A 60,948-nucleotide genomic window follows, 5' to 3' on the forward strand; every position below is an offset into this window, starting at 1 on the left:
TCCTTTCTTGAATCTGGGGTGGCAATGCTTCCTGAATCTGGATGTCCAATAACTCATCAGCCTCTCTCATACTCTGTGGTGTCTGTGCTTGTTCTTCTAGACCAAAAATATTTGCTTCCATAAAATTTTACAGGAACCAAACCATTCCTGTCCTTTGGAGGACTTGTTCTGGATTTGAACTTGGGACCTCTCACACAAGTGAAAATCATACCACTAGACCAACACATATATGAAGATGCAGTCCCTTGCACTCAAGATTTTACAATCTAAGATGGCAAGTAATGAATGAAGGTAGAGGGATAAAATACAACATACAAACATGCCATCTTAGATTTAAATACACACACACACACACAAATAAAGAAAATAAGTATCAACTATGGAGAAGGGAACTGAATAATCTTACATGAGAGATGTGATCTAATGGGCTGAATACTCCACAATTGTAATCTTAGTTTTGACAATACTTCTCTGTCACCTTGGCCAAGTTACAACCCTCTCTGCCCCAGATTCCTCATCCATAAAATGAAGATGGTATTGACCTTCTTCCCAGCTGTGAGAAATAGTAAGTACTTGCTTACATGGGAAAACTGAGATGCAGAATAAGCTATTATACAATAGCTATATTGGAATAGCTCCTCATAAGCATGCTATATTTTGGAATAAAAGTCACTTTTATTCTAGAATAGAGTCATAAAATTTAAGGCCAGAAGGGACCACCAGATCATCTAGTCTGATCTCCTGTATAGCACAAGTCACCAACACCACCTGCACACTAAGCCTGTCAAGCAAAATGAGAACAAAGTATTACAGCCCATAGGAGATTTGACTCTTATGTTCCACAGGAAAAGAATAAGAGGGATTGAGGGGCACCACTGCCCAAGGCCCGTACAAAGAGTGTGTACAGGGTGAGCAAAACAGCTTATTCCAGAATAATTATTTTAGTCAATTTCCCTGTGTAGACAGGCCCTAAGACTTATAACATGCTGTGAAGAGGAAAAGCTCTGTGGGAACCCAGTTCACTTTTTAATGGAAAGGACTATTTTGATTAAGGCAGCAAATACAGTATTCCAACACTAAAAATAATTTCTACACCTACTTCAGGACAAACATCCTCCACTTCTAGCAGCCATTTTGCAGCAAAATAGACAACAATGCAAGAACAGGCACTCTAGTAAATAAACATTGCTGCTGCCAGAGAGAAATTCAAAGTGGTGTAATTTGGCAGATCAGGGGACACATTTTAAGAGTTCCTTTATACTTCATTATCCAAGCACTGAACTAGTGTTTGAGCCAGTTAGGGGTATAATCTTGTAATGCAACACCTTCCGACATCTTCTTGATAGGTGGAGGGTGCTCCAGCAGGAATCCAATCTTTCCTTTACAGAGTTCCTATTGAAAGAGGCCACCAGCTGTTTCTTTGTTCTTAAAAAAACAACAACTCAACAAATATGCTTGTGAAATAAGTCTGATTTTCTGTCATTGCTGAGACACTCACCTGCTATCCAGCATTTAAAGGTGAGATAGCCCAACATGTCAGAGCAGAACGAATACAACGCAGTCCTCCTGGGGGGGAGGGCTCTGTTTGCAATGAAGCACATGAAAGTACACCAGAGCCTGCTTTTCCAGCTTCCATCTACAACTCTGCAAGGTGGGAGTACCCACTGCTAGCAGAGACTTCATACTTTCATCATGGAGTTCACATTCGATAGAAGCCGAACCATTCTAGACCCAGAATCCTTCTTTCCAAAATGTTTGCTTTTAATACATCTAATTTGCACGTGCAGCTACTGCAGCTGTATGTTCAAGTGATTATTTTAGACAGATGTACTAGTTAGGCACATACCTGAAATCTAAAGTGCAGCAATACCTGAGTGAGCAATCACAGAAATTCTGTGCACTTTTGACAATAAGAACCAGAATGATCAAATCTGGTTAGTTATTCAGTAAGCAAATAAAATTCCACATCTCTTCCAGCTGCAACACAAACACCTGAAAAACCAGAACTGGATCAGACTACTATGGTAAGAATTGTTCAGTTTCTTCACTAATAATCACTTCTTCACTTCTAATCACCAATTATATAATAAACAAGCCAGGTGCTCCAGGGCTGCTTGCCAAATAAAGTACCTAGCAATTTCCTGATTCTGCAGTCATCTGAACAACATGCCACAGGAAACTAGTGACCTGTACGTTCCAGCAGAGAAGGGGTTAAATCCCTGGTGCCAGCTCCCAGCAGATCCAAAGATCTGCCAGGATTGCTTCAGAAAAGCAATAAGGCTGTGCAAGAAACTCATGCACAAGAACAGTGAGTAACAGTTCTGACAAGCACAGTATTACTCAGGGGCTCTGCTATATTGTAAATGTACGTCTTTCAGAAAGGTTTGCAATATCTAGCACTGAGCATAAACTGCTGAGTATAAACTGTTCTGTGTGCTCGCTAGGCTTAATCACTGGTTTGAATAATCCATCCTACTTCTTCATTATGTAAACGTTTTATCTGTAATGCGGTGATATTCAGCCCTTCGTGCCTCAGGAACCAAATCAACAACAAACATTACCCAAAAGAGCCATAGTAGTATGAATTCATTGTTTCATTTACTATCATACTATATATAAACAGTAGGACAGGGGACATACTGAGTACATATAATTCTCACAGCAAAATGACTGACCAAGTATTATTTTATCAACTACAATTGGTTAATAACATAGTAAAGGCATCCTGATTGGTTAATAACTTAGACTGGTTAATAATCAAATCACACAGTTTTGATATCGTGTGCTGCAAAAAGCCACAGGAGACACATTAAAGAGCCACTTGCGGCTCACAAGCCTCCATCTGAGTATCACTGCTGTAACGTGTCCTCTTTGCTCTATAACCAATACACTTTCAGTGATGGACACAATGTAAGAAAATGCGCTGATTGTATTATATCTATTTAATTCCTTGGTATCAGAAATTGGGGATTCAATCACTTACAGAAATGTGAAGCCCATGACAGAAGACGACAGAGCAATACCAGAATCCTGGCTTCCTAACTGATCACATAATTATAGATGGAGAGTAGAAGGTGTACTGCCTCAGATATTGGTTTAGCTAATGCTAAGATTCATGCAGAAAACAAACCCACACTTCAACATAGATGGAGTCGTAAATGTATACTTAATAACCACCTTTCTAAACTGATCATATTAGCAGCTGAAATACTTTCTTTTACTGTAGCTTTCGCCTTGGTACAAGTAACCTACAAGGGTCAGGCTTTGTGTTTGGGTGAGGAAGCGGAAATGGTAGGGGAAAAAAACAGATATAATTTACCACATTGTGAGCTTCATCGAGTATTACCACAGTTCCTTTCAGATCTAAGTTGTGTGCTCTCCGGCTCTAAAAGCAAAAACAAAGGGGACATGGGTGAGATAGCAACACGGCCTTTAGACACAGCTTAGTGAACTGGACCATGAGAGAGTTTGGAAGGGATATAATTCACTATGGAATGTGGCAAGCAAAACAGTTCTGGCAGCTTACATTGCAACATATTCTCTTGAAATGGAGATAATAAATGTGTCCTCTACAGGTAAGGACAAGGCCACACACCTGTGCTAAAAGTTAGATGACATCTAATACATAAAACACCATCCTAGCCACCATGGATGTAGAGGCTCTCTACACAAACATCCCACACACAGATGGAATACAAGCTGTCAGGAACACTATCCCTGATGATGCCACAGCACAACTGGCTGCTGAGCTCTGTGCCTTTATACTTACACACAACTATTTCAAATTTGATGACAATATATATCTCCAGATCAGCGGCACTGCTATGGGCACCCGCATGGCCCCACAATATGCCAATATCTTTATGGCCGACCTGGAACAACGCTTCCTCAGCTCTCGTCCACTCATGCCCCTTCTCTACCTACGCTACATTGATGACATCTTCATCATCTGGACCCATGGGAAGGAGACTCTGGAAAAATTCCACCACGATTTCAACAGCTTCCACCCCACCATCAACCTCAGCCTGGACCAATCTACACGGGAGGTCCACTTTCTTGATACCACAGTGCAAATAAGTGATGGTCACATTAACACCACCCTATATCGAAAACCTACCGACCGCTATGCCTACCTTCATGCCTCCAGCTTCCATCCCGGACACATCAGACGATCCATTGTCTACAGCCAAGCACTGAGGTACAACCACATCTGCTCTAACCCCTCAGACAGAGACCAACACCTACAAAATCTCCACCAAGCATTCTCAAAACTACAATACCCGCACGAGGAAATAAGGAAACAGATCAACAGAGCCAGACGTGTACCCAGAAGCCTCCTACTGCAAGACAAACCCAAGAAAGAAACCAACAGGACTCCACTGGCCATCACATACAGCCCCCAGCTAAAACCCCTCCAACGCATCATCAAGGATCTACAACCCATCCTGGACAATGATCCCACACTTTCACAGGCCTTGGGTGGCAGGCCAGTCCTTGCCCACAGACAACCTGCCAACCTGAAACATATTCTCACCAGTAACTGCACACCGCACCATAATAACTCTAGCTCAGGAACCAATCCATGCAACAAACCTCGATGCCAACTCTGCCCACATATCTACACCAGCGACACCATCACAGGACCTAACCAGATCAGCCACACCATCACTGGTTCATTCACCTGCACATCCACCAATGTAATATACGCCATCATATGCCAGCAATGCCCCTCTGCTATGTACATCGGCCAAACTGGACAGTCTCTCCGGAAAAGGATAAATGGACACAAATCAGACATTAGGAATGGCAATACACAAAAACCTGTAGGAGAGCACTTCAACCTCCCTGGCCACACTATAGCAGACCTTAAGGTGGCCATCCTGCAGCAAAAAAACTTCAGGACCAGACTTCAAAGAGAAACTGCTGAGCTTCAGTTCATCTACAAATTTGACACCATCAGCTCAGGATTGAACAAAGACTGTGAATTGCTTGCCATCTACAGAACCAGTTTCTCCTCTCTTGGTTTTCACACCTCCACTGCTAGAACAGGGCCTCATCCTCCCTGATTGAACTGACCTCGTTATCTCTAGCTTGCTTGCTAGCATATATATATACCTGCCCCTGGAAATTTCCACTACATGCATCTGAGGAAGTGGGTATTCACCCACGAAAGCTCATGCTCCAAAACGTCTGTTAGTCTATAAGGTGCCACAGGATTCTTTGCTGCTATGACATCATGGGTCCATCTTATGTATCATAGAAGTCTGTCTTGTGAAGGAGTGGAATTAGGGGCCAAAAGGTGAAACAGAGGCGCTCACATGCATAAGAAAGAAGATAACACTAATACCTTCAAGGATGCATTAACGAATTATAATTCATTCCAACTTCTCTTTTTGTCGTACTTTCTACATATATTTTTTGTCATCTTTGCAAAAAGAGAACACACTCACGGTATTATGTGCAGTACAATTATAAAGTTGTCAATTCATTTCCTAATATTCTCTTCATCTTTAGCTCACTTTGATACTCTGTCACAGGCTACAGATCAGCCTGCTCTATTTAGCACCGGTGAGGCCTCACCAGAGTACTGTGTCCACTTCTGGACATCTACCCTCAGTAAAGATGCGGACAAACTGGAGAGAGTCTAGAGGAATGCTAGGAAAATGATAAAAGCTTTAGAAAATCTGACCTGTGAGGAAAGCTTAAAAAACTGGGCACATTTAGTTTTGAGAAAAGATGACTGACGGGGGACCTGATAACACTCTCCAAATATGGTAAGGGCTCTTACAAAGAGGATGGGAATAAACTGTTCTCAGTGTCCACTGAAGATAGGACAAGAAATAATGGGCTTAATCTGCAGCAACAGAAATTTAGGTTAGCTATTAGGAAAAACTTTTTAATTATAAGAATAGTTATGCACTGGAAAAGGTTACACCAAGGGAGGTTGTGGAATTATTGTCATCATTGAAGGTTTTCAATAACAAGTTATACAAACACCTCTCAAGGATGGTCTAGGTTTACATAAGAACGGCCATACTGAGTCAAACCAAAGGTCCATCAAGCCCAGTATCCTGTCCTCTGTCAGTGGCCAATTGTTTACTGTATGACCAACACAAACAACGAAAGGGAATTTTGTGCCCTGCAGGGTGAATTCCACTTACTGGATGATATTGAGCTCCTGTTAAAACCAAAAAACCCATACTCCTTAATTGTAGGGGAGAAGGAAATTCAAAGAGCAAGATGTGCAAGCATCCATCTTTAAGGTTCTTGATTTGAATTAGGTTATGAAGTTTTGCCTCATGTACTCTGCGCAGTGTTTTAGCTAGTTTTGAAGTGTACCACCTCAGGAGTTTGCTTGCTATGCACATTCTTTTTGGCATATCCACTAAAATCTGATTTAAAAGATCAATAAAAAACATTTGAACTTAAAAACAAAAATATTACCTTTGAATCTAGTAAATAGTTGTAAGGCATAAAAATAATATCTGCTTGCTGCTTCAGGCTCCGAGATAGATAATAAGGACAAACTCTGTTAAAAAAAAAAAGTATGAACTATAAAACAATATCCAGAGAGAGACTAAAGTGCACTCAGCCTTCATTTACTGTGTTTCAGGCTCTAAAAGGTTTCTGAACAGCTTTTTAATGACTGGAACATTAGATCTCAAGGCAGATGCCTCGCTTTATCCCTGTAGGCCCTTCCTATTTATACTTCAGTGACAAGGAATGCCAGACTCAACACTTAACAGTGCAGCCCAGCAAAACACAGACCCAGACACCTAACAGGGGAAAAATGAGGTGGCTTAGTGGTTAATGCACTAATCTTTCTCCCCTGAAGACCAGGATTCAATGTTGGATTAGATAATTAAATCTTTAGTGGTAAGAGATTGTGTGGACTCATCCACCTCATAAAACCATCATTTCACCTGCATAATCAGCAGTTCCTCCTTGGGTATGCCTGACTGTGATCACTATCTGGTCTCTGCAGCAGATCAGGACTCAAATACACCAGCAGCTCTAGGAAGAGGCATTAAGGTCTCAGTGCAGAGATGGATTTCTTGAGAGTTCTTTGCACACATCACTACTCGACTCTTGTCATTGCTGCTCATCTGGAACTTTAAAGTTCATACAAATGGATTCCCCGGAACAAGGAGGCCAGTGCGGAACTTTTACCTGTGCTTGTTTCCATTTTTAACCAAGTCTTCAATATCTAAGATGGCGTTGGTCAGTTCCTTCTCTGTACTCTTCTCTGTGAAGGAGAGAATGAACAGTTACAGAAATTGAAGCAAATAATTACATAAACATAACCACATGTGGGGACTGTACTTCGCTCCACATTCATTGGATTCTATCAAAGTCTCTTATCTTGATCCCCTGGATTGAAACTAAGGCCTGAGGTTATTCTCTGTAGCTCCACCAGCATTGAATACTCCACCTGCACAAGCTTCAGACAAACACACATTAGCATTTGAAGATTTCAGTCAACTATTTTGTATTTTGTTCCATCCACTCCAAGGAGAACCGTTTCATAAATAGTGTTTGATTTTTACCCTAATGTCCATATTGCAAGAAATAATCCTGCACTGGACCTCTTGGGATGGCCTAGATGTAACCTAGCAGGTCCCTTTCCATCTTTAATTTCTATTGTTCTATGAAACCTGGCCCTGCCGCTTCCAAATTCCAGGCCAGGCTCTAAGAAAATGTGAACACCTGTTGATTTAACTCTTAATTACATTTTTCATAATAAGCCACAACATGTGTAGATGATAGTTTGTGAGCTAATACACATGTTGGTGCTATAATTTTTTCAATGGTTTAGTCCTAACCTAATTTCTGGTTTGCTCAGTTCCTGCAACCCAAAATTCAATGACCCGAATGCCTTATAATTCACTCAGGCAAGAGGAACTGCTATCCTTTCCTTAACTTGGTCCTGTGCTGAAGAACCGTTTGTGTGTGTGCATATTAGTAAAAATTCAGGATGACAGTTTACTGGTCTAAGCTTCATCTTAAAATATATAGAACCACAGGTTTGAATCCTAGCACAGTTAACTCAGCCATCACCCTTCAGAGGATACAATAAGCACAATACAGTTTATTGAATGGGGGTTCTGCAAGGATATTTAAAACTATCTGCACTTGAAAACAAGGGGTCTATCATCCCACACCAGCAGACTCCTTGGCTACTTCCTCCCTGCTCCCTCACACTGTGTATCATATAGCATGCTGGTTCTCTGCTGAGTTGCAATGCAGTAGTGCTGACAACTGTTTGGTGACTAACATGATATTAATTTGTGGTCTGACCCAAATCCCCAAACCGACTCTCTCATTTATCTCAATTGCTAGCAGACACAGCAAAGAGGCCAAGAGCTGAATGGGCATGTAGAACGAAATACCCTCTCACTCCTAGAAGGACCTCACCAGTTCAAGAGTGAGGCATATTGCTGGGATTATATGGATAATTTGCACTCCTGCCGCTCTTGATCTGTTTTGCAGACAAATTAAAAGGATTTCAGCCTTCAGGGATATCAACCCTGTACCTTTCCTAAGCATTAGCTTAAAAGTCTATTAAAAGTAAATTTACATGCATACATTCAGGTGCCAATGGGTTCTCTCATGCCTTTTCAACATCCCCATCCACCGGCCAGGTACCTCTCTGCCCAAAATCAGGGCATTGCTTCCACAGCCAAACTTACCCTCCACATTGTTATAGAAATGGCAAGTACGAGCCATCACTTTCATTCGGCACATGTGGATCTGAAAGACAAAGCACATTTCAGGCACAAAGACACAGCTGGCCCAAGGCTGTGGAAGGAGGGGCAGGGTAAATGAACATATTCAGTGACACCAGCTCAGCATAATAAGGAATGGGGAAAGGTTTCTCTAAAAAAACAATCCCTCTTCTTCTCACATTTTCTGCAGACCTTGATCACGGTGCAGCATCTACCCCAACCAAGCACAATGGAAGATCAGGTTATAATCCACAGCCTACAAAACATGTGGCTTCACTGGGCTTCTTCATAATGAGGCTGCCATTTGTTCCTAAATTCCTCCATTTCCTAGGATTTTTGTTGTACATCCATCATTACGCCTCCATACTTCCCATAGATAGGTCCCCTCCCCAGGGGCATCCACCTGCCCCTCTGAGACCCTTCTAATACTGCCTCTTTATTCAGATACCAAGAGGGCCTGCAGTAATGCAACACATCCTTTGAGCATCAAGCTAGAAGCAATGCATACCAGATCATCAACAACGAGAATCAAATAGGGGGATACCAACAATTTGTCCTGCCAAAGAAAAAGGGGAAAAAATCCTCTGAGCATCACCAGTATGTTGAATTTCTATGGCACCTTTCAAATAAAGACTTAAGTGCCTTACATACATTAGGACATGTAAGGGAAGTAGTATTGAACCCCATTTAAAAATAAGGAAAACGAAGGCAGAGAGAAAAGGGACACCAGCCATTTGAAATTTAGTCAATTTCAGGGAATGAATCAAATATCATTGCAGGGCCTACGCCTGCCTACAAATCCCTGGGCCAATTTTTGCAGTTTTACAATCAGATTTTCCTCTCAGGGTTCTTCCCTTCCCTACTGATCTGTAGGGCACCCAAACAAACAGGGGAAAGTGACAGACCACTCAGTTATTTTTCCCCATTGGTCTTTTTTCAGCTAAGGTAGGCCTTAACATTACATGTGACAACAGTAGGTAAAACATTTTCAATCAGGAGCATGATTTTTAAATTGATGGTGTCATTTTAAACTACTTGCCTTGGGTCACTTGGTAAGCAAGTGGCAGGACTGAAAGCTGAATGCAGAAAACTAATTCACATGCTCTCACCAGTCACAGTCACAACCCCTCTTGGAAAGGTAAATCCCAGAACTTAATTCTTCACTAACAGAGCAGGACAAGAATACAAACTTTCTATAGCACTCCAACTGTACGGTCAACTAATACCGCTGAGTTTTGCCAAGGATTGCAATGAACTTCAGCATTAGGAGTTACATGCCTTAAAGCCAAGATACAGTCACTTACACATAGGAACTGTGCACAACTTCACTGTTGCGTTCTTACCTGCATGTGGTTACTCTCCTGCCTCTTAACTTCGGGGTTAATACAAAGCTGCTCTCTGGAGCCCAACACACACACCTTTGGCCTATTTAAACAAAACACACAAATAGCTGGTATTAAAAAAAAAAGAGGGAGGACAAGAGAAAGAAAAAACAGACTTTTGAACACATATGTTGCTAGCTTGAGTCAAGTATTTCAAATGTGAAAGTTGGCTGGGAAGAAAGTGGGTGTTAGAAATTTGGGAATCTCAAGGCTTTTCAACAGCTACATTGCTCATCTATAATATCACTTTATTTTTTTTTGGAGCAGCAATAAATGCTCAACCTTAAACATCCATAAATGAAATTATTTTGACAGGGGCAGGGAGTAACCAATAGTAGCTTTTAGTCAACTCTCAAAAAGCACCCCCACAAAATCTAGATCCCATTATAATGCCGCATCTAAATACCATGGACCTAAAAAAGAATCCTCTCGCACCATAATCTATTTTTGAGATAGCAGGGAGATTGGATTAATGATAATTTACTGCAGAAGCTGTGGCTGAAGGCAAGCATTCAAAATAGCTTTGTTAATTGAAAAGATATATCCATACAGACATGCAAGTGGTTACTAACTGACAAATTAAAAAAAACAGAACCATGGAGCTACATGAAACAGCACCATTGGCAGGAATACAAGCAAAATATTCTATTAACCCAGACAAACTGAAAAATCCATATCTCTCTCTGATGAAAAATATGAAACATTTCTTTTCATACACAAAAAAGTTCACAGGCTTGACTGGAAAACCATGTAGAAAACCACACTTTTCCAAAGGAACTTTTGAAGTAAAGGGGATTATATCCAAGAAACTTTGGGATAGGAGCGAGAAAAGGAAGAAGAATAGGAAGCACAACCCTCAGCATGGGGAAAAGCTACACAGTGAGTCAGAGAAGTTCCGTTTCCATCCATCTGCATTACGAGAATTGCATTCCAAGGGATACATCATCAGATATGTAGTCATCCAACACAATTCAAATAATACCTGAAATGACTGGGTTTCTACCCTTTTACTCCGACTGAAAAGCATTTTCTTAATGTGTATTTACCTGTAGACTGTGCTCTTTAACTCACTGATGACCTGAGTAAGCTGAGAATGGGTTCTGGAGGCATAAATTATTTTAGGAACATCCGTGTAATAAGCTGCCAAAAGGAGAAGAAAAGAAAAAACGTTATTAGCACTAAACAGAAGGAAGAACTAAAGATATCATTAGCCTGCTTTCCCCAGCTGGTGCTATGGTAACAGCGTGGCTTATGAAGACAGCAAAGGAATTAACAATCCAACTATTCACCTACAGGAAATGAGCTAAGTGGATATTTTTACTGACCTGTAGCAAGGAGAAAGGTTATGTGAGACATTTTAGGTTTACATCAGTAAAAGGTAAGTGTGAAATAATGCTTTAGCTGTTAAATAATGCCATTGTGACATTCACAGGTACATGACAATGATAAAAGAAATACTAATCATCCCCTGTCACTCCTTCAAGGTTCCCAACCACATATAACAGTCAAAGCCTGCTTGCTGGGACATTTACCTGGGATTTCAGCATCTTTGGCAGCATCACCCCAGGATGACATAGGTCTGTCAGGAAAGAGTTCCACTCCACTCATTCGCTGTGCAATTTTCCGTGCTGAGATGGTATCTTTAAAATGCTCCCGCCAAGCCAGAGTGGCACAGAGGAGGCACAATGTCTTCCCCGTACCCGTGGGACTCTCCAAAATGCCATTCACCTTCTTAATGTTGGGGGAGAAGGGAGGAAAATTTGGAGACAATTCAGAAATTTGCCTATTATTGATCAACTTATAGTACAGTATTTTCCCAGGAAGAGAATAATCACATCACTGTACAGATTTAAGTAGCATGATATACCTTCCACTAGAAACACATACGTACATTCTTATAAGCCTGTAAAAGCTGCCACATAGAAGTACAACCTGTAAGAGCCTTTACCCCAGTCAAGTATCAGAGGGGTAGCCGTGTTAGTCTGTATCCACAAAAACGAGGAGTCCGATGGCCCCCTGAAGATTAACAAGTTTATCTGGGCATAAGCTTTCATGGGTAGAAAACCACTTCTTCAGATCCACTTAGTGGGTAAAAAACCACTACTTCAACCTAAAACATAGATTCATGAACTATTTTATCCTTTAATTAGCCCAGAAATTCTCCACACTTTGCTTAACATGTGACAAATTTTAGGTTAAAATAAAGGAAAATATAAGCTGCTGCCTTAGGCTAAAATTGGAAATGATTATAAGACTGTACATGGTGTCTGATTTGCTAAGCAAGTTAATAGTTTAAACATATACTCCACATTACAAGATTGAATCACGCAGTATAGATAGTTTACACCAGGGAAAGAACTGTGCCCATGACCTGTTTTTAAATATCTTATGTCTGTAGACCAGACATTACAGAATGCAATTTGTTTTAAAACTTTTATGCCTGGATTATGCACTGGCCAGGGCAAATTATGCCAAAACACTATTAAAGGCCATTCATAAAACAGGTTTAAAATGATATCTGCTTTTTCATCCCAACATCAGTGGGGGTCTACTGAGCAACTAACATTGCAGCTGTGGTGAGGTTGAATGCTGGAGTGTCATGGAGAGTAAAACTTCTCCTCTTCCACAAAAAAGCTCAGGTCTTGGATAGGGTGGAACAAAGAAAATGAATCTCAGAAAAACTACTTTAGGCACTCCAGGCAAAGAATAATCAGTATTTTGGAAAGCGTTTCCTTATTTGTTTGACATTCACTAAAACTATATTGTGGAAATGCCAAGTATATAATACCATAAGTACACCATCATTTTTTTTAAATTAAGGACAGATTGCATGAACATAAGGACTACTTATTTAGTTTTCTTTTCTTTTTCCAAGTTTCGGAGAGAGGGAAGAAAAAACGTACCTACATTTATGCCAAAAGATTTAACACTAACATTTCTGGAATTGTTTTTTTTTTTAATTGCATGCTAAAAAATATGTACAATTAAAATTAAAGTCTGGTGAAGTGGAAAGCAGAGTATATGGACTAGAAAGGAGAAAAACTAGGTATTTTTTCATTAGTAGTTTAAATTGTGAGAGTCTCCTTTCGCAGTTTGCAAACCAGATAACTAGGGCCCTATTAAACTGACAATTCACTTTGGTCATTTTCACAGCCATGGTGGTCTTAAAACTGTTCAATGTCATGATTTCAGATGTTTACAGGTGTTGTAACTGGGGTCCTGATCCAAAAGGGGATTTTGGGGAGTGGGGTGTTCTAAAGCTGTTGAAGAGGGGTTGCAGGATTGCCATACTCACTTCCGTGCAACCTTCAGACCCCAGCTCTGAAAGCAGCAGCTCCAGAGTTCACTGCAGCTAGAGAAGGCTCCTGGAAGTGGAGGTAGGTCTGATCTCCCCAGTGCTGGGCAGCACCCTGGGCAGGAGCCATGGGGGAGAAGGAGCAGAAGCCCCAGAGCTCAGGTGCCCTGAGCCTGGTCAAGAGCCATAGAGGCCAGCAGTCCGGAGTCCAGCTCTGAAGCTGCTGCAGCGCAGAAGTGAGGGTGTATCACCCTCACTTCTGTGCTGCCTGTGGAGGTGGGTCTGATCTCTCCCCATAACAGCCGTGCAGGGGAAGGACAGGTCCAGTCCCTCCCCAACCCAGCTGATTTTGGGGAGATCAAATTTCACAGGAGAGGGCTTATTTCACGGTCCATGACATGTTTTTCATGGCCATGAAATTGGTAGGGCCCTAAAGATAACCTTTTACATAAATTGCATTCTAGCTTCTACAAACTGTGATTTCTGATAAAGAAAAGAATTAAAATTCCACAGTAAATCACCAGGGAAAAGGTTAGTGCATAGCCATTTAAATATTGTTTTCATATTACAAAAACCACTTACCCGCCATGCTATACAAACAGCCTTTAAATGTTACAATACCCTCAAAACATATGATACGCTAGTCGACTTATTTTCATGTTCATTTTGCTTAAAACAACCAAACTGTTTTTTTTTTTTAAATAAATAAAAGGGCTTGCTCTTGGTCTCGGACCAGGCCCCCTATGACCGAGAAATCATCACAGTTATGAACCTCTTTCCCCCACACCCCTGCCAAAAAAATAAATCTACATTATAAATTTCACCCTCTTGAGGTACGGTGTTATATTATGGCCTGGTACTGCTTGTGGACAGAATCAAATTGTGTTATAAACACGATACAGAACCCTGGGCTAAAGCCCTACAAAGAGCAGGCTCTGTGACATGATTATAATTCAACCTGATAACAGGTAAAACCTGTCTCTTGACACAGTAAAATTGCATTGTAGGTAGAAGGAATTATTTTGGAAACACTGACACTCCAAATCCTAAATCGGCCTTCCCACCCACTCCCCAACACGAATGGATCCCAAAGGAGTCCACCTGACCAGGGCTGGAAATTTACTGTAACCTCTCCCAGTGCTTACCTTCTGGAGGCACTCAAGCACTTTAGTCATGTATTCCTCCTGACATCTGTATGGTTGAAAAGGAAAGTCCACCGTGATGCCATTTAATGTTATCTTGGGCATACTTTATCTTACACACTGAAAGCACAGAAACAAAAAGCATGCTTTATCATGTTTAATTTACAGCACACAACAAGCATATATGCTAAATATGTACATACTGCAACTTCTCATTAAAATTCATTGAAATTACATGTATATGGTAGAAGAGAGTACTGTCATTTCATTTTTACGCAACAACATTGCCAGCAAATCACTACTTACAACAGCTACGAAGTTCACCAGGATTTATGGCCCAATTTTGCAAAGATCTAAGCACACTCTTGTAAGTAGTCCAATGCATGCAATGCAACTACTCACAGGAGTAAAGTTATTCACATACTTCACTCTTTGTAGAATCACACCACTAATGCGGCCATGGAATATGCCAAATTTATTATTCTATTTATGTTTGTTAGGAGGCTTTTAGTGGAATAGAATGGGCAGTCCATCATTGGAAACTGCAAATAAATTGATACTGTCAATTTAGAGTTATGATTATCCAGAGCATGGGAGAGGTGCATGTAGTTTAATATTAAACACAGAGGATAAATGACTTGGTCACCTCAAATACTCTCAGTCCTGTCAAGTCTCCCTGCTTTGGGAGAGTCTCTCCTATCTATTCACTTCAAATATCTGTTTCTAGAAGAATTCTGCTATTTACATCTCAAACATTTTAAATCTCACTTTTTGTTGTTGTTGTTTGTTTAAAGTGTCCCTCATTCAAATTGCACAGACTTCCGGCAGCCTTGCACACCCAAGTCCTGGGATCTTGTCACTTTTGTCCCAAGTTTCATACTTTTTCATAACCTAAGTGTGCACATGTATTGTAAGTACTTTGCACAAGGCCTTATCCGCATGAAAAAGTTGCACTGATTTGACTAAAGCTGTTGGTTTAAATGAGTGCAAAAATCTGCACAGTCCCTCTTATGTCACTTTAAGGGTAGCCTCTTTAGCCCTGGCCTATACCTAAAAATGAGGTCAACCTAGATACTTCACTTAGGGTTGTGAAAAATTTCATGCGCTGTACAACATAATTACGTTGACTTAAGCCCCCCTCCCCTCCCCTCCCCATAGACACAGCTAGATCAAGGGAAGAATTCTTCCAGAGACCTACTTAGCTGCCTCTTGGAGAGGTGGATTAACTAGATTGATGGAAAAACACTTACTTCCTACATCGATCGATCTATGCTATGGTGCTGCAGCAGCAGATACCGCACAGTACAGGTAACCACTCACTTGTTCCTGGAATACTAGACATTTCAGCACTTCCAGAAACAGCCTGAGTGGCCTCCCTAGCACCCCAGCTGTACCCCTCTAGCATAGTCCCTCTAAGCCAGAGGTTTTCAACCTTTTTTCATTTGTAGACCCCTAAAAAACTTCAAGTGGAGGTGCAGTGCCCTGTCGACATTTTAGACATAGTCTGTGGACCCCCAGGGCCGCCCCCAGACTGAAAACCACTGGTAAGGATAGCTTTTTGCAGACCCCTCAGCCACAGTCTGCAGACTCTCAGGGGTCCCCCACCCATGGGTTGAAACCTTAACCTGACTCCTAATGAGCTCAGGTTAAATCACCATGGGCCACAGGGGAGCTGAAATAAGCAGATCCACGCCCAGGAAAGAAAGACTTCAACGCCAAGGAGTGCAGGTCCCGGGTCTAGACAGGGCCTGAGAAGCCGCACACGCTGCCTTCCCCGAGGAGCCGGCCTTCACCTCCCCACCCCCACGAGCCCGCCAGAGGCGCAGAACCGCGGCGGCCGGGTCCTAATGAGGGTCGGGGGCTGTGATGGGATCCCGAGGGCGCTGCTCCGCCGGTTACCATGGAAACGCCGCGGGCGCGCAGCGGCCGGGCTAGGACGACACGGGGAGCCAGAACCCGCGCTACCGGCAGCGGCAGCCCCAGGGAAGAGGCCAAGCCGGGAGCAATCAGGAAATGGTTCGCGCCGTCCCGCCCGCTCCAGCTTTCGCAAGACCCGCGCCTGGTGCCCACGGGCCCGCCCTCCGCCGTCATGCTGTGCGTCACTTCCGCCTGCTCGGTCCCGCCAGTCCTGCTCTCGCGAGAGCTGGCCGCGCGGGGTGGGGTGGTGTAATGGGCGGTCACTGCTAGGGGGATGCGGGGAGACAAACCCCGTGGCGGGAAGGAAGCGAGCGGCCAGGGTCTGGCCCGGGAGGTGCCTAGTAGAGCGACGCCATTTTGGGGGTGTCCTTTGCTCGCCTCAGTGGGCGGAGCCAAGTGTTTGAACGAACCCGACCCCTTCAGAGGCGGTTTGGCTCCCCTCACGCAGCTCCCGGACGAGCCCCAGCGGGGCTGAGCGGCTCTTCGGCCTCACCTCGAAGGCCCCACGGAACTTGGCCTTGGCCAGCCTCTCTCCCACGCGCGCTTCTGCTTTGGGCGCTGGCTGCGCCTGTCCCGGCTCGGGTAGCCGGGTTTCAGGGGTGCGCGTGCAGGAGTGTCAGCCCCTGCAGGAGCCTTGCGCGCCCTCTTCCAGGTATCGTGTTGTCATGTCGTCACATCGAGCCGCGTGGTGCCTGCAGCCGGAAAGCTCACGCGATCTGCCAGGCGGCCTGTGTTAGTGGGGCGTGTGGAACCCCTTTGTTTTCCGCCTACCTTCAGTTCCCTGGCACGAGTTCCTGGGCTGTGCACTTGCCCAGGAACTGCTGCAGCGGAATCTCAAAAAAGGAGGAGCCCCCAGGTTTTAGCCCACGAAAGCTTATGCTCAAATAAATTAATTTCTAAGGTGCCACAAGGACTCCTCCTCCTTTTTGCTGATACAGACTAACACGGCTACCACTCTGAAAAGTGGAATCACAGTTACTCAGACCAAGGGCTTGTCTCAGATCTATATGCTCATAATGAATTCCTGAGTCACTTCGGAAAGATAGGTTAGTCTAGGCAGGTCACTAAGATTCTAGTGACTTGTACATGTATGTAATAAAAGGAGATGTGTGCTTTAATTAGATTCCCAGATTCCTCTGTTATATTTCATGTACTCATAGAAGCTAGAGATAAGAAGATAATATGAGCTCATCCAGTACAGCTCCCTGTAAACCATCTGGCTAATACTGATGATGTTTTTGAATTTCTCCATACTACTAGATAGCTGTTCTATAGACAAGAAACAGGACATGCTCTCATGTAGAGGTGCCACAAAAACTTGCAGATGCCATCCATTTCTAGCCAATCACAGGTGCTACAGAATTTACAGGTGCTATCAATGTCTAGTCAATCACACATATGGTGTTGTCTATACAGAAGTACCCTAAATAATGTTTCATCCAATATTTGAAAATCTAGATAAAAGCAAACCTCTGACCTCTTTGCTGGCAGAGTCAGTAAAATTCTTTTTCTGGAGGTATTCAACTAGGAGAGATTACAGCTTTGCGGGGCTTTGCCTGGCAAGCTTGTCTTTGCGTTGAAGTAAGTCATCTAGCCTATAGAGTGCCTGAACTGTAGCTATTATGTTAGTGAGCTACCTGTGCACAATTCACTTTAAGGCTGGGTCTGTACAAATTATTCTCATACAGAACTTAAAAACTCCAGCTTCTCAACTCCTGCAGTCATAACAAAACTATAGTTAACAGAACATGCTTAATTTATCTGTACTTAATTTACCTTCAGTAACCCAGGCTTCCATAATTCAGTCGTCCTTAACAGAGTTTGTATGTTCCATGAAGCAGAGATATTTTGTTTGCAGAGCTGAGTATCTTTAACTGGGGAGTTCTTAAAGAATGCATCATTAGGATGAATACAGAAAATATAATGTAGATACACATTTTTAATTTTAAATATACCAACCAAACTGTTTAAACTTGCTGTGACTTTTTAAAGTCTTAATGAGATCAACAAAACATGTAAGATTTAAAATTTCTAGCTTCACCTCTTTTGAGTTTATGGAACATATAGAAAACAAAACATTCTTTTCCCACCTGTTCCTGCGTTCCCTCCCAGTGTTCCACTCAAAAGTTAAACTGATTTTGCTCAGAGTTTCTTGAAAAGGTGAGCCCTTTGGGGTGAACCCAAGAATACAACATTTGAGCCCTCCAAAAATTAGTTTGGGAAGGTGGGATAGCTCAGTGGTTTGAGCATTGGTCTGCTAAACTCTGGGTTGCGAGTTCAATCCTTTAGGGAGCTACTTAGGGATCTGGGGCAAAATCAGTACTTGGTCCTGCTAATGAAGGCAGGGGACTGGACTCAATGACCTTTGAGAGTCCTTTCTAGTTCTGTGAGATAAGCATATCTCCATATACTATATTATTATAAAACTCTGAGCTACTACAGAAAATTGTGGGAGGAAGTGTAGTGGAGAGTGATGGTTAGAATTCAATCTCTACAGTGAGTAGGGGGAGAGAACCCAATATCCCACTGTATCTCTTTGTAATGCAATGAAGAGTAAAATAAACATTCTGTTGAATTGTATTTTATTGTTTGCTACAGTTTACATTAACATAATAGCAGCTACTGCAGTCCTAGCACAAACAGAAATATGAGTCAGCTTATGCTCTTGTTCAGGGGCTGATGTGACTCAGCATAAGCTGGATGCTCTCTATCTTTCTAGATAATTATTTCTCTGCAGCATTTACCTTATTTGACCAACTCTGCAGCTTAGCATTGGCAGGTTTATTCTTCACCCCCCACCACTCCATTGTCTTCCAAGAACTGTAAAGGGATGTCTGAGAACAATAAACACAAACAAACAAACCATCACAATTCTAAGGGAGATGGATTTTTTTCTCATTATGATGCTCTTCACAGGAGAACCATAGATGTTTATTAAAGCCAAAGCATATCTCCAGGAGATTATAATAATGCAGGATATTTAAAGAATGGATTCTGTTGACTATTTCTCCAAGTCAGAGACTCAGATTTGTGCATTTCAGATGAAGGCTAACAAATAGTCTATAGATTTTGCACTGTTATATGGAGCTGTACATCTTATTGGCTTAGCTGTGCACACAAGACTCATTTTAAAATGTATGATACCTATGCCAGCTACACTATTGATGCTGGGAGGGGGAGGGGGATATGTGAGGGACAGATTCTTGCTAATCCCCTGAATCATTGCATTGTGCTTCATTTGCCAGCTACCCTGTTTTATCTGTATCATATACTGTATGATTTTGGGCAAGTTTCTTCCTCTGTCTGCCTCAGTTTCTTCATCTGTTAAAAACAGTAATAGCACTTACCTATATCACAGGGATTTTGCAAGGCTACAGTAATTAGAATTTGAATGTGTTTTAATAACCGCAGAGCCCATGTGTGCGTTGTTGAGTGGTGGTTTTTTTGTGCCAGAAAACAGTTCTGTATTTCTATATGGTGAGTTTAGTGCATTTAAAGTCAACACATGAAAGTTGAAGATGGATGCTTTATCTTATACCAGAGCTTGGGATCTATTTCCTGGGCTATCTATAAGGAATAAACCAGTGGTCCCCAACGTAGTGCCCATGGGTGCCATGGCGCCTGCCGAGGCATTAATGTGCGCCTGTCTAGTGCCCAGCAGGGTATAGAAGCTACGGCCCCATGCCTGACGAGGACAGAGAACTTAGGCTGCGGGCGCGGTGTTCTCTGTTCCCAGCAGGCACAGGGCCCGCCTAGTGCCCCGCAGAGTAGAGAAGCCACAGCCCCGCACCTGTCAGGGACAGAGAACTCCGGGGCTGAAGGCTGCGGGCACCGGTGTTCTCGGTCCCAGGCAGGTGTGAGGCCCGCCTAGTGCCCAGCAGGGGAGAGAAGCCAGGGCCCCACACCTGCTGGGGACAGAGTACTCTGGGGCTGCGGACGCCGGTGTTCTCTGTCCTCGCGGCTTCTCTCTGAATTCATATATTATGTAATAGTAAATATGTTTTTTGTATTATTTAATGTACAAACACAAAATAAGCCTTGAAAAATTGTTGGCACCTGCAACACTCTTCTGAAAACATGAATGTGCTACTGGCCACAAAAAGGTTGGAGACCACTGGAATAAACACATTTAGGACTAACATAATAAAGCCCCTAACATTTGTAAATAGGAAATAGAGCCCGGTATACTTGCCATTGTTATATTTATGGGCAACATACCCAGGGAGACAATATTTCTAAGTGGTTATCCCAGGGAGCAGAAAATCCAAAGACTAGAGTTGTATTCCCAACTCTGTTCAACATACAAATTTGGGCAAGTCATTTAACTTTTGTGACTCGGTTTCTTATCTGCAAGAATAGCACTTATTTACCTCCACATTAGGAAAAAAGTTGCTTTTTTAGAATGTGTTCACTAACATATGTTAACTCACCAGGGGCAAAATCCTACCGTGGACAAAGTAGTTGTTGTTTTAACAAGTGGTTAAACCTCCCCACACCTTTTTTCATAAGAAAAACAAGGCCTATATAAATTCAAAGTATTTTTTGTTGTTATATGCCAATAGGATAAAAGGTAATCACTCACTGTACCACCTTTAAATGGGAAACAGAACCTGGGATAGATCCTTTGAGACATGCATGAAATATATGCCCTTGCTGTTAAACTAAGCAGCCATGGTACATCTTCTAATTAGGAAACTGAGCATGAGATAAATCTTCTGCAATCTCACATATGCATAATTCAAATAACTGGTCTTTGTACCACCGGCATATAGAAACACAGCAGGAGATGTGTGTAGGAAATATACACTTAACTCTAAAAATACCATCAAAGCAAGATTCTCACTCCCACATTCTCATTCCTGGAATTTAGCTCTTTTGTGGAGGAACTTCAATAGTTTTCAAGGTTGTTGTTGTTTTTTTTTAAAAAAACTCTCAAGGGTAATGGTAGAAGGCTAGAGCATAAGTCAGACCCCTAACAGTCTTTGCATGGCACCCCTGCCAAGTATAAATGAAGCTTTTGAATGTTCCAGGTAGTTCTTTCAAATGAGAAGCTCTCAGAAGAACTATGTATTGATTGAAGTTGGTGCACATAAGATAAAAACTTTGACTCCAGGGAAAAATAAAAAAACAGGTGCAAGAGAAACACCTCAAAAAAGAAAACCTCCTAATGAGTGAGTGGATCATGCAAGATAACGTCTTTGGCGAAGTATAGTTACAAGATAAGTCATTTTCTCTTCGTTACAGAGACCGTCTGTTCAAGATTCTTGCTCCTGGAGAGTAAGAATCTTGGGATGTGATGAAAATGAGAGCACAGATCAGATCAGCCATAAGGCCAATGCCAATAGTGTGAAGGTAATTTTTTTTCTTTATAGATAGAAGAGCAGATTAAAGATGCCAGTCACTGTCCTCTTGAAGAGGCACAATGGTTCCCAGGGAAACCATTTTCAAAAGACATCTTTTGTTTGACCACATAATTATTTAATTCCTTGAGATCCAGATGGGGCCAGATTCCTTTTGTCTTTTTGACTTTCTTTCACATTCAGATTTTAATTAAATAGACCTATGAAGTAGGTGCATAAGTAAATATTATCCATTTTTGCAAAAGGGGAAACATCTCTTTTCACAAAAGGGGAAGCCAAGGCTGAGAGGATAGGGGATTTGCCCAAGGCCAAACAGTAAATCAGTGCTGGAGTCAGGACTAGCCCTTATAAATTCCTGGCTTTCAGTTATCTGCTCAGGCTATTAAGCAATGTATCATTTTATTGTTTGCCACCTCTAGATGTAATGGTCCAGGTCAGGACCACTATCTTCTTTAAACAGGCCCTTAACCAATTTTAGATGTATTTGTCCCTCTCTGAGTCAGATGCTGAATTTGTAACACGTTGTAACCCTTACAAGAGAAGGCAGGTTGGAGCATTTCATATTGGATTGGTGTTTACGCAGACTGGACTACAAGATGAGATGCCGGGTTTTGCCTGCAGCTTGTAGTCTCTTCCTTGAGGTTTGTCATTTTATAGGCAAGACAATTGGAAGGAGACTCCAAGATGGCCAGAATCCAGCCTTCACTTCACATTTTCACCTGCTTGATTTGATGCAGTTCCTCCTCCTGATCCAGATCTTTTATATAACTTGGCCTCATTTTCTTTCCCGTCTGAAGTGCACATGACAGGCACCAAAACGGAATCAGTCAGGATGTCCCAGTTGTTTCTTTTGCCTTTAGGGAGACATTTTCCTGATTTAGTGCTGATGTTGCCATTGCTGGTTTTTCTCTCTCTCTCAGTTGCTAAATACTGCAGAGGTACCTGCAGGCTGGCCTCAGCTAGTTTTCCTGCTAGACAATCACATTCTTTTTCTAACTCTCTCATATATTATTTATTAATTTCAGGCTGTTGCCTGAGTACCATGTACTTTTGAATTTCATGCCAGACGAGGTGGACTGTTATTATAACCTTAGTCCCAGATTTGGACCTTAGCGTCCAAAATATGGGGGTTAGCATGAAAACCTCCAAGCTTAGTTACCAGCTTGGACCTGGTACTTGCTGCCACCACCCAAAAAATTAGAGTGTTTTGGGGCACTCTGGTCCCTCTGAAAAACCTTCCCTGGGGACCCCAAGACCCAAATCCCTTGAGTCTCACAACAAAGGGAAATAATCCTTTTTCCCTTCCCCCCTCCAGGTGCTCCTGAAGAGATACACAGACACAAGCTCTGTGAAACTACACAGAGGGACTCCTCCTCTCTGTTTCCAGTCCTGGAAACAAAAAGTACTTTCCTATTCCCCCAGAGGGAATGCAAAACCAGGCTAGCAATCCAACACACAGATCTCCCCTTGATTTCTTCCTCCCACCAATTCCCTGGTGAGTACAGACTCAATTTCCCTGAAGTAAAGAAAAACTTCAACAGGTCTTAAAAGAAAGCTTTATATAAAAAGAAAGAAAAATACATACAAATGTTCTCTCTGTATTTAGATGATATAATACAGGGTCAATTGCTTAAAAGAATATTGAATAAACAGCCTTATTCAAAAAGAAGACAAATCAAAGCACTCCAGCACTTATATTCATGCAAATACCAAAGAAAAGAAACCATATAACTTACTATCTGATCTCTTTGTCCTTACACTTAGAAACAGAAGATTAGAAAGTAGAACTACTTCTCCAAAGCTCAGAGAAAGCAGGCAGGCAGACAAAAGACTCAGACACAAACTCCCTCCACCCAGAGTTGAAAAAATCCGGTTTCCTGATTGGTCCTCTGGTCAGGTGCTTCAGGTGGAAGAGACATTAACCCTTAGCTATCTGTTTATGACACGCCCCCCAAATTGCAGACAGTGGGGAAGCTCACTGGCGGCGATTTCCTTCTAGAACTTTAAAATAAACAGATTAATACAACACATGCACCTTTACATATACCCCTAAGTATATAACTAACAGACTTCTACATTTTAAGAACACTTTTTAACTACTGAATTCTGGGAAACTCTCACGGGAGAGTGCATCAGCTACTTTGTTAGAAGCTCCTGTGATGTGCTGAATTTCAAAATCAAAATCTTGGAGAGCTAAACTCCAACGAAGAAGTTTCTTGTTGTTCCCCTTGGCAGTATGAAGCCACTTTCGTGCAGCATGGTCAGTTTGTAGTTGGAACCGCCGTCCCCAAACATATGGGCGTAGCTTTTCCAGGGCGTACACAATGGCATAGCATTCCTTTTCACTGACTGACCAGTGACTTTCCCTCTCAGACAGTTTCTTGCTGAGAAACACGACAGGATGGAAGTTGTGATCTGTTGCTTCCTGCATGAGCACTGCTCCTATACCACGCTCAGATGCATCTGTGGTTACTAGGAATGGCTTGTCAAAGTCCGGGGCCCTGAGCACAGGGTCAGACATGAGCATTGCCTTAAGCTGGGTAAAGGCCTTTTGACACTCATGCATGATGCTTCCATCTTATGGGCCTGTTGCGCCTTCAAGACCATAACCTGGTCTCCTACCTTGAAGGAACGTTCTCTGGCATGTCTGTCATACCAGGCCTTTTGCTCTTCTTGAGCATCCTTTAGGTTCTCTCTAGCAAGGGCTAAAGAGTGTCGGAGGGTGCTTTGTAGGTTGCTTACAAAGTCCAGAATGTTAGTTCCTGGAGAAGGCGTAAACCCCTCCCATTGCTGCTTCACCAACTGTAATGGCCCCTTAACCTCGTGACCATACACAAGTTCAAATGGTGAAAACCCTAAACTGGGATGTGGTACAGCCCTGTAGGCAAACAGCAACTGCTGCAACACTAGGTCCCAATTATTGGAGAATTCGTTGATGAATTTTCGTATCATGGCCCCCAAAGTTCCATTGAACCTTTCCACCAGGCCATTGGTTTGATGGTGGTACGGGGTGGCAACCAAGTGATTCACCCTATGAGTTTCCCACAGTTTTTCCATGGTCCCTGCCAGGAAATTAGACCCTGAATCTGTAAGGATGTCGGAGGGCCAACCTATCCTGGCAAAGATGTCTGTTAGGGCCAGGCACACAGTGTTAGCCCTGGTGTTGCCTAGAGCGACTGCTTCTGGCCATCGGGTAGCAAAGTCCACTAAAGTCAGTACGTACTGCTTTCCTCTGGGCGTCTTTTTTGGGAAAGGGCCCAGAATATCCACAGCTACTCGCTGAAATGGGACCTCAATTATGGGGAGTGGCTGGAGAGGGGCCTTGACCTGGTCTTGAGGCTTTCCCACTCTTTGGCATACCTCACAAGACCGGACATACTTGGCAACGTCCTTGCCCATCCCCTCCCAGTGGAAGGACTTCCCCAACCGGTCCTTGGTTCTGTTCACCCCAGCATGGCCACTGGGATGATCATGGGCTAAGCTTAAGAGCTTCCCCCGGTACTTAGTTGGAACCACCAACTGTTTTTGCGGCTGCTATTCTTCCCGGTGTCCACCAGAAAGAATTTCCTTGTATAAAAGTCCTTGGTCTATAACAAACCGGGATCGATTAGAAGAGCTGAGAGGCGGTGGGGTGCTCCGTGCCGCCGCCCACGCTTTCTGAAGGCTGTTATCCGCTTCCTGCTCAGCCTGGAACTGTTCCCTTGAGGCTGGGGTCACCAGTTCTTCCTCAGACTGTGGACTTGGGCTTGGTCCCTCTGGAAGCGATGTAGGTGATGGGGTTGTTTCCGTTGCTGGTGAACCGCTCTCCGCTGGTGCACCTGAGGGTATTTCAGGCTCTGGCTGAGCCTTTTGGGTATGGCTGTCTGTTGCTTCTGCCAGTTGTGGCTCGCTGGCGCCCTCTGGCGTTGAGTTTGAAGATGTGGTTGCACTTGCTGGTGCTGGTTGCTGTTCCAGTTCCGGGCCTGGGACTGGAGATGCTGTGGCTGTTTCCGTGTTAGGCATGGAATCCGGGTCCACTACCTCTGTCTGGGTCTCTGGTAACACAGACGGGGCGTCTGTGGACGGCTCAGGAACAGGAATGGGTCTGGAAGCTTGCCTGGTTTGGCTACGTGTAACCATTCCCACTCTCTTGGCCCGCCTCACCTGGTTGGCCAAGTCTTCCCCCAGTAGCATGGGGATAGGATAATTGTCATAGACTGCAAAAGTCCACATTCCTGACCAGCCTTTGTACTGGACAGGCAGTTGAGCTGTAGGCAAGTCTACAGCTTGTGACATGAAGGGGTAAATTGTAACTTTGGCCTTTGGGTTGATGAATTTGGGGTCAACGAAGGATTGGTGGATAGCTGACACTTGTGCCCCCGTGTCTCTCCACGCAGTAACCTTCTTTCCGCCCACTCTCAAATTTTCCCTTCGCTCCAAGGGTATTTGAGAGGCATCCGGGCCTGGGGATCTTTGGGGTGATGGTGGTGTAATGAATTGCACTCGCATGGTGTTCTTTGGACAGTTGGCCTTGATATGTCCCAGTTCATTACACTTAAAGCATCTTCCATCTGATGGGTCACTGGGCCGAGGTGAGTTACTGGAGACTGGTGAGGTTGAAGGGTAGGGTATCTGTGGCTTTACTTGGGTGGTATGTGGGGTCTTTGGCTGTCCTCGGTTGTAGGGTTTATGGTCTGTGTGCCCCCTGGGGTAATCGTTCCCCTTGACAGTAGCTTTCTTGCTTTCTGCCAGTTCCATCCATTTGGCTCCAATCTCCCCCGCCTCAGCGATATCTTTGGGATTTCCATCTTGTATGTACCGTGTGATGTCTTCAGGAACACCATCCAAGAACTGCTCCATTTGTATGAGGAGGTTCAGTTCTTCCAAGGTTTGAATGTTGTTTCCTGTTATCCAGGCCTCATAGTTTTTTGCAATGTAGTAGGCGTGTTTGGGAAATGACACCTCTGGTTTCCACTTTTGGGTTCTGAAACGCCGACGGGCATGATCTGGGGTTATCCCCATCCTGTATCTGGCCTTGGTTTGAAAAAGTTTATAGTCATTCATTTGCTGCTTAGGCATTTTAGCTGCCACCTCTGCTAAAGGTCCACTGAGCTGTGACCTCAATTCTACCATGTACTGGTCTTCGGGAATGCTGTACCCAAGACAGGCTCTTTCAAAATTTTCCAAGAAGGCCTCGGTGTCATCACCTGCCTTGTAGGTGGGAAATTTCCTGTGCTGTGGAGCAATAATTGGCGCCGGGTTGTTAGGGTTGGCTGGCACATGCAGCCCAGCTTTTGCCATCTCCAGTTCATGTTTTCTCTGTTTTTCCTTCTCTTCATTCTCTTTTTGTTGTTTTTCCATTTCTTTTTGGTGTTTTTCCATTTCTTTTTGGTGTTTTTCCATGTCTCGGCGGTGGGCCGCCTCTTCTTCTGCTTGTTTCCTTCGGTAGGCCAACTCTTCTTCTTCTAGTTTTCTTTTGTGTGCTGCCTCTTGGGCTGCCTGTTCTCTTTGGAAGGCTGCCAGTTTCATGCTTTCTTCCTTTTCTTTCATCTCCATCTGTCGCCTGTGTTCAGCTTCTTTGATTTGTTCTTCGGCCTCAATTTTTGCCTTAGAAGTCATGGTTCCTGTTTTCTTGTGTTGGGGTGCCCTCCGGTGTTTATCTTCTGCACTGCAGGCTCTGTTGCCTCCTGAAGTTTGCCTAGCAACAGTGCCTTTAGCTAATCTTCAATGTTAAGTAAACCTGAAAAACCACTTTATTTGCATGTGTATATAGTGCTGGTAATGACTCTCAATGGGAGTGCTATTGCATGACAAAAGACCCTTAACAGTTTGGTAATGGCTTCTTGCTTAACATGCAAGCCACAAACTGCCAGAGAGAGCAGAAAAAAAAATTTCTCTCTGGTTCCCTTTTAAAACCAACTGTTTCTCTCTGCTAAAAAGCCCTTAGCAGAGAAGAGAAAAATATAATATTCCTACTGGCTTCTGGATTCTGTCTATATCCCACCTGCTGCACACCATATCATAACCTTAGTCCCAGATTTGGACCTTAGCGTCCAAAATATGGGGGTTAGCATGAAAACCTCCAAGCTTAGTTACCAGCTTGGACCTGGTACTTGCTGCCACCACCCAAAAAATTAGAGTGTTTTGGGGCACTCTGGTCCCTCTGAAAAACCTTCCCTGGGGACCCCAAGACCCAAATCCCTTGAGTCTCACAACAAAGGGAAATAATCCTTTTTCCCTTCCCCCCTCCAGGTGCTCCTGAAGAGATACACAGACACAAGCTCTGTGAAACTACACAGAGGGACTCCTCCTCTCTGTTTCCAGTCCTGGAAACAAAAAGTACTTTCCTATTCCCCCAGAGGGAATGCAAAACCAGGCTAGCAATCCAACACACAGATCTCCCCTTGATTTCTTCCTCCCACCAATTCCCTGGTGAGTACAGACTCAATTTCCCTGAAGTAAAGAAAAACTTCAACAGGTCTTAAAAGAAAGCTTTATATAAAAAGAAAGAAAAATACATACAAATGTTCTCTCTGTATTTAGATGATATAATACAGGGTCAATTGCTTAAAAGAATATTGAATAAACAGCCTTATTCAAAAAGAAGACAAATCAAAGCACTCCAGCACTTATATTCATGCAAATACCAAAGAAAAGAAACCATATAACTTACTATCTGATCTCTTTGTCCTTACACTTAGAAACAGAAGATTAGAAAGTAGAACTACTTCTCCAAAGCTCAGAGAAAGCAGGCAGGCAGACAAAAGACTCAGACACAAACTCCCTCCACCCAGAGTTGAAAAAATCCGGTTTCCTGATTGGTCCTCTGGTCAGGTGCTTCAGGTGGAAGAGACATTAACCCTTAGCTATCTGTTTATGACAACTGTCCCCTTCCATCTCATGATAATAGCTGGGATGGTCAGGAATTTTCAGGAGACAAATTCTGAGATATTCCTGGAGACATAAAAGCTCAAATTTGATATTTTTAAAGACCGCCCTGAAAAGCAATCATTAAAAAAATATGGACTGAAGGTGACATGTCTGATCTGTACAAAAGAAGACTGTGAGGGGGAAGCTAAAACCCAAGGAAGGGAGCACCAGTATAGGCCAAGCTCCTGTGGCTGTCAGGATTTTAACTCAGAGGTGATACAAGAAGATTGATTGATATCCCATTAATTCAAAATCCATTTGTTATGAGCAGATCAAGGACTAGATTCTCAGGTATGCCAAAATCTGGTGCACCCGGAAGAAGTTGGATTATATCACCTCAGTCCCTAGTCCTGGGTGCCAGTTTGACAGTCAGCACAAATTAGGACAGCTTCTGGGATGGTCTAAATGCCATCAAAACTGTATCAGGAAAGCTTATGCCCAAATAAATTTGTTAGTCTCTGAAGTACCACAAGGACTCCTCGTTGTTTTTATCAAACCTGTAGTTACTCTGTATATAGTAGTATAGCCCTCTCTAACTTGAAGCTATACTACTTAGCAGCACAATTACTTTATGCCATAGCATAAACTGGCCAGTGCCTTGCACACCCCACAGACAGATCAAACAGACCTTTGTTGCAGGCACAGAGGGTGCCCGAGGCAAGCAACAGTGGTTCGTTGCCCAGAGTGCGTAGCGCCAATAAACACACTAGGGTGGAGAAGCAAGCAAAGTTTATTTGAGATCTCAAAGCGGTGCTGGGAGACTTAGCATGCCTCAGATCCAGCACCTCTACACAAGCGGCTTTTCCTTTTTTTTATAAGTTTTTTTTCTCTTTCTTCTCCCCCCCCCTTCTTCCTCCTCCCCCTGTAGCAATTACGTAAGCGCAGGTGCATTAAGTAATCTTGGCCGTGGGCGCTCGTTAGTAAGTTTTCCTTCTGCAAGTTATCTTGTCCTTCTGCTAAAGGTGCACAGGCCTCATTATTTCTGCTTTAGACCAGTTAGAACTGTTGCAACTGATAACGGCTGTTACACCTGGCCTTTTAGGTCGATTAAAGTTCAAACATGGAGGGACTTTTGTCTGCTGATGCCTAAAACCAGGAAGGCTCCATACCCTTGTGGCCTTCCACCCTCCGGAGTTACTTAGGGTTATGCTTAGTGACACCAACACCTTCACTGGCTAAGTCAGCTTGGAAGACAGAAGCTGAAAGGCGCTACACTGATATTAGCTTTAGTGACATAGAGGCAAAAAAAAAAATTAAAATTGAAATGTTTTGTTTCAGCATTTTCTAAAATGAAACATTTTGATTTTTCAATTCAAAACAACTTCCTTTTTTGAAATATCCTTTAATTTCATTTTTAAACATTTAAAAATGCTCAAAACCAAAATGATTCCCTCTCCCCCCACACTTTTTTGATTGCCAGAAAACTGAAAAATCCATTATTCACCCAGCTGCAAAGAAGACACTGCCCACATGAAACTCAGAGAGAGATTGTGACTCCGGAGGACCCCAGTGATCTGGGATAATACTCACACTGCACTATTCTTTTGGATGTTGCAGCCAGCTTCACAGACTTGCCTGGTTAACTTCGCAGGCCAGTGCTGAGAGGAGCAGGTCCATGCCCACCATTCCTCTACTTTGCCGTGATTGCACATCTTGAGATGCCAAGAACATTAACCTCGGTGTCATGGACAAATTCAACTGTGTGTAATTACATTTTGCTGATTAAACAGCCATTGTATTCCCTCCCTTTGTCCCCCCTCCCCCCAGAGATGGCTGCCCTTCAGTGTTGAGGAAAATGATTAGTATTTATGTTGTAAATTCAAAGAGATGGTAAAATCCATAAAGCCCACTGGGATAGATCTGGAGGAAAGGTACTAAATTAATGCAAGATCATTAAGACTATTACCATTCTGATGCCCATGATAGACGATTACTATAGCCTACTTTTAATTTTGTGTCTTCTGGTACCTGTGATGTGAATTTGGATTCTTAATATTATTTTAAATTGTTTGTTTTTGGTTTGCTTTGTGTGTATTTCACATGCTAGTGACTAGAGTATGTACTCTCTACCATCACAGACTGAATGATTTCCATCCTTGTATCTGGTTTTACCAGATCCTAGGCAACCAGCACCATATGTGTCTTATAAGATAATAAGCCCGAGAGGGGATTATTATGGGTTCCTATTGAGATGCAGAATGTATTGAGGAGGCTCCTGTCAGGAGGAAGGATGGGAAATTTCAGGTGGATTTTTCTTCTGAAATTGACCTTTTGAGCTTCATAGACTAAAAGGGGAATCAGAGACCTCCTGCTTATGATCTGCACCTTTCATGTGGTGCATAGTTGGGAGCTCTTTTCAGCACCACTGAAAGGATGACGTGCCAGAGAAAAGCTTCCCATAGGGGAAAAGTCTAGGACATTTTAATTATGATTTTTTTAAAAAGTCACATTATTCATAATGGAAACATCTGAAAGACATGCATGCCACAAACCAGTCTCACTGCTGATTCTACTTGAATACCCATCATTCCTGATAATCTGCCTGGTTAGATATCACATGCCATGGAGGCAGAGGGGGACCAGTCACATCAGTGGAATATACACACTTAATTTCCTGAATCCCATCATAAAATACTGCAGAAATTGTTCTGCCTGATTCTTTCTAACTTGTCCTGACCCAAATCAGGGGCAGCTTGGAAAAGAAATTACATTTAAAATAGGGAAGAAAACAACTTGGAACATTAGACATCTACCTACAGTTATTATTTGAATATTGTTTATATAATCAGGAGTACCTAGAGGCTTTTGACCAATATGGGAGCCCCATTGTGGTGGGCACTGTACAGACACATAGTGAGAGACAGTCCCTGCACCAAAGAGCTTGTATTTGAAATAGACAAGACATGGAAAGGGCACAAAAGCACAGAGAGGTGAAATGACTTGCAAAAGATCATACAGCAAGCCAGAAACTGAACCCAAATTTCTGGAGCCATAGTTCATTGTCTAATCCAGCGGCCCATATTACCATCTATATCTCAATAGCTTTTGTTGCCACACAAACAACTCCCCAGTCTCTCAGAAGGAGCATCATAGCACATTCACCAGTTAATCTGTCCATTCTCCTCCTGTGTGCCACAGAATGTTATGTAATCAAGGCACATGCTACAAAGCTAACTAAGACCAGGTTGACAGTGTTCCAACGCTTTTCAGAGTAAAGGGACTCAAACTGGGATGTGGCAAGAAGAAAATAGATCCTGTCAGAATGGTTGGGTAAATCAAAGAAAGCATTATTATCAAGTAAAGAGCAAAAATTACTCCAGCTGCATCTGCAAATAGGGAAATGAACTGTAGATGTCTATAAGGTATGCCTGTCTAACTTTAGGCTGCTGGCCTCAGCTACAAGCTTTTTGGGGGATTTCTTGGGACTACCTATTAAGTCTGAGGACTTTCAGCCCAGGAAGTGGGTGTGGGGATGACTGTAGTTGCTATAGCCATGAAATAGGCATTGGAAGGAGGGTAACAAAGCGTCCAGATAGGCCACAAAGAAACCTGTTCCATAGTCCACTGTTGTCCAGCTTCCTTTACAGTTGGGGATATATTAATAATATTGTTTTCCTGAATTAAAAGTTTAATTTGTACTTTTTTCTCTCCAAATGACAGAGACCCTCCCTTCCCACCAACCTTAAGGCATTAAGACAAACAGGGATTGGAGGTAGAATTTAGCTGAAGGGGAAAATCTCTGGCTTTTCAATTTCCTTTGAGAGGTGGGTACTGTCTGTGACTTCTGTGCTAAACAGGGATGTCTGTGGCTGCTTGATCAAGCTGTAATTCCCTGCAGCTGCTGGGATGGGTTGGGAGTATCTGTATTGCAGCATACTGGATAATTTTGGGGTGTTTGAGGATGTGCAAGTTGGCAGAATAGTGTGAGGGACCTAAAGCTGATGAGGTTAACGGTGGTAAGAATAATGTGGTGAGGATCATACTGCCACACTGCCACAACTGGATGAATAATACAGGGGTGCCTGCGGCAATTAATATGAAAGAGGGGGAGTTTTTCTGGTTCCTGAATGGGTGTGTGGAATAGACTTGGAAACCATCATAAAACATACAGTGTATCAGCCCCTAGCAACAAACACCAGAGCGGAGGTGATACAAAATGTAAAAGCCCAAACACCCAGAAGAAAAAAAAGCTCCATTGGATTCAAAGGGCTTGATTCTCCTCTCCCTCACATCAGTTTAACAGCAGTGTAGCCCCCTTGACTCCAGCAGAACTTCTGGTTTACAAGTAAGAGGAGAATCAGACCTACAGATTCCCATTTTTCTCAGGTCACTCTTCCCCTTCACTGTCTGTGTAAAGCAGCTGACGGGTTTTTTGCTGGTTCTCCTGGATGCCAGCCATAGCCCCTCAAGTGGTTGCTGGCTTTGAGAGAGTTTTTCCATTTTAAAAGAAAAAATAAATTACATGAATCCGCATACATACTTTAGCTTTCAATTGACAGAAAAGGAGAGAGAGAGAGAGAGAGAGTGCCAGGCTAGTCCATCTACAGCAGACAAGAGAGGGAAGGAGAAAGAGAGAAAAATCGCTTTGGATAGAGCCCAAGATTGGGTGTAGCTTCTTGCTCTCCCCCCTCAGTGATTCTTTCTGTATTTATAGCAGTAAAACTCTGGCTCTGGGAAGAATCTGACATCAAAGCCACCCAGCAAAGAAGGCCAGATTCGCTCATTAATATTCTGAACTGGTGACCCCCGTCTCTTTCTTTCCACCCACTTCTTTCAGTCTCTCTCTCTCCTCCCTTCAGATGGCTGCAGCCCCCTACAGCTGAGTCAGTTCTTCCTCTTTTCCACAGCATTGCAGCACTTCAGCAGAAAGCCAGCAAGGCGTTCTTTCTCTCCTCCCGATTGCTGCATCTCCTCTACAGCATCCACTCTGCTACCCACCTCGCCACCATGGCCAGTACTGTGTCAGGTAGGACCAGCATGGATTTTTTTTTAAGTTAATCTTTTAAAACATCATTATTGTTTGTTTCCAGTGCGGATTTTGCTTTCATGCTGGGAGGGTTCTCTAAGGGACAGACAGCTGATTTGGCAGCATTGTCTTTTTTTCCCCATTTGATGTATGAAAGCTGGGTGGGATTTTTTTTTCCACCTGTATCCACCATTGTAAAACCTGCCAACTTAAAAAATTCCTGACCTTAAAATGTGACACTTGAGATATGCTTAATGCATATCAAATAATATTGCCTGTCAAGTAATATTTTGTGGTCACATCACACAGTAATTTAAAAAAAATCATCTGTTCATTTTTGGAAGAAGGGATGAGGAGGGGCTGGGAATTGCATTTTTACATTGATAAAGACGAGGCACTGTACAAGTGGGTCAAGGAAAGAGACATAAAGAAAAAATTGAAAATTATGCTTACAAAAAATCAAGCTAGCTTTCTGTGCATTCCCAGAGTCTTGCATCCATAGGATGCATTGCTTCATTATAAAGTGCTATAGGGGAGCGGTCCTCTGATGGTGCTGAGTGAAATCCAGTGCTCCAAGGGAAGCCTTTCCTCCTTCCTGCAGTAATACTGGGAATAATAGCATTGCTGCCTCTTGTTTTCCCAGGTTAGGCCCTATCTGGATCTGACATTCAGATTAGCCTGCAGCATGTCAGGTTGTGGCGAGAATGCTGCACCCTTTCTGTGAAACTGGTTCCTAGAGATGGGTCTTGCGGCACCTTGCTGGGGAAGCTGCGCAGGTGGGGGATGAGGGCGGGGTTCACGTGGATGGAACTGGAGCTCAGTAAGGAAGAAAATAAAAGCGCTGATTTACACCTGAACAATGGATGCTTGTTGAGAGTCTTCCAAAAAAAAAAAGTCTCTTTCTTGAAACAGCTCTGATTCCTGTCTATGCTGCGTTACTGAGGAGGGGGCTTTATGAAAGATGAGGAAGGCAAAATAATCATAAAGGGTTGGAATGGAGGAGGAAAGGACAAGCTGTTTCTGTTCCAGACCCTCTCCCCTCCAGAGGACTTGCTGAAAGGAAGACAGAGCAGCCTTTTTTGGTGCATTCATTAGCTTCCCCCTGTGTTCCCTGCAGTGCATATTCTGTTCTTTTCTCCTTTTAAAAAGCCCACTAGAGCCGGGAGTGGGGAAGGAAAAGAGGGCTGGGAGGGGGTGTTGGGGGATGTGTGCAGGGATGCAGCTAATCCAAAGCAGGCTTTGTATATGATTAGGAAACCAAAACTAGCCATTGTTAAAAATGTTTGCCCTTATGCTAGAAAATCTGCAGGCATGGGAGAGGGAGAGAGAGAGCACCTGTGTCATTGAATGTGTGCTAGTGTTTATTCTGAAGGCCGCACCCAACCATCTTGCTCTATTACTGAATTGGTTCTGGTCTAATTTGAATTGCAGGGAGCTCAGCAATCTAAACTAAGATTGTATTGAACCTGACACAAATGAGATGGTGGGTGTGACATGCATAAGTACAGAGCAGAGGAATCAAGAGACAGCAGTATTATAGACGAAGGAGAAGAGAGAAAATGGAAACTGTTGGTATATGACAAAGAGCAAGGCTGAGTCTCATCCCGTGGACTTTGCAGGGGTCAGCTCTCTATTCAATGTTGCACTTACAATAGGAATAGAATGAAGGCTGCAAAGGCAGGAAAAACAGGCAGATTTTGTAAATGAAAGAGAAAGGTCTTTTTCCTTTATTGTTTCTGCTTTATTTCTCTCTTTATCCCAAGCAAAAACAAATCAGTGCTGGAGAGAGAGCAGCTGTAATTGTTTGCAACTGATGCCCAAGGGCTTATATCCCTAGGGAAGATATCCTTGGGTCTGTTAAAATAAACAAATTTCTCAGATGAAAAGGAAACCAGTCATACATGCCCTGCTTCACCAGTTTGTTTCAATTTCTCACCCGCCTCTCTAGGCACTTTCTTCTTGCCACGATTGTCAACTTCAGTGATAAAGCAGTAGAAGCAGCAGCACATGCTCAGTGCAGGCTCAGCTGCAGCAGTGGCCATGCTATGCTGACAGAGGTGGAGCCCTCACACATGCTCTGGTGAATCCTTAGAGAGTCACTGGGACTAAACTATTCCTTTTTGTATAGCCGTAAAGAAGAGTCCAGGCCACACAGCTGTGTCTACTCATCCATCACTGAAAGCCTTGTTTGGGCATATGAACAGGCAAAGGAATATTTGTGACCTCTCCTAGGGATTATGAAATGGTGCAGTATTGTGGAAGCCTTGTGGATTCTTCTTTTTTGATAGATGAGTGCATCTGCTGTGGTGGAACCAGGCTGAATGACTGGTGTCTCTCATTTTGGTATGCACAAGTGGACACCACATGGCACTGGAAAATCCCAGAGGTTTCTCTTCACTAGATGGATGTTGGCATTATATGGCCCTGGTGGTTCCCCATGATCTCTTCTTCTGGACTCTATCAGTGGACACTCTGTACCACTGGCATGTATCTATTATTTTTTAATATTAATGTTGCAATAGCACACACAGGCCCCAATCAGATTCATTCCTATCCATCCTGTCTATGCATCTCCATGGTATCTTTTTAGTTCCTTTAAACATTTCTTTAATGAACTGAGTGTACAAGGCTCATCTTTGAGGTTCCTGTTACAGCTAGCAGGACTTCAGTTTTATAAACCTAGGGAGTAGAATTAAAGGAATAGTCTTTTTAAGCCACTGTATCCAACCAGGATTCCAAATAATTTGAAAATATTTATTTCTCAGTCTATAAACCAGGTCTCCATTAATTGCATATTGCAGAGCTTCTGAAATCCCTCAGATATTTCTAAGGAACCTTCTCTGAGGTATCCAAGCGCTGGTACAGATTTGATGAATGTATTGTTTTAATGAAGTGAATAGACTCTTCTGGAAAGGAAAAGTGAGGACTCAGTGGCATCATGGCTTTGGGGAAGTTTCTGTGAACTCTCCTTCTGAGGAGTAGATATGGGAGTGGTGCAGCACTGGTGTAGGCAGTAGCATTTGGGCTTGGTCATTTTGGAGACAGGGAGCAAGACGCACAGAAGTTTTGCCTTCCTGCTCTGGGTAGGCCCAGAAACCCCCTGATTAATAAACCAAGCTGCATTCCATGAAGTTCAGAAATCTTTTTCTGGTTACTGCCTCTAGTGTGGAATGCCCACTCCTCCTTACTCACCTCCCTGGACATGGGAGAGGTAGGCGAGTTAGTTTGAAATTGAGATGGAAGATGAAAGGGCAAAGATGGAAGGCTGAAGGGGAAATAAAAGCTTTTGGACTTATCTGCTCTACACTTACTGTATCCAGAACAACCCACAATGCTCTGTAAACACCAGTTGTGCACAATCCCAGCCAGCATGTTCACAAGTGTCCAACCCCCCACTTTCTTCTCAGACACAAGAGACAACTATGGACCATCCAGGTGTAAACTGGGTCAAAGGGCTGTTGAGCCAAACTCTTGGGTGAAACTCAAGAGATCCAGTCAGTCTGAAAAGGTGTTATGGGAATTTGGTGAAGCTCAGCAAGCCTCCAACAGTTTGTCTCCCAGTTCTACTAAAGTTCATTGGAAACTCCATACCTTTCTGACTTCAGCCCTTTGATCTTCTCCCTCCCTTTATGATATGATGCCTCATTCTTTTAGGTTCATGGCAAGGTTTTCATAAAGAGTCTCATCTAATGCAGGATTGAATTTAGGATCACATCTTCAGCTGCATCTGGGAGTGCAAAGGGGCTAAAAAAACAGCCAGGCTTACATGCCTCTTCTGGTGCACTGTAGCATTTCCCAGCTGGGTAACAGCTCCTTAAAGTCCATTATCAGCTGGTGTACTTCAGAGCAGTCCTCTATCCACCTTAAATACTTATATGGCCTCCGTTACCCTAGTATCTGAGCACCTGACAGTCTTTAATTTTCTTATCCTGACTACAACCTTCTGTGGTCAGTCAGTGCTATCATCCCCATTGTACAGATAGGGAACCAAGGTCCAGAGAGACTAAGTGACTTGCTCAAGGTCACACGGGGAGTCTGTGCCAGAGAAGGGACATGAACCAAGGTCTCCCATAGTTCAGGCCAGCAACCTACCCACTGGAATATCCTTCCTCTCTAGGTTCCTGGGTAGCTCCCCATCTCAGCTATAGCTGAGATCTAGTCCTAAATAGGTCCCATATCCACCAAAACCTTGGGTCACCTGCGCCCACTTGGACACCTTGATTTTCCTTTCTCAAGTACCCTACCCCCAAATAGCCTCTTTCCCTCTTCACCTCCCCTTCACTAAGTAGACTTGTGGTTTCTCATTGACTCAGCTGCTGCATCCAGGCCACTTAATCCACCAGACCTGGGCCTCAGTGCTCTGGTCCTTCTCCTTCCATGGCCTCATTGAGAGATAGGCACAAGCTAATTCTTTTATTGGGAGGGCCTAGGCGTTGCTGCACTGGAGCTTGAGTTCTGCTGCTCTCTTTCTCTCCAGTCACTCCGAACAAAGAGAGGTAATCCCAATGGCCCAAACTGCTCTCTCCTTCCCTGAGTCCAGACTGTCCTTCACTATTATGCCTCTCCTGCCTTTCATCCAAATGGCATTGTACTACTTGCTCTCTCAAGGGATGTCTTCAGTCAACTACCATGGCCCCTGTGAACCCACACAAAGGCATTGTCTGAGTCCTGCTTTTGGCACTAGAACCCGATGTGGGGGAGGTAAATAATATTCTGATCCATGCTACACCCCTAGAAGTAGAAATGGAGAGGAAAGCCTTAAGCCCAAATGTACGGGGCCCCCGCATTATGTGGGCACATGGGCCCAAGTTCTTACCTGTGGCCCCACAAGCTCTGTCTCTGTCTCTCATATTCTTTTTCTTTCTGTCTCTCCCTCCTTCTCTGTCTCTCACCAACTCCCATGACAGTTCTGTTTTGCATTATGTCTCTGCTGGGGGATGGGTAATTTTCATCTCTCTTTCCTGAATCATGGTTAGTATGCATGAGTCTTTAGCTCGCCTCCTGGGTGGCACTCTTCAGACTTTCCCCAGAGATCTTAAATAGGTTCCTGACAGCCAGATGCAGTCTCAGAAGTATATGGCTATTACCATATGAAATCCGTGTTTCCAGTGCATTGAATAAATTACTTCCACTGCATGGTCTTTCTTGTGCCTGATAGACACATCCCTGCATGAGGGGTGGTGCAGAGTTGCATTGCCTTGGGAACCTCACCCCTCCTGGATCTCACAGGCGTGCAGGGGGAGCATATCTGGTGTACTGTCCCTTAGGACAATGCAGCATACTTTTATCCCTTCTCTGTGCCTAGCCAGCTTTACTAGCTGGTGCAGCAGTTGGCAGGACTATGAGACAAGGAGAGGAGTTGCTAGAAGTGACTGCATTGATGCTGGCTGCCTGGGCAGGGATCAGAAGTTGAGAGAAGGCTTCTTGTGCCCTCTTCTCCTTGAACATCCAGATGGGGCCCGTCAGACTCTGGCCACATATCAGCAAAACCCGCTCTACAAAACTGTAATTGAAGATCTTCTACATACTCAAACAAGGAGTTCTGGGAAGAGACTGATCTTTATGGCTTGGCCAGTCTCCTGAAGGGTTACAAAAGGCTGATGAATACCTTTGTCACATGGCAGGGTTCAGTAGCTTCCAACACTGTTACATCTCCCTTTTTCTTTTTGAAAGTCAAATACAAATAAAACAAAACATCATGCTAGCTAAAAATAACACACTACTCCTGCAGCCAAGTAATAACACACACATGAAAACTTCAGGAGAAGCAACCCCAAACCCCAGCAGAGGGGTGAGAGGATCATTCTGCCTCTTATTGGACATCTGTCATGACTACTGCCCTAGAACCTCAATTTTTTTTTTTATTACATGACCATTTCTTGTTCTCAAATAGTTCCTTCTCAGGACTGGTTAAGATTTACGCATTATAGCCCTCTTGGGCTCATGATCCTAATAAAGCATTGCAAGTTGTATTGCAGTATTCCGACAATACTAACTATGGATCCCTTGCATTCACCAGGGCTTTTATTTGCTATTTTCACTGTTTTTTTTCTGTTAGCCTCTTGGCTGTGCATAATAAGGGTTTGGTGTGGAGTACCTGAATTCATATATGAAAGAGAATGGCCTAAATAAGATACTCATTAGCTGTGGATCATTATGTGTTATTACCTCATCTGAAATCTCAAGGTGAGCAAACTGCAATTTACCAGGTGTTGCTGCATTGCTGCTTGTTGTGTTGTGCAACAGCTCACTTTAGAACAAGGTATAGTAGTAGTCCATTAATACAGATAATCTTTCCTGTTGAATTCAAATAGATCTCTGTCAGCCTTGGCCTATGACCTGATCAGGAATCTCAAGTAGTTTCACTCGTTCTTTTGCATTCTGTTTCCTGTGGATTTCACAATGTGTTGGGCCAGAGTTGCAGGTGTACCAGGCGTATGCTTGGTGCACCTGAGGAGGGGAGGAGAAGGAAGTGAAGGTAGTTTTAGACTAGTTGTGTTTAAATTCTGGGTGTGGCTGGGGAAGCCTTGAGACTGTGCTGGCTTGTGATTTGTGAATTTCCCTATGCACGCGGAATCCCCAGCTTCCCTAATCAGGCTGTTTTCTGGCATAGGTGCCACAGAAGCAATGCAGCCGAAGATCTGACCATTATCTTATATGACAGTATTCAAACCTCTATAGAAAAGGATATCTCAGACTCTGTTCTTACACTTCTCAATGCCCAGACTGGCATTGTGCCTTATCTAACATAAACATATAGCAACATGTATATGTGTATATATATATATAAATTCCAAAACAAAACACTCCTCTCCGCTGCACACACTTCTGCCTTTAGGGAGAGGATGAGAGAATGAACACATGATAGACATTAGACATATTGCTTAATGCACTTATAACTCTCAGATACTATGGTGATGAGAGCAGTAGAAGAACCTATATATTTAATTGAATAGTAAAATTGAAGGGAAATAGAAGTACATGGAGGCAAAGTGATTCACTCAAGCTCACACGGAAGGTTAGTGACAGAGCTAGGAATAGAACCATGGTCTTCTGCATCCTAGTCCAGCATATTTGTACACTGTAACATGCTACCTCTAATATTTCCTTTACATACCAAAGGCTTTGGGATAGGACAATAGCTGTTTGGATTAATCCCAGTTATATATTTGTTGTGGATCTCCCCAGATAATCTATTTTAGTCTCTGTTTACTATTTAAAAGTGAGGCAGGGGCTGACTAGAGTAGGATCCCCAGGAATTGACTTTGTTAGAGAAATATTTAAAAATGTGTGAGTGTTGTAGCTAATATTAATGGCAAAGAGCAGGAGTGAATACACGGCAATCATACTAGAGTACACTAGGGGGAACTCCGGGGTGAGTCGGTTGACAGAAAGCAAGGTGGTGGCTCTTCTGACCATCTTAGCAGCTCTGTTTGAATGAAAATCCAGTTAACTCCTCTTCCCTGCTTGTTTACTTCACTCAGAATACAATAGGGAGAGAGTCATTTTGTTCATGCAACATACACGGTGCACATGCAGGTTTGCACAAGGGGTTTATCAAAGGGTTGTGCCAGTCATGTAATGAGATATGAATGGAGCAGAATCAGAGCATAACTGAATTGCCTATATCCACAGGAGCTCAGAGACCAACTGCACACTTTTTGTGGTAAGGTTGTGGCATCAAAGGGCTGTGAAGGCATTGTTCTCTGAAGGCAAGGGGACATAAGGATGCCCTGCACTTTGTGAGATCAGGCTCTTCATTTTGTGATGTGTTTTCTGTGGCTTTTACATTGTTTGTTCACTTACTAATTTGCAAAACTCATCCATTCGCAATGGATCACCCCAGTGATATGTGTGAAGCAAAAACATTCTGCTGCTTAGTGATGAAATCTATAGCCAGGCTTAATGAACTTCTTTCATATTCTTGTATTACAGCTGTCAGTCTAAAGGAAAAGTAAAATGTTGTCTATTTCTGCCTTGGAAGGGCATCTACAAACTACTGTTTGTAATAACGTCTTCCATTGTAGTCAGAGTAAGAGCCTTGCGTGCCACCTCCATGACATTTCCAATCTCACCAAGACTCAAAGTGAGGTCCCAAAAGAGATGCTATTTGCATGTGCATTTTCTGCTCTCTGTGTTGGTTATTGGCTTTCTGATCCTTAAATCTATAAAAATGATTTAAAGTGAATGGTTGGAAGCCTTCCTGCCTTAATTTACACACATACATAATATCAATGCTAACTCAGCTGACTTTGTTGTTCCTTTAAAATCTAATGGAAGCAGGAAAATGCAAATGGGTGACTAATTGGAGAGCTCCACCTGCTTCTACCCAGCTATTTAAAAAATGTGTAAAAATGTGCTCTTATAATCACACAATCCTATTTTAAATAACAAGCCTGTGGTACAGTGCCCTGACCAGCAAACTGTAAAATGTGGGTGCAATGGGTGTATCCACAAAATATGTATGTGCCCTTTTGTCATGGTATAATTCTCCACTCTGAACCTTAGCGTACAAAAGATGGGGTACCAGCATGAATTCCTCTAAGCTTAATTACCAGCTTAGAACCTGTAGCGCTGCCACCAACCAGGAATTCCACTGCCTGGTACACTCTGGTCTCCCCAAAACCTTGCCCGGGGACCCCCAAGCCCCAGTCCCTCTGGATCTTGACACAAGGAAAGTAAACCCTTTCCCCCCGTTGCCTCTCCCAGGCTTCCCCTCCCTGGGTTACCCTGGAAGATCACTGTGATTCAAAGTCCTTGAATCTTTAAACAGAGAGGAAAATTCACCTTTCCCCCTCCTTCTCTCTCCCCCTCCCAGATTCTCCCTGAGAGAGAAAGTAATCCTAACACAGAGAGAAATTAGCCTTTCTCCCTACCAATTCCCTGGTGGATCCAGACCCAGTCCCCTGGGGTCTCACTAGTATAAAAAAAAACAATCAGGTTCTTAAACAAGAAAAAGCTTTTAATAAAAGAAAGAAAAAACAGTAAAAATTATCTTTGTAAATTTAAGATGGAATATGTTACAGGGTCTTTCAGCTATAGACACTGGGAATACCCTCCCAGCCTAAGTATTCAAGTACAAATTAAAATCCTTTCAGCAAAATACAAATTTGAACTCCTCCCAGCCAAATACACATTTGCAAATAAAGAAAACAAACATAAGCGTAACTTGCTTTCTCTACCTAGCACTCACTATTTTGAATCTATAAGAACCTGTATCAGGGGGATTGGAGAGAAACCTGGTTGCACATCTGGTCCCTCTGAGCCCCCAGAGTGAACAACCACCAAACACTAACAGCACACACACAAACTTCCTTCCCTCAAGATTTGAAAGTATCCTGTCCCCTGATTGCTCCTCTGGTCAGGTGACAGCCAGGCTCACTGTTCTTGTTAACCCTTTCCAGGCAAAAGAGATATGAAGCACTTTTGTTCTATTAACTCTTCCTTATCTGTTTATGACACCTTTATACCCACAACCCCTCACATTTATGTGCACAAAAGGGGAATTAGTACATACAAATAAGTAGGTGCACAATTGCTGGCCCAATTTGCATACAGCTATATCAAAATGTGTATAAACCTCATTACACTAGAATTTGGAAGTGTTGGCCTTTTAGTCTCCTGGATACTGTAAGCAGGTTCTTTCTGAAGCAACTGTGAATTAGAAATATTCCTGCTCCAGGAGACCTTGGCTCTGCCTTCTAAGTGGTGGCTGAGAGGGCAGTTTCCTTCCTTTTGTTTGGTGAATTGTAAATTCTTCCCCAGCTGATTAATGGAGATGTATCATGGTATCATGTATACCTGTGGTCCGTGGACCCCTGGGGTCCATAGAATATGTCTTAGATTTCCAAATTTGAAATATTTTAGGGGTCTGCAAATGAAAAAAGGCTGAAACCACTGCTGTATACATATTCCAAAAAAGCCTGACACTGAATAATGGAACTACCTGTATGAAGGGGTTCACTCCAGAAATTTGATCACACAGTGGAGACCATTTAAGTGAGCCGCAGACTGCTGGATTCCCATTCCTTATTTAGGATTGAGAGCTACAGAATTCTGGCTGCATTGTTCATTCTCTTGGCTGCAGTAACAGTTTGTGAAGACTGAGTTATTCATCTGAATTGAGTTTGTGTGAGTGAATGAGAGGGAGAGAAATTTGACACCAGCCTACATCTAGTACAGGTGAAGCGGGAGATCACGTTCCAGCAACTATAAGAGAACAGCAATTATTATTTATTAATTTGCTTATTTTTTTGTACTGTCCAAAATTTACTAGGCCCTCTCCAAAAATAATAGAAGGCCTGATCCCTTCCCTGAAGTGCTTACATTCCTTAAAAAAAAAACACAAAACAAGGCCGAGAAAAGGAAGATAGGGAAAGGAGGACAACAAACAAGTTTGAGGGCCAAGGGGTGACTGGCCATAGAATCACAGGGTTAGAAGGGACCACAAGATGCAGAATTTGTGTCTAAACCATCCAAGACAGATGACTATCCAGCCTCCTTTTGAAAACATCCAGTGGAGGAGCTTCCACAACCTCCCCAGGCCTCTGTTCCATTGGCCTACTGCTCATACAGTTAGAAAGCTTTTCCTGAGATTTAATCTAAATCTGCTGTGCTGTAGTTTGAACCCATTGCCTCTTGTTCTCTCTTGCCAGAGGGCAGGACAACTTTTCTCCATCTTTTTATGGCATCCTTTCAAGTATTTGAAGACCATGATCATGTCTCTCCATAATCTCCTCTTTTCCAAATTAAACATACCAAGTTCCTTCAGCCTTTGCTCATATGGACTGGATTCCATCCCTTCGATCATCTTTGTCGCTAGCCTCTGGATCCTTTCCAGTTTTTCTACATCCTTTCCATACATTGGTGACCAAAATTGGACATAGTACTTCAGGTAAGACCAAACAGTGCCAAGTAGAGCGGTACTGTTGCCTTCCATGACTTCCATGCTATACCTCTGTAATGCAACCTAAAATTGCATTTCTTTTTTTACAACGGCATCACATTGCTGATTCACGTTGAGGTTGTGACCCACCAGAACTCCCAGATCCTTCTCAGCAGTGCTGATGCCAAGCCAGTTATCCTCCATTTTGTATTTGTGCATTTGATTTTTCTTCCATAAGTGTAACACTTTACATTTGTCTTTGTTGAATTTCATTTTACTGTCTATAGCCCAGTTCTCCAATTTATCAAGATCCTTCTAAATTTTAGTTCTAGCCTCCAAAGTGTTGGCAGCCCCCGCTGGCTTTGTGTCATCTGCAAATTTGATCGGTGTGCTCTGTATTCCTATATCCAGGTCATCAATAAAGATGTTAAACACCAGACACAGAACAGATCCCTGTGGAACCCCACTTGAGACCTCCCTCCAATATGACATCTTTCCATTAATAGTTACTCTTTGTTTGCGGTTGTTTAACCAATTATGTCCTGGTAATACACAGTTCTAATACCTAGTGTTTTATAGCTTTATAATGTAAGATGCATAGAGAATCCCAAGCTACCCACTAGCCATTCCATGATAGTCACTAGGAGGCATTGCTGTCCCCTTCACTAGACAAACCCTGCCAGTCGCCTCTCTGATACATGCCATAATGGATCATCGTGCATGTTGCCCATTAAATAGACCCTGCTGGGCCATCCCTGTGCTGGGCAGCTTAATTGCTGTGTGTTTTTCCCTTTGCTGACCTCTGCACTGTGCTCAGAGACTGTAAATTCTAACCTGGGAGAGTGTGTGGGTGCTGATCCCAGGGCCTGTTCAAATACAAAAGGTGGGAGGCTTGAAATCTAAAGCAGGCTTTGCAATTATCAGAGAGATAATTTTGCATCCTTGTGCAGACACATGACATATTCTTCTGCTGCTTCCCCCCAGCCTGCTGCTTATTCCCTCTCTCATCTGGGTATGCTGCCAAGCAAATTCCACTAAAACTGTAGAAAGATACAAAGGATTGCAGAACACAAAAGAAACATGGTCTAGCTGGAACACACAGTTTGCCAGGAAAGTTCTTTAACTGTCTGCATGCTGATCTTGGAAAAGCTACAGAAGAGTCTCCCAAAGGGAATGGGAGAAACCACTTCCTGGACAGCTTGAATATCTGATTGGGCAAATACTAGCAATGAGTTGTAGGGATCAAATCTGTGGGGTGGGGGAGAGTGGGCTAGGTGATCAGCTGGTCTGTCTCTCTCTGTCTCCTAGGAGTCTATGACATGTGAGAATGAAAGAGAGGGGTTTGTTAGAAAGAGGATGTCTGTGCAACAGACATATAGAAGTAGAAGACAGAGAGCAGTAACTTTATATCAGTAACAGCTGTTCCACTGTCCTGCCACATCCTTCAATCCCACTGCATGTGAGCAGGAGAGTTTAGAAGGTGACATAAGAATGAAACATAGGAGAGAAGAAGGACATGGAGGGGACACCAAGAGAAGAGTAAAGGCTTGTCTGCTCACAAAACGTTTACCAATTTAATGATATAGGTAATGCAGCATAACAAAGGAACTGCAATTTGTGTGTGTGCATTTTCTCCTCTCTGAGTCGGTTATTGGCTTTCTGATCCTTAAATCTATAAAAGCATTTAAAGTGAAGGCTGGAAGCTATCTTGCCTTAATTTGTACACATATATAATATCAATGTTAACTCAGCTGACCTTGTCATTCCTTCAAAACCTAGTGGAAGCTGGAAAATACAAATGGGTGACTAAGTAGAGAGCTCCATCTGCTTCTAACGCAATCCTGTGTGCATGCTTGTTACCCTGAATAGCAAACCATCAAATGTGGGTGCAATAGGTGTGTCCAAAAATGTATGTGCCCATTATACCCACAAAACCTCACATTTATGTGCACAAAAGGAGAATTTGTACATGCAAATAAGTAGGTGCAAAATTGCCATCCCAATTTGCACGCAGCTATATCAAAATGAGAGGTTTAGTAACTCCATTACGCTAGCATTTAGAATTGTTGGTCTTTTGGCCCCCTGGAAATTATTTCTGAACAGATGTGAATTAGAAATATTCCTGCTTTGGGAGGCTTGGCTTGCCTTTATGGACATGCTATTCTTTATTCTTTGAGGAATAAAAGTGCAATTCCCCATAGCGTGGATGCAATTATATCAATATAAAGGTTCCGTAAGGGAATAGGAATAAGCTATCCTACTATAGGCACCAAAGCTGCATCCCCAGTAGGTGCTGAACTGATTAACTATTTTATTAGACTCTCACAGCCCTAACCAGAATAGTTAAATCCATACAAAACCTGTGTGTAGACCAGGTCTACAAGAGGGAAAAGGGAACAGAAAGAGGAGTGAACGAAATCAGAGAACTGTTCAGTAAAATGCACAAATAGAGCTTCCGTCCCACTTCTGAGCTCCAGTAAGTGTCTGGTTTGTACCAAGAAGGAGGTAGGTGTGAATAAGTCTGGCCTCTGTACAGGAGATATTTCCATGCCCTTGCTCTATAGAAAGACAGCCCTGTAACACCAGTTTAAACTGCTCTTGGTGGAAAGGTGGATGCTAACTCCATTTTGGATGCTGAAAAAGAATATGTGTGTGTTTGCTGACCAAGAGTGTTACTATGGATAAAAGGGCTTGGAGCAGACCCCAAAACCCTTCCATCCCTGAAGCAGCCTCATTCACTCCTCTCCATGTTTCAGAAATCACTCTAATTCTGGGTTTGCCAGGGGCTCCTCTGCATTGGGCATGACCTAGATTGCCTGGATGGTGCTGTTCTATATGCATACCTAATGTTTGCACAATTAGCACGTGTGAATGTTCATGCACACGCAGTACACAGATTCTCTTCAGAAATCTTGGGGTCAGATCTCCAAGTTTAGATGAGTTGTGCTTGCTGCAGGACCTGTGGGGAATGGGAAGAAGCCACCCTTTCATTCTCCAAACCTGAGGCTGACTGGGGACTGAATCAACCCTGGTTTAACTTAAAGCAGCTCCAGCTTTGGACACACCATCTCCTGTTCCTCTCAGCCCACCACAGAACATGAGTGGGAGGAGGAACAGTAAGTGGCATAAAACCCTAACTTATATTAGAGGAATCCCCAGCTGCCCTATTGGTGCAGCTAGCTTCTCAGTCTCCTTTGCACTTCCAGAATAGCACAACGGGGATGGCACCAGGGACCATCTGTTTGTGGTGCCTCTGCTAACCTAACTGTACTACTCTCCATTGGCTTCTTCCTAGGTCTGTCTGGGAGCTGCTGGAGTGCAGTGGGGAGGGAATCTGTCAGAAAATGACACAAGGCTTTGTGAAATTTCCCCATCTCCTGGCAAGATGACTAAACCCTTCTGGGGAGCCAGGCCTGTGCTGTCCCTCCCTTCTTGCTAGTATTCTGCCATGCTAGCTTGCTGTCACTGGTAACCAGCAGGCCATTGCATGAGTCTTATTTTAAAATCCAAGCCACTGTGTGTCTGTAACTGTCCAGGCTTGCTGCTGTTTCAGGTATCAGGCAGGCAAAACAGCCATGTGTTCATTCACTTGACTGAGAATCTGGGCTCCTTAAAATGGAATTTAAAGAATAACCCAATTTTAAACTTCGGGTGTTTCTAACCCCATTGAAAATCTGGGGAAAGCTGGCTAGTGTGAGTCACTGCTCTGGGCCTCCTGCACTTTGTAGAGACAGAACGGAGTCTAAGGAATGTGCCACATGGCAAGGAGGGGGCTATGGGCTGCCCCGCTCCAAGTAGTCCAGGACTTTACACTGAGGCCATTCTAGATTCCAAAGATCATTGGAATCATTAGACAGTCTCATCTGGATGTGGCTTACTTATGTTGCTTTAAGCTCCCCTTTATCTCTGCCCTGTTAATGAGCAGTCAGCATGTGGTACCCTTACCCACCCGAGGTGTTTTCACCTCAGGGCTGACAGAACTCTCTGGAAGCAATTGTTCCAGCCTCTGGGACTAATAGTTGGGAGGCCAGCGTTAGCCAGTTTGCGGACGGGAGAGCAGGGAAGGAAACTCCAAATGGAATGGGTCCAGCTGCTGAAAGGGAGAAGCTGTATCCTGCAAGAGTCTGAAGGGAGACCAGGAAATTGGCTTTGTGGAGACAGAGTAAAGCTCAGATAACCAAACACAAGGCAAGGAGACTTAAAGATTTGTTTGGATCCCCATATATTCATCCCCTCATCAAGAGATGAAGTGCTGTGTGCGCTCTGCGGGTTAGAACATGGGGGCTGGAAAGCAGGACTCCTTCATTCTATATGTGGCTCTGGGATGGGAGTGTGACCTAGTGATTAGAGAAGGGGACTGGGAGTGAGGACTCTTCTGTTGTTCTATCCCTACCTTTGTGTGACCTTGGGCAAGTCACTTACTGTTGCCATGTCTCCATTTCAAACTTCTGGAGAATGGGGATAGTCCTGCGCAACTCCAAAGTGAGGCTCAGTTACTGTTTGTAAAGGACTTTGAGAGCCTTGGGTAGAAGGTTGTGGAGAGGAGTAAAGTATCATTCTGACAGCCTGGAAGCCACATAGTGGACTTTGAATATCCCCTCTAGTTCACAAGTGATTATTTCTGACCCACCTATTGGTTCCAGAGACAGTCCCAGCTCCTGCCGTACTGGGCTGAACTGATCCAGTTTGCCCTCTTTTCGGGTTTAGTTCAAAGCTGTAGGTGTAGGGAAACCAGTTGTGCTAGTGCATGCATTACCATTCTTATCTCGTTCAGAGGCTGGCCAGCCATAGCTGTGGAGTGGTGCTGAATGGACAGCTCCACTGTCCAATCATGCCTATCGCACTAAGCTCTTTTGCCTCCTCCAACAGGCAGATCTGAGTAATAACAAGGCTAGATCTATGCTGGGGTGTGATTCCCAGCCCACATACACATACTCAGGGCAGCTCGATGAGACATACTGCAAGTATACATAGCAGTGTAGCCGCAGTGGCATGAGTAGCAGCAGCATGGCTTAGCCAAGGCGGGCTTCTGCTCAGCACAGCTAATCTGCCACTGCCCATGCTACCACAGCTACACCATGACTGATACAGGCGCCAGGCCTCATCAGGCTAGTACAAGTATGTGTATGCGAGCTGGGAATCACGCCCCCTAGTGCATTGTATAGATACAGCCTTAGAGCATATTGATTTGGTACCCATACAGCAAGGAGAAAATGCCTCTAAGAGCAGAGGGATTTCCACCACTTCCCCTTTATACTCCCATTGTTTTCTCCACACTGCTTTGCTCCAAGATATTATTCCAGCAGAAGGGCTTGACTTGTTCTTTGTTGAGTAGCAAGAGACAAACCACAGGTCATAGCTCCTCCGATTTTTCCCCAGTGGCTCCCCCCCACACACATACACACTTGCTGAGCCCTCCAAAGCTAAGAGCCTCCTGCTCCCCTCCCCTGACCTGTGCGTCTGGATTCTGTTAATTGCCTCTGGTAGCTGGCGCCGGGATGGAGCTGCAGAGTCTCAAGTGCCAGGAGATGTTCACACACGGCGTTCCCAGCTCATTAGGCTGCTGGCAGCAGCTCGACTAACCAATGTCCTTTTGTCCTCTTGCTCCTTTTCATTGTAATTGACAGAAAGAGCCAATTTGCAGAAGGGAGTAGGGAAGGAAAGCTCCAAATGGAATGGGTGCAGCTGGTGAACACTGGGTTAGAACTGCTGAAAAGAAGAAGCTGTATCTTGCAAGAGTCTGAAGGTAGACCAGGAAACTGGCTCTGTGGAGACAGAGTAAAGCTTAGATAACCAAACACAAAAAAATGAGAGTTACCAGCCAGTGGAATCAGTGTGCAATGCACCAGGGCTCTCTGTTAATTCCTCTCTATCACACACAGCTCCTGAGGTAGATGTGGAAGTAAAGGCCTCATGGTCTGGTTTGTTTCTGTTACAATGATAAATTCTTTTACCATAGCCAAGTGGGTGCTCCTTTTGGGTTCATTGGCAGCACTAAGGTACAACAGCCACACCATGGCAATAGTGTGACACTGAATGGCTGCTGAAACAGTATGCCCTGGAATGGTTTGAAACCTACTTACTTTCAATAAAATATTCAAACATGTATGTCCAAATTACACTGTCGCATCTGCCAGCAAAAGTCCACAGGTCTCAGTGTCTAGCCAGATGCTTGAAATCACAAGAAACTGACCCACCTTTCCTAATCCCCACGTAAAATCCTTGCTCAGTCTGCCAGAAAGGGTGAGGTATACTTTCTCCAAAAGGAAGAGATGGGAAAGGCCAAAGATTTAACAGTGCCTGGACCCCCTGCAGTCGTAAGAGAATGACACACTTGATCCTCCTGGAAGATCCTTGCTCAATTTGCCAGAAAAAAGAGGAAAAGATCCCTGCTAAAATGCTCAGGGGAAAATTTCTTCCCAGTCCTAGTTTCAGGAGGAGCATGCTAAGCCTGCACATTAAAGCAACAAGACACTATGCCTGCATCTTCAGGGGACAGAAAATCCAAAATGTCCATGGAGAACAGCCCAAATCCTCTGTTCTCCCCAGTTACAGAGGGCCCAGATTGACCAGAAGGACAAGATGTACCTTGAAAGAACAAGCTTTCTTTGCAGGAAAGGGCAGGTTGAAATAAGAACTTACCCCCTATATATATTTTTCTTTCAGGCACGTACTGTCTTTCTCCTGGTGTCACCTGCTAGCCATGTGCTGTTACAGTTGCACAGCCTGTAGGAAATAGATCAGCTCCTCAGCTTGGTGGTTCTGAGCTTACTAGTGCCCCATGAAGCACTCTTGGGTGGTTCTCAAAGCTGCCTCTGTCATAATGGTGAAGCATCTATCAGTCACCAAGCAGTGATGCTTGCTGCTGGCTCTTGCCCAGTATAGGGGTCTCATAAGATTTCCAAAAGCTTTTTTGATGAGCTAAATTAAAACAACCACTACCTGCCCCTCTCTGCACCTTGCATTGCTGCAGCAAGCTGGTCTTTTCTGGGGTAAATTTAAACATGATCAGCCTTGTCTTTGGTATTAGACCTGGAAGGGCTTGTAAAGTGACTGGGAGAAATCTGAGCAGTGGGGGCTGTGGGGTAGCAAAGGCGGAGCTGCAGCCAGGGAAAGGAAGTAAACAACACAAGTACAAAAGAACCACATGGCAGTGAGGTGCGAGTATGTTCCTCTTATGTCCTTAGTACTGTCCTGTACCTGTCACCTTTCCAAACACTTGTGCCAGGGGGAAGACGGCGGATCAAGGTGGGAGACTGGGAAGTGAGGTGTCCATGAGGGGACATGGTAAACAGTGTGACAGGGTTAGAAAATGAGTGCCTTAGCGCTGGAGCTCCTCTAAAACCTCTCCCAGACAAATCTCTAATGAGCCTCTTCCTACCCTACAAGGTTACATAGCTGACTCAGCAGAGTGAAGGGATCTTGGTACTTTGTAGAGGCCTGAAGTGTACTTCAGCAGTGGCATTCCCCTGTTAGCCCTACAGAGAGCGGCCGGTTCATCACTGCACACTCACTGAGGTCATTGTGGCTCCTTTGTATCCTGCATACAAGCAAGGTGGGAGTAGCCCACTGCCAGGGAGACCAGAGGCTGCAACACGTTGGTCCTGATGGCAGGACCCTAGGAACAGCCACTCCTGGGGTTTGCATAATTCTCCTTTTTGTTAATAAAATCCAACCCCAGAAGGCTGTGTACTTTCTGGCTCCCAACAACTAGTGTTCTTTGTCTGCATCTGAGTGATGCCTCCATCGGTCTACATGTTCTTCCCACCATGCCCCTGATGATTTGACCATTGTATTAGCAGCGGAGTCTAGTGGGCAGGGGAGGAGCTATGGGTCAAGATTCAAAGGTTCTACCCTGAAGCGTGCCACTGCCTTGCTGTCAAACCTTTAGGCAAGTGCTATATTTCGGTTTCCCCAGCTGTAAAATGGAGATAATGCACCTCTACCTCAATATAATGCTGTCCTTGGGAGCCAAAAAATCTTACCGTGTTATAGGTGAGACCGCATTATATCGAACTTGATTTGATCTGCTGGAGTGTCCAGCCCTGCCCCCCCAGAGCGCTGCTTTACCGCGTTCTATCCGAATTCTTGTTATATTAGGTCACGTTATTTCGAGTTAGAGGTGTGCTTCCTCATCTGGCCATGGTGCAGTGAGGGTTAATTAACTCTAATTAGGGAAAAGGGCACGTAGAAGTATTAAGTACTGTTTGCTATATTTTGCGTTGATTCATCTGGTTCACTCCAAGAGCTCATCTCTGTACAGGGAGGAAAGAGTTAAACTCAAAAAATGTGGGTGCCGGCTGTGCTGGGAAAGCAGACTCTGCAGACTGTGCATGTTTTGTTCTGATTAGGGCAGCAGCTTAGTGTGTTCATTGCCACTGGGGACTGCTGCAGCTGCAACCTTCTGTCGCAGAATGGCGAATGAAGCCTATGCTAGCAGCAGCCCTGCGGCTGAGCCAGAAAGGATCATGTATCCCAACCTCGCTCTCAGACAGTTGTGAGGAGGGAGAAACAGGCAGGTTTCACCATCATTGCAGACCAGTAGCAACCTTCCCTGAAAGGGGCGGGGTTCCTAGGGTAATGACAGGATCCATTTAAATCATCTCTAATCTACTGCTGAGATACAGGACTGGAACAGCTGCAGAAGAGATGCTGCCGCACTGGAAAGTCAGAGGTGCAGGGATCTCCACTGTGCGCCTGCCACCCTCCCAGGCTCTTGGCTTCACCATGTGCTGAATCAGCGTTCTTTTTTTGTGGGTCAGTGCCTCCAGCAGGAGTCCCTTTTCCTGGGACTGTCATGACCCATGTGACAGGTGGACCTGCCACAAAGACGGAGAGTGGCACGATGGTGGTTCAGTGGACAACTCTTATCTTGCAAAACTTAGGGTCATTGACAATCCTGCATATCCGAGCTAGAAGGTCAGAGGCACAGTAGTACCCCTAGATGTGGTGAGTTTCGTCCTCAATGTTACCCAGTTAACCTATGGCAACCCTCTTTACATCATCAAATTACCAACCAGGCAACCCTTAGCATCACTCAGTCTCTGTTGCCCTGAGTCCAGAGCTCTGTCCCTGGGCTGTGGCTTCAGGACACAGCGAGAGCCAGGTTTGTGTTAACTTTCATTCACCCTGCAAGCTATAATTAAAAGCCATTTACATGCATCATGGGTCCAGTGCTCAGCAGCGCTTCATGGACCCAAATTTCCCTTGGTTCCCCACAAACCTGACCATATCTCTTCTTTTCATTGTAAATTACTGATTGACATCAGAAATGCAGGATCATAAAACTGAGGGGACCCTCTCTACAGGCTGCAGGGTTTGCCCCACCAAAGGTCAAGTACCATTTATAGGCACTGATCAGCGATGTTTCAGTGGTGCTTTTAAAATGTCATTCTTAATCAGTGAGTCTGGAACTGTTTAGGGGAGGTATCTGGGCAGCCTTCACTGTGTAGTTATTTATAAATGCTGGAATTCACCAGCTCCCAACCTGCTTTTCTTGCAATTGGGGGCAAGATTCCTCCTGGGTGATTCAGACCTGCAGAGACCATAAAACACCTTTAAGGCATCTCCCTGTGTAGCTTACTGTACCGCCAGCGGATGTGGGAGACGCTTGTACAGCTTGCATCTGGCTATTTGGAAAGGCCTTCAGAGAGTCCAATAGCCCCAAATGGGTCTCTGTGTATCCCTCTGCTTCCTTCCCCGAGAGAGCCCTGAGATTGCCAGTAGACCTTTCCACTCATTGCTGTTTCTTTCTTTTCAGCCTACAAGGAGAAAATGAAGGAGCTGTCCTTGCTCTCACTGATCTGCTCCTGTTTCCACACTCAGCCGCACCCCAATACCATCTACCAGTATGGAGGTAAATGACATATGCGAAGAAGCTCTTGTAGATCCAATCTGCAGGCAGCTTCTGTAAACCTTGGAGGACTTCAATACATTAGGCTGGGACCCTGACTTGGAGGAGAGACCATTTTCATGTTCTGACCCAAGTTTTCTGTATTACTGGAGCATGGTATTTTGGTCCACTTCCTTAGAATAGTTTATTAACATGTGACCTACATTTACCCACAAAGAAAGTGTATGACTATTACCAAACAGCACGATTACATATCCTGGGATATGATTCTTGATCTTATCAGCAGTATGGCCTTTCTGTGGCTGCCATCAGCTATGCTGTACTTATTCTATGGCTGTAAGATTAATTGCATTAGCAACACAACACATTTCTTTATACAGTTCCTGTGAAAAGCCCCTGAATGGGCAGAGAGAAAGATGCTGCTGCTGGGTCTTTCAGATAAAATGTAAGACCAAGGTATTGACCTCCTGTGGTCACCAAAGGCCTCATGGTTCTTTCATAAGAGCAGGGAAGTTAATTCTGGTGTCCTGGCCGAATTCCAACATGGGTAATTCCATTCTACCTCCCAAAATTCCCCCTGCAGGTTCAGCTGAATCCCTGAATCGCCTTCACTTTCTGACCACTACTGCCTACTGTTGCTCTGCACCGTAACATTTGACAGTGATGCTCCTACTTCTAGGCTGTACAGTGTCATTGTCCCTTTTACCAGCAATTAATGATTGACTTCAAATTCTCACCTCTCTGAAACCCTCCAGCAGAGACTCAAGTGACAATACACCCCATTTAGAAGCATATCATCACAACCACGTCTCACTGGGTGATCACAGCTTCAGGGCTTCTTCAAGGTGCCTTTATCAAATTAGCCCTTTCATGAGTGTCCCATAGTCCATCAAGTGCTTCTGTTCTTCTTTCACAGACATGGAGGTGAAACAGCTGGACAAAAGGGCATCTGGCCAGAGTTTTGAAGTGATCCTGAAGTCCCCTTCGGACTTGTCCCCTGAGAGTCCAGTCCTCTCTTCTCCTCCTAAGAAGAAGGACCTGTCCCTGGAGGAGCTGCAGAAGAGGCTGGAGGCTGCAGAGGAGAGGAGGAAGGTAACAGGATATTCCAGGGAAATGCTAACTCACATGACCAATCATGTTTTAACCACGCCCCCCAGGTGACCCCAATTCATAATTGGGGGCAGAAAAACTGAAACAGTGCTGGAGGTGAACAACACCACTGATTTTACTTAGGAGTCATATCTTGTGATTGGTAATAGTGCTGTGTTTTCTTGTTCAACCTCCAGTTGTTAGGTTTGATGTAGAAATCACTGGATGAAATTCTCTAGCCTGTGTTATGCAGGGAGTTAGAACAGATGATCACATTGGTCCCTTCTGGCCATAAAATCTGTGGATCTATGGAATCCTGTGGTCCTCTGGTTTAGATTTTCATATAGTATTATATGTGTGATGCTATGCTGCTGCAGAATGAAAATCTCTACGACTAGCTCTCCATATAAGAGATAAAAATATAAGCCACACATCCAATAAAGCTTAGAATCAGTGCCTTTTGCACCATGTCATTGCTTTTTAACAGCTGGCATTGCTATTTTTGCACTTCATTTATGAGCATAATTTAAAGTCTTAATGGAGAAAAATTTTGGACAATTAGAGAAACTATAAAGAGAAGCAAACCACAACACTACAAAAATTGGTGGGTAAGAGCAGAAGAAGAGGCAGTTTAATGTATAGGGGCAGATTTCCAGAGGAGTCTCTACATAGCTTGCAAATTGCACCAACAGTGTTGCTCACACAGCAAAGATATAATTTCGGATGTTTAACATCTACCTGCCTGAAATGCAGGTACAAATGTAGAGGTTTGAAAATGTGTTCCATGTGATCTAGAAAGGATTTGTGGGTGAGGAGAACATGGTCACAGTATCTAAATATCATCTAATGGATGGAGGGGGGTAGCCACATTAATGCAAGATGGTTGGACAGAAAGCAATGGTCAAAACCTTAAGAGGGGCAGATAAGTTTAGAGTAAATATTGAGTGGAAATCCTATAACAGAACTGTTAGGTTTTGGACAGACACCCAAAGGAGGTGGTTGTGGTACATCCAGGAAGACATTCCAGATCAGATCAAGGAAGTTTCTCTGCGACAAGGGACATGAAGTGTTCCTTTCACAAACACACACCCCTGATCTGTTGGCTACCCACAGACCCAAGAGGCCCAAGTGCTGAAGCAGCTGGCGGAGAAGCGGGAGCACGAACGGGAGGTGCTGCACAAGGCCCTGGAGGAGAACAATAACTTCAGCCGGCTGGCTGAGGAGAAGCTCAACTACAAGATGGAGCTGAGCAAGGAGATCCGCGAAGCTCACCTAGCTGCCTTGAGGGAGCGACTGCGTGAGAAGGCAAGTGCTAGATTCCCATGTCCAGGCACACCTAGAGAATGGGCAGGGCAAGGACGCCTGCCTATATTATAGTGGCTACTGGTACCAAAGCCTGTGCCTAGCAGGTCTGCTGACCTCAAACGCAGCTAGGATGATCACCACGAGAGCAGAGCTTTGGATACAATCTGCATCTTCTGCACCACCATTTTCCTAGGTTAGCTTGTGCAACTCTCCCTCCTCAAGGTGTCCAATGTGCTCTCCCCACCCCTTCGCTCTGGAGCCCTCCTTCCCAGTTTTCTCTCTCTCTCTCGCTGCCTCATACCATCTTGTTTTGGGTTTTGGAGGGTGGTGGGACTCTGTACTTGGCTGTGTGAAAGTGTGTATTGAGGTTTGGGCTCTTTCTTGCCACATCTGACCTCTCCTCCCTCAGAACAGGTACTAAGAGAGTTCTTCAGCAGTAGCTTAGGATGCCATGAGATGGAGAAGACATGCACCTGAGATCAGTGTAGCAGGCTCAGGCTCCTTCACCTCCGGTCTAATGGCAAAGAATTTTACCTTATCTTCTGCTGGCCCTTGCTTGGGAGCCCAAAGGCAGCAGTGAACTCAGGCCGCCTCTGCTGTACTGTGGTGTGATAACTGCTCATCTCTGGGGCCAGAGGTTACAACCTCTTCTGGTCTCTGTGGGGACAGGACATCCTTTGTGTGGGGCTCCTTCTCTGAGACAGCTGCAGCAGGCTCTGAACACTGGTACTGAAGACCCATTCACAGAACATTCATGTGATGTGCCTGGTCTTGAGTCCTGCATAGGAGTGGGCAAAAATTACCCTAGGTGTAAGTCTAGTGTCTTCAGTGTCACCAACTATGACAATGTTCTAGGGCATTTATTTGATGGCGCCAGGCCCCGGAGGAAGAGGAGATGCACAGATGCATGTACAAAACCAGTAACTGTTAAATTGTAGATGAAACTGAGGGGAGATGGGAAACAGCCTTGGGTTTGCCCTATGCAGCCTGCAGATGCTGTAACACTTTCCATGTCTTTGCAGGAACTGCATGCAGCTGAGGTTCGCAGGAACAAGGAACAGCGGGAGGAGATCTCTGGATAAAGGGCTTTTCTACACATCTAGCACCTGGTTCCTGATAACTAACCAACCAACCAACTAACCCAACACATTTTATTTTGTTTGTCTAGATGCAACATTTGGTTCCCCATTTCCCCCAACCCTCTGGTGTTTGTTCCCCAGCTACACGCTTTCTCTCTCTCTCTCCATCCTTAACTGTTCAGTACTTGGGGTGGATCGCAGGCCATGGATTACCTCTAAGCATACTAGCAGCTAGTTCATATGAAGTATAGAATCAGTCAATACCAATCAAACAGCTTCTCTTTGGGATTTTGTTCTTTTTAAAAAATCTTTCTGAATCTTAAAGAATTCAGATACTAATAAATTCAGCCAGCAGTGCCATGGAGATTTGGATTCCCTATCCGGAGCTTATACTACTCCTGGCATTTGCTCTGAGCCAGATATCAGTGTCAAGACAATGGGCAGTAAATAGTGAGGATTTCTTCCTTGGGGGGGAGTGGTTAATGGATCCATTGTTTCCCAGCAGATGGAGAAGGGGACCAGATGGCTCAAGGAATTAGTTATGTCATGCAGAGCCTTTCACCTTGGGTCATTGGTTTGAAGTCAGCCCAGGTAGGTAGTGACTTAGTCATTACTTGCTGACGGTGCTTTGGTAGCCCATGTGAAATTAGCTGGGGGTCTCAGAGCCTAGCGGACCAGTGCCCATATCGCAAAAAATACCATCACCACAGGCATTAGTGGATATCTTAGTTGGCCACAGGTTGAATAAGCCTGTAGGCTGAACTACCCTCTCAGTTGTAGAGGCAGGACTGGGGCACACTGGCTCAGCAGTGTCGGGGAAGCCTGCACTGTTACTGCCTGTGTTGAACCTGATTCTATAGATGATCGGGGTGGCTCAGTTTCCAAGGCTGTCAATCTGACACTTTTCACAACCAATAACATTTCACTTCAATAAGTAAATAAATAAACTAGAAAGGGTATGTGATTGCCAATCAGCCCACAGGCCTTTAGAGAAACTCTAATTTGGGAGAATTATTGTTCCCTCTTCCCAAAGATGGATGTGACTCTTCAATACCATTACAGGAGAGACATTTGGACCAAAGATCACAGAATGAACCAGAGAGCTCTGGCTCTTCAGCCTCACATCGTAGCAAAGGACACACTGATCTCTGCAATGGTATTTCCAGAAGAGCAGCTTTGGAAAAGACGGGAGGGATGTGGCCAGGGAGAGGGCAGAAGGGGTTAGGAGACATTTGTGTGGCTGCTTCTGGTGTAGTCATGGCAGTAGAAATGTAAGGTCATTGTTTACAGAGATGGCTGCTAAAAGCAGATGATGAGCCAAACTGTAAGGGGTCTGCCATTCCATCACTAAGGTCAGTAGAGTTGCAAACACTTAACGCCAGATCTGAATTTGACTTGGTAAATCAACTGGCTGAAGTTTTTATGTCTGGCTGAAGTGCAAGAGGGCATCGACTTAAACTCAGTGAAGACTTGCGATAGGGTGTTTGTGCAGGTTCAGCGTGCCCAAGAGCATTCCCCTGTGGGGGGGTTTTGTGGAGGAGACCTTGGCAGCTCTTTTTCCTTTTGGAGCATAGAGCAGCAAAGAATCCTTCCTTCCACCTTCCAACTTTTGCAGTGTACTGGTACCTTTCTTCCAGACCAGTGGGTGCAAGACATGTATATACTGCTTCCTTTTACTGTACATAGAGTGATTCCTGGAAGGCGCTGAGGGGTGCCACAGACCAGAGTTGGGATAAGCAGGGCTGGAATGTCATCTAGCACAGAGGTGGTGTCAAGATGCCAAAGCAGATAGGAATTTCATATTTGGTATAAAGTTCCCCTTGCACACACCCCCCAAACAAATATTTGCTGACTCAGTTCTGAAGCTGCAGGTTTTCCCTCTACAATGAGCTGGCAGAGTGTAAGGAATCTGCCATGCCCCAAACCAGATGGGTGGCAATTGGTCACAAAAACCCAATAGTGTGGTAAAGAAGTGGCAGCTGCTGCTGGAACTAAGGCTACTAGCCTCTCTCTAACCTACCCGAGAATAAATTCTCCTTTTAACTAGAGAAGATCCTTCTATGGCCACAACATGTTTATGGATATTAGGGAAAAGCTCTGCTCCAAAAGGGAAGGGCTAGCTTAGCCACAAACCCCTCTGCCAGGGTCGGAGAAAGGCCAGGACTGTTATTTGGCCCCAGTAGCATCCAGGGACAGGAAGCATGTTAGGGGCAGGGTCGGGAAAAGGATAGGAAACTGAGGGTTGAATTTCTTAACAGTAGCTAATGATCAGTTTATAAGTAGCAGTTGTCTTAGATAAGCATCTGTGTACACTGCAGAATCATTGCCAGAATCATCTCATCCATATAGTGACAATAAATTTTAAAAAGTTAATAAATAAAATGTTTGTGTGTAAGAAATGGTTGAAACTGTCAAATGTCCGTGTCTCACACCGGTGGGAGCTGAGAAGGTGTCTGCAAGATATTATCCATGTCCTACTCTCTGTAGTGCTGAGTGTTTGCTTGGTGTGTAATTCTGACCTGAAGCTTGGTGTAAATACTGTTTTTAGTACTATGATGATGATTATTATTATCAGAAATGTTGTACTCATAAGCACGAGATTAAAACAAACAAGAAACAACCATTTCCACTTGGATTACCCACTGGGCTCAAAAGAATTTGGAGGCAAGGCCAGGTGAGGACAGGATGCCTGGGGCCATGGGATCCAGGCCCAGAGAGAGCAGTACATCCAAGAGGCAAGTAGCTGCACAGTACATAGCTGTTTGCTGCCTGCAGAGGTGGCTGGGCTGCTTCAAGTGGAAGGTAAATCAGGGACTCAGGAGTAGGAGGCAGACCAAGAGTCCTTCAGCCAGGGTGGGTGGGAACTGGGAGAATCCATTCCAGGAGTGGGGCTGAAGGAGGGTCAGGAGAAAAAAATCTAGTAAGGGGGGTGATGTTTCAAACACAGCCCTCAAATGTAATGGAGCCGGGTCCAATTTAGTGTTAATTCAACCTTGCCTCTGGGGAGGTAGTCCAGTCTATTTCCTGTAAGCATGGAACA

General features: G+C 44.0%; 2 protein-coding genes across 15 annotated transcripts in view; one reads left to right on the forward strand and one right to left on the reverse strand.

Annotated features, from left to right (window-relative positions):
• The window catches only part of RTEL1 (regulator of telomere elongation helicase 1), a 114,020-nt gene extending 97,413 nt beyond the window's left edge, over positions 1-16,607 (reverse strand). For 8 of the 13 annotated variants that reach the window (XR_007768558.1, XR_007768559.1, XM_050918256.1 and 5 more), the window contains exons 1-9: positions 16,445-16,607; positions 14,549-14,665; positions 11,641-11,839; positions 11,155-11,248; positions 10,070-10,151; positions 8,691-8,751; positions 7,171-7,246; positions 6,445-6,529; positions 3,320-3,385 (exon numbers count right to left, since the gene is read on the reverse strand). Coding sequence is in view for 11 of the 13 variants with exons in the window: in XM_050918256.1 (XP_050774213.1) it covers positions 3,320-3,385; positions 6,445-6,529; positions 7,171-7,246; positions 8,691-8,751; positions 10,070-10,151; positions 11,155-11,248; positions 11,641-11,839; positions 14,549-14,650 (765 nt within the window). In the remaining 2 variants the exon portion in view is untranslated. Of the gene's footprint in view, positions 1-3,319; positions 3,386-6,444; positions 6,530-6,923; positions 7,133-7,170; positions 7,247-8,690; positions 8,752-10,069; positions 10,152-11,154; positions 11,249-11,640; positions 11,840-14,548; positions 14,666-15,795; positions 16,207-16,444 lie in introns of those variants that run through there. The other 5 variants (XM_050918253.1, XM_050918251.1, XM_050918254.1 and 2 more) reach the window with 5 other exon arrangements.
• Positions 16,608-32,403: 15,796 nt separating this feature from the next.
• Positions 32,404-59,546, forward strand: STMN3 (stathmin 3). 2 transcript variants are annotated; one of them, XM_050918427.1, is made up of 6 exons: positions 32,404-32,495; positions 33,579-33,697; positions 54,343-54,438; positions 55,352-55,527; positions 56,638-56,829; positions 57,852-59,546. In XM_050918427.1, exons 2-6 carry the CDS (start codon positions 33,679-33,681, stop codon positions 57,909-57,911), a joined length of 543 nt encoding a protein of 180 aa, XP_050774384.1. In that variant the 5' UTR covers positions 32,404-32,495; positions 33,579-33,678; the 3' UTR covers positions 57,912-59,546. The 2 variants fall into 2 exon arrangements, with proteins under 2 accessions (XP_050774384.1, XP_050774385.1); XM_050918428.1 differs by lacking the exon at positions 32,404-32,495 and having other exon boundaries at positions 33,501-33,697.
• The last annotated feature ends 1,402 nt before the right edge of the window (positions 59,547-60,948 follow it).

This window comes from Gopherus flavomarginatus, chromosome 11 (assembly GCF_025201925.1).
Source record: "Gopherus flavomarginatus isolate rGopFla2 chromosome 11, rGopFla2.mat.asm, whole genome shotgun sequence".
Taxonomy (NCBI): Eukaryota; Metazoa; Chordata; order Testudines; family Testudinidae; genus Gopherus; species Gopherus flavomarginatus.

Bases quoted from the DNA above. Each gene is read 5' to 3' on its own strand.
- STMN3 (XM_050918427.1), top strand. The intron at 54,439-55,351 runs GTAAATGACATA...CTTCTTTCACAG, and splicing joins TACCATCTACCAGTATGGAG to ACATGGAGGTGAAACAGCTG. The intron at 56,830-57,851 runs GCAAGTGCTAGA...ATGTCTTTGCAG, and splicing joins GGGAGCGACTGCGTGAGAAG to GAACTGCATGCAGCTGAGGT.